This window comes from Chiloscyllium plagiosum, unplaced genomic scaffold, assembly GCF_037043375.1.
Source record: "Chiloscyllium plagiosum isolate Xiang-an unplaced genomic scaffold, Cpla_swu_hap1 HiC_scaffold_2, whole genome shotgun sequence".
Classification (NCBI taxonomy): Eukaryota; Metazoa; Chordata; class Chondrichthyes; order Orectolobiformes; family Hemiscylliidae; genus Chiloscyllium; species Chiloscyllium plagiosum.
Window position 1 is genome coordinate 65,248,412 of NW_028270140.1, and position 72,089 is coordinate 65,320,500.

Consider the following 72,089-nt stretch of genomic DNA (forward strand, 5'->3'; position numbering starts at 1 on the left):
CTCCAGCCTATCACCCTCACCTTAACCTCCTTCCACCTATCGCATTCCCAACGCTCCTCCCCCAAGTCCCTCCTCCCTACCTTTTATCTTAGCCTGCTTGGCACACCATCCTCATTCCTGAAGAAGGGCTTATGCCCGAAACATCGATTCTCCTGCTCCTTGGATGCTGTCTGACCTGCTGCGCTTTTCCAGCAACACATTTACCAGCTCCATAGCCAAGTAAACGCAGCAGCATCTCTACGTTCTGCACAGGCTGAGGAAAGCCCACCTCCCACTCCCCCATCCTCACCACATTCTGCAGGGGCTTCATTGTGGGTATCCTGAGCTCCTGCATCACTGCCTGGTTCAGGAATTGCATCATCTCAGATTGTAAGACCCTACCCACAGGCAATGAGGACTGCTGAGAAGATCATCAGGGTCTCCACTCCATTACAGACATTTACACCATAAGCTGCATGAAAAGCTAAGAGCATTGTGGAAGATCCCACACACCCCTCACTCAAACTCTTCTCCTCCTGCCATCTGGCAGAAGATACCAGAGCATTTGGTCTCTCACAGCTAGACAGTAGTGGGATTGAATTAAGTCCACTGATCTGGAAGTTTTGCAGAGGCGGGTTATAAGGCTCACTTTGGCTCTCTGAGATTTAATTCCTGTCATACTAAAGGCTATTACGCCCTCTCATCCTTACTTCTGAACACTCCCTCATCTGAATGCATTCCCTCTACCCCCTTGGTGACGTCCATGACTCCTCTGTTCCTTCCATATATCCACTCACCCAGCATCTATACTGGACAGTGAGCCATACATTGAAATGCGCAAGAATAAGCCTATCCTGTCTTTGGATGCTGCTCTGCATAGCCTCCAGACACCTTGAGTTACTCTCCATAACATCCTTACTTGAGTTCACTTGTTTGAGTAAACATAAAGTGTGTGTGCTGTGCAGGCAACTGCCATATGCTGCAATTGTTAGATTGATGTTTTGGTGTGCAGTACAGCAAGATGTTCTCTTCCCGTAAAGAGATTTCCACTGACAAGCCTGACATGCATCTGAGAGTCTGCATAAAAAAGCACTTTGATATATCAGCATTGATAAACATTGGCTTACTGATGAGATTGACTCTGGTTGAAGCACCACACGCTAACTGGCATGGTATAGCATAGCACAGATGGCAAGCATGGTGCTGTGAGCATGCAGGTATGCCCTAAGTGAACACAAGCAAAGAAGGTAAGCAAACAGCCCCAAGATTTAGCCTAGTCTAATCTGTGCGCTAGATCTTTCAATGCTGATTGCTGGTGCGCACTGAAACACAAGTCTGTACTTCCTCAGAAGTCTGCAAGTGAATGGGAGAGGTGCTGTGATGATTGGAAGGTATGGCAGGAGTTGGATGCCAATGTCCATTGATAAGGTGTGTGTTTTAGCAAGTACCCATGCATCGTTTCCTGAGGTGCTATTTTGTGCTGAGCAACTGCAGTAACAACCCTTTGCAGCCAGCAGAAGACTGAATTTGCCAGGTACTTGCTCTGACTTCCATATTAAGAACCTTACCCCATTGCTTGGTAAAAGTTTAAAAGATGTCGTGAGATGCTCCTAACATTGAGATTGGTCTTGGCAGACTTCCTGTCCAATTCTGCCACAGATCCTGCCATAGTCCACATTGTTCAGACTTCTATGAGTTCCACCTCTCCTGTCAAAGTCAGTTCCAGTCCAATTCTGCCTGAATGGTGCAAAAAGCATTTAATTATCCACTCTGGCCTCATTTTTCTGTTATTTACAGCATCAGTAAAAACTCAGGTGTGGCTACAGACTACCTTACTAATAAAGAGATTGCTGAATTATTCAGTGTCTCTGGACAGTGCTGACATCCGTTAGCTTGTATGAGACTTTTTTTTTGTCGCATCAGGAAAAAATGCATCTCCTCACTTTCCACCATTTCCAATAGCATCATACTGAATATATTGCTTCTTTGATTAATGTGGGCAAATATCACAAGTTGCTTCCAGAAAAAAATTTCTTTTCAAATGCAGACCTCCAAGCTTCCAATAAAAGCGCTTTGCCTTTCTAGCTAACTGCAGTAATAGAAGTTCCTCCCTTTAATCAGTGCAGGTTAAATTGTAGTCAGTGTGCACAGCTGGCATAAACCTATGATACTTAAATTCACTGACCCCAAGATACAGGTAGGTGCAGATCCTTTGTTTTGGGTGCTCACCTGGAGTGCTCCAAGCAACCTTTGCTCAGGCAGAGATGAGAGGGGAGGGGAAGGGAAAAAGAAAATCAGCCTCAGGATTCTAGAGCTGATAATTAACAAGGTTTTATAATATATTACAGACATCAACAGCGAAGAGCTTGTGGACATTGCAACCATTGCTGCTTAATGAAGCATTTTTATATATTCTTATCGGTGTTAATGAAGGTTGTCAATTTTGTTCATGCACTCAGTTTCAGCATCAAATACTTTATATCAGTTTGAGCATCGATAGGTCCACAGATAACCACCCTGACTCTGAAAATCCTCAAGGCAGTGCATCTCAATTCAAGCTTATCTCTGGCAAGGAAACTAGCAATACATTAAAATGAGGTGGATCTGAAAATTTGGCATGATCAACCACGTTCTTACCTTGCTGTTCATAATTTATGTTTGTCTCAAATGTCTTTACAATGAATAGTTCAAAAATGTACTTTTTATTTATATATGATTGCATTAGACTGCATATTTCTCATTTTTTGTTGGAAGAAAACATGAGTATTCTTGAGATGGAGGATACAATTATAGGTATAAAAATGGAATACTGCAGAGCAATGGGATATCTGAGGTAAAAAAAAAACTACAAGTTCTTTCTTGTAGTTTTTGCCCATGATTATGATGTGAATTATAGAAATAATTATCCATTAATACCAAATCAGCATAAACATCTTAGATTAAAAATTAAGATAATATTTGCACACTTGTTTAGGAATCATTTATCTGAAAAAATTTAGGTATTTTTTGCATTAACTGTTTATTGCCATGTTAAAATTTGTTGATACAAGTGATTAATGCACTAAGATAAAGAGCAATGGCACACATTGTAAACTGACATTGTAATGTGATTTAATTATTATTGCTTATTAAAACATATTGTTATTAGCAAAATTCATAAAAAGGCATAATTCTCAACTTAGTAGATATATTTATGTTATGTTGCAATAATAAACAAAGCACAAATGTACATTCACAACAGAAACCAACTGTCCCCATGGCAACCTGCTTTAAAAAGATTGTGTAATATACAGAAACATACTTATTCTAATTAATTTCTGGAAAACAATAAGTTTGAAATGTTAAGTATGTAAAAATTGAAGGAACAATTTAAGAAGTTTGTTGACTGTAAATATCCCTTACTAAAATATTGCTATTGTTTGATTAAGAGTACAACTATTGTATTGAGAATTTAGAATAACATTAATAGAAGCTTATCTATTATATAAACAAATTTCTTTAAAAGTATGTGTTTTAGAATAAAGTTGTTCATTGAAGAGTCTTTGCTAATGAATGCGGAAAAGATCAGTAAAAGAGTGAGAGTTATACCAGTACAACAATCCCACAGTCAGTTTCAACCTAATTTTCCAACAACAAGCAAAGAGCAAAACAACTTCTTAAGCTGTTGTCCCCAACTCTGAGACAGGATAATCTTGCGGAAACATTTTACGGTGCATCTTTTGATGAAAAGTGCATTAGTCTTTGCTGAAAAAACATTTAGTTGACCTTGAAAATAAAAGCATTCATCAGAAGTATGAGCAGAAGTTTTCATTATTCCTCAAGCCCTCCCTTCAGAGACACAAAAAATTCCATCCTCCATTGCAGCTTCACAATACAAAGTTGCCAAGCAACTGATCTTTTATGGTGCATTGCCATGGATACTGATGTAAACAAAATCATAAATCCCATTACCCAGTTAAATACAGGGAGCTGTGTTTTAAAAGAAGCAAAAGGGTAAAGCTTTGGCTTAAATGGGGAGAATGAGAGAGCAGGCGAGGGAAAGAAACTCAAAGACTCAAAGCTTAAAATATTCAGTCTATAAGGAGTTCATTACTATAATTAAATGCAACTGTTTAAAAAGACTTTGAGAAAATATTGTGCTGAAATTGAATGTCCTGAAAGATTTAAGTAAGATAATAACATACTGAAATGGAAGAATAGCTCAACTATGATGGAGTAGACTTTTGTTCTGTTGACTGAGATAATGACTTGTGGGTGCACTTTGATAATCAACTACATCCTTAACCTTTAGTATGCAGTAATACAAGCCCAACTCTATTTCTTTCCTTGTTTTGTAAAATCCATTATTTTAAGCCAAATGTGACTGCAGTGAAATACTTAACACATTACACTATTGTGATCAAAGTGCAATCTCATTACACATATTTTGGTAACACCTCTTTTTCCTCTCTGGCACACAGCATTGTCACAAGTGGTCTTAATCAGCAACAGATCACCTACAAAGCAGTATGAGTTGATGCCACTAACAGACAAGAACTGTTTTAATAACATTGCTTTAGCATGAATATAAGTCACTTTGCTTTCTATAATGATTTTACAGATAAAGTAATTAAGCCAAGCCAGTCTCTATAGTATTGCTTAGAGTCATAGAGTCATGCAACACGGAAACAGACCCTTCGGTCCAACCAGTCCACATTGACCATGTTCCCAAACTAAACTAGCCCCATCTGCCTGCACTTGGCCCATATCCTTCCAAATCTTTTCTATTCATGAATGTGTGGAATGGATTTTAGACGTGTGACTGTACCTCCATCCACCACTGCCTCTGACAGTTCATTCCACACACAAACCATTGTCTGTGGAAAAAGGTTGCCTCTCATGTCCTTTTTAAATCTTTTTCTCTCAGCTTAAAAATATGCCCCCCAGTTTTGAATTATCCCATCCAAGAGAAAAGACCCTTGTCATTCACCTTATCTATACCCCTTATGATTTTATAAACTTCAATAAGCTCACCCCTCAACCTCCTACGCTCCAGTGAAAAAAGTCTCATTCTTTCCAATCTATTGTTATATCCCAAGACCCCTAGTCCCAGCAACATCCTGGAAAATCTTTTCTGAACTGTCTTCAGTTGAATAATGTTCTTTGTATAATAGGGCATGCAAAACTGCATATAGTACTTTAGAAAGCCTTCATCAACATCCTGCACAACCCCAACATAACATCCCTACTCCTTTACTCAAAGGTCTAAGTAATGAGACAAGCATGCTCAATGCCTTCTTAACTGCCACATTACAGGAAAGACGTGGAGGTTCTAGAGCGGGTGCAGAAGAGGTTTACCAGGATACTGCCTGGATTAGAGGGCATGAGCTATAAGGACAGGCTAGACAAGCTACGGTTGTTATCACTCGAGCGGCAAAGGCTGAAAGGAGACCTAATAGAAGTTTATAGGAAGGTCATAAAATTATGGCAGGCACTGTTAGGGTTGATACTCAGAATCTTTTTCCCAGAGATGAAATGTCTAATACCAGAGGGAATGCATTTAAGGTAAGAGCTGGAACGTTCAAAGGAGATATGGCAGGCAGGTGCTTTTGCACAGAGAGTGATAGATGCCTAGAACGAGTTGCCTGGAATATTAGTGGAGGCAGATATGATAGCGGTGTTTAAGCAGATTTTCGATAGGCACATGAATAAGCAAGGAATGGAGGAATATGGACCATGGGCAGACAGAGAGATTCATTTAATTAGTTTAACTCAGCACAACATTGTGGGCCAAAGTTCTTGTCTGTTCCTATACTCTACTGGTCTGTGTTCTATATTCTATTTTAGCTAACCTGTCTGTCTGTGATGTAAATTTTAAAGAATTATGTACCTGAACCTCTAGGTCTCTCTGTCCCTCAACACTACCCAGGGCCCTAACATTAATTGTATAAATCTTGTCCTTGTTTGTGTTACCAAAATATAATACCTCACATTCATACAAATTAAAGTCCATCTGCCACTCCTCAGCCCATTGACCCAATTGATTAAGATCTCTTTCTAGTCTTGAATAATCTTCACTGTCCACTATACATCAATTTTGGTGTCATCTGCAAACTTACTAACCAGGGCTCCTGTAATCTCATTTAAATGGTTTATATAAATGTATTTATTTAAACAAGCACAAATATTTTGAGATCATTCCACATGTAAGATTTCAACTTGAATTCACAGAGAAGTATGTAGAATATGTCTATCAATAATATGTTGGTTAAAAACAGATCAGCAACTCATAGAGATGTTGAGTACACTTTGCAAGGCTTTACCACGAAGGCATTACATACAGTAAACTATGGTCAATGAATTAGGAATGTCAATTTATATCAATTTTCAATTGAGTGATTCTGGCAATAATACAGGTTATAACATATTTAATGTGTTTAATCTGTTATAACATGTGTTTCGTTAATGTGAATTTCCTGTAGCATGATTGATGAATTGGAGCTGCTGTTTCTAAAGCACACACCTTTAAAATGTGTGTTGGCTGTAATGCGATGACAGCGCCAACACTTTAAGTACTGTTTATAAAGTGTGATTTTTCTGTAACACAGGGTTGCATAAGAATACAACCATCGCATTATTTAAGAATTGACTGTAGTAAAGTGTCACTACTGATATATATATAAAACCTCAATTCAATCAGAAGAAATCTCATCATTGATATATCATTAGCACTGCTGTTCAGGAAGCAAGAGTTGTTGGATGTTCCATGGTACCTAGATTATTTGAAGGGAAAGAAAGACATTGGATGACTCATAGGTGCACAGACTTATTTTTGCATTCATGACTTTTGAAATCAGTGCGAATCCATCTTAGCCTGCTTAGGCAGCTTCCAAGGACGATACTGCCCATACAGCATAGCCAAAATGGAAGAATACATACAAAGGAAAATTGCTGTGTTAGGAGGGTACAGCAATTTTAAACTTCAGTCTGACTATTGCTGATGATGCTGATGGACCTCAGCACAAAATGTGTGAGAAAATAAGGAACACATTCATCTTCATCTTGCTGCAAGGTTCACAGGGGCAGATTGGGGGTCAGTTGGTTTGGTAAGAAAAAAACAAGCCCAAGGTCTGCACAAGGTCAGAAAGAAGAAAGAAATATTACATAGCTCTGCTGCTCTGCTTTGAACCTCCTGTTCCTGTTTGCTCCTGCTCCTGGAAGGTTGGCATTGGTTGTCTAGCCATAGTTGTCCAGCTTTAAGAAACCCGAAATCTGAATTATATCATCACATCTTGCCTTGAATTTCTATGAAACTCTTGCTTCCCTGTTATACAAAAAAGTAATCAAACTGAACTATCCTGTGAGCAAACATGAGGAAGTATTGAAAATGCATATGTATGATTCATCAAAAAGACACAATTATTCTTTTAAAATGGCAGAGAAGAGGAACAAATTCAAAATGATTTTGAAAAATAATTTCTCTCAAGAGCAGGCCATTGTACTCATAAAATGGTCTCCAGAATTCCACAAACATATTCCAAAATTTGTGATAAGATTTTGCCTGTTGCTGCTTTCCAACCCAGATCCCTACCAGAGTTTGTAGAGGCGTTAAGGTGTGAGTTTATTTGTAAAGAACCAGGGAAATACTGACAGTTTCAGCATGCCTCAGGTTTCCAACTGCTCAGGGATCCCCACCCACCATGGTCCTACCTAATCAAATGCCTTTCTCACCACAAAAAGAGTAGAACTGATTTCTTATGTATCCTGTGTTAGGGTTTGAAAACCTAATACAGGATACATAAGAAACCATATATCCTGTATTAGGTTTTAAAATCCAGCACAGGATACATGAAAAATCAATTCTACTCTTTTTGTAGTAGAAGCAGAAGGAAGACAGTCAACAAAGGAGGATGTTGCAAATATTCTCTGTCGTAAAAGTGATTATCATTACCATAATTGCCACACACAAGATACTCTGTTTCACAGATGGCAATATTGAAGACCTTTTACAGCAACATTTGTTGACATGTTTCCCTGTCTCTCCTGACATAAATTGTTTAATTAGTCCTCAACTGGACATGATTACCAGATGTATCACACAGTTCCAAGTGTGTTTAATCCTTTTATTATAATTCTACATACCTTGGTTGGATCACCTTTAACTTAATGAACTCAAAAGAATAAAGCATTGATATCATTCTGGTGATTTTGTGTTGTACCCTTTCCAAGGCCTAAAAGTCACAAAGTTGAATGCAGTACTCTAAATAGAGATTAAGCAAGATGCTGTGCAACTGAAGCATCAGTTTTCACCTTAATGCTATAATATCCTTGAGATAAAGGCCAATATTCCTTAACTTCTGTGCCCATCTAAGCCCAATTATAAGTTCCTGATCCTAATTACTCCACCTCTTGATCTGGTTAATATGCAAATTTAGATATATACCTTTCTATTACCTCTTTCAAATCAGTAATAAATTAGCAAAAAGCTGAGACCATAGATCACCAGGGAGCAATGCTTATCACAGCACACCCACCAGATAACATTCGCTTTATCTGTATTATTTTATCCCCTGACCAATTACCAGTTCAAATCAGAATATTATCTTCATCCACATTATCTCTTTGGGGTTTCATTTTTCTTATATATTTTGTGTAGAACAGTTTCAAATGCCTTTTAGAAGTCACTATAGAGAACATACATAGATAGCACAACATCCACACCTCAAGTGATCATCTCAGAAAATGTAACTAAATTAATCAGAAAGGCATTACCCTTCATGACTCTCTGCTGAATTTAGATAAATGAGAAGGTTGGTTTCTCTGACTAATAATTGATCTAGGCAAAGAGCTACCCACCAGAGAAGGACTAAAACATTTTGGTTAGTGTAATGAAATTCAAAATTCACTTGCAGTTCATGTAATAGGAATGGGAAATGATGCCAGTTTTCATAGGGACACTTCTGCATTTTTACAATCTCCTGATTCAATGATCACCTTGATGCCAGAAAGCAAACTTGCTCAACTATCTTTGAAGATACTAGTTTCTGTGATCCCCAAAGCCGTCTCTTAAGGTCTAAGCTTCTAATCACAAAACAGAAGCCTTAAATATGTTAATATAAAACAAAAAACTGTAGAGGCTGGAGATCTTAACCAAAGATGGAAAGTACTAGAGAAATTCAGCAAATCTGGCAGCATCTGTGGAGTGAAAAAAAGAGTTAATGTTTCGAGTCCAATTCATCAGAACAGTTCTTGTTGCAGCAAAGTTCCACAGCCAATTGTGATATCCTATGAGGTGTCATGAGCCAATTGTTTCCAACTATCCTTTGGCTGAGCCTTTGTCAATAGCTCTTGTCTCCGAACAGTTAACTTATCTCCCAGAGCAGGTGCACGCAGAGAGCAGTGGAGTAATGGACAATATAAAAAGTATAATGATGGCTGCGAGGAAAACAGGCACAGAGCTGCCAAATGTACTGCTGCCCATCACACAACAATTGCATATAAACTGAGTGAAGGATTTTAAAATTCATGAAATATGGCTGTGTTGTGTAAAGAAGATGAAGAATTCATCTTTTTGGATTAAAACATTCCAAGAGAATGATAATATTGAATGGTTGCTGGTCTGAGCTAACTAAGGTTATTAAAGTAATCTTTTAACTTTGTTTCCATGTTACAAGACAAACCAGATTTAATTCTGTTAATAAGTTTTTTTTTGCCTGTTAATCGGCAATAAGTTTCTGATTCATAGCCAACAGCAATTGAGCTGTGTATTTTTCAGTCATTGCCTGACTCACCAGTTTACTTTAAGCAGAGATCATCAAGTGACAGGAAGCACTTGGCATGGGATCATAAACATCTGTGTAAGGTTTTACACTTCTGATGAAGCAATTAAGCCTTTATCAGCATCGCTGTTTGTTAGTGCTGCTGTGAATGGTCTCAACTACCTTTGCCGTTCTATGTCTGTCACTACCTGAGTGGTCTTCATGCTATGGTTAGAGAAACCTTTCAATTTCCTGCAACAACTGCTTGACCTAATTGAGTAAAGGAAGATACTCTTTATCAACCTTTCTTCCTCACAGACATGCTGGCGGAATGCAAACCGTTTCTTTTTCTGCCATAAAGTCTTCACCTTTGTTGCTATACTTTCAAAATTCATCTTCTGGAAGTAATAAAGTTTCAAAAATAATTTCAGAGAATGTGAGCATCACTGGTAAGGTCCAACCTTTGTTCCTGCTGGGACGATCACATGAGAAAAGGATTTAATATAGAGCAATGCACCTCTTCCTTTAACATTCTGCTTACTTAGAAACAGATACGGAAAGAAAAACCATAAGCTCCTTTATGCAGCTAGAGTGTTTCCCAGGAATATATCTATTGACAATGAAATACAAAAGAAGACATGTTAAAGATTGGTTAAGGGTCATTTAGAAACATACTTAGGAAGGCCATGTAGTAGTAATCAATGGCTGCCAATGAGGTTCAAATTCCTACTGCAAGCAGGATGAAAATGAGACAACTTATCCCAGGAACTCCTGCTGATTAAGCTTTCACTTGGTGCCAGGATATAGTTGAGCAGTGTCACACTGACTGAAACTGGCATGACACTTCAGACATCAGTAGTATAGGATTGTAGGAAATAGGAGAAGGCGAAGGTTTTCATCTGCTCAGGCTTGTTCCACCATTCAACTAGATTGTGGCTGATCAGTTACCTCAACACCATTTTCCTGCACAATATCCCTTAATGTCTTTAGTTTTGTTTGGGAACCATCAATGTCAAAGGACTACATCATAGCCTAGGCTAAAGTAAAGAACAATTCACTTTTTTAAAGGTTACATTCCCATGCAAAGGGTGCCATACAGACCTTCGAGGAGAAAGTGAGGTCTGCAGATGCTGGAGATCAAAGTTGAAACTTTATTGCTGGAACAGCACAGCAGGTCAGGCAGCATCCCTGGATGCTGCCTGACCTGCTGTGCTGTTCCAGCAATAAAGTTTCAACTGCCATACAGACCTGACAACCCAGCAGTCTTCAGGTAAACTTTCAGGAAACAGATGACATTGTTACCCATCATTATCAGGTCAGGCAGCATCTAGGGAACAGGAGAATCGACGTTTCGGGCATTAGCCCTTCTTCAGGAATGAGCCTCTGGGACACCCGGACCAACCAACCCAACCACCCTGTAGCTCAACATTTCAATTCCCCCTCCCACTCCACCAAGGATATGCAGGTCTTTGGACTCCTCCATCGTCAGACCACAGGGAAACGACGGTTGGAGGAAGAACGCCTCATCTTCCGGCTAGGAACCCTCCAACCACAAGGGATGAACTCGGATTTCACCAGTTTCCTCATTTCCCCTCCCCCCAGCCTGTCTCAGTCAAATCCATCAAATTCAGCACCGCCTTCCTAACCTGCAATCTTCTTCCCGACCTCTCCGCCCCCACCCCAGTCTGACCTATCACCCTCACCTTGACCTCTTTCCACCTATCACATTTCCGACGCCCCTCCCCCAACTCCCTCCTCCCTATCTTTTATCTTAGCCTGCTGGACCAACTTTCCTCATTCCTGAAGAAGGGTTAATGCCCGAAACGTCGATTCTCCTGTTCCCTAGATGCTGCCTGACCTGCAGCGCTTTTCCAGCAACACATTTCCATCTCTGATCTCCAGCATCTGCAGACCTCACTTTCTACCCATCATTATCAGCCAACTAAGGGAACATCTCCCTACTGCTAGGGTACTTGCTGAAGATTCATCTTCAGAAGAAGTTTTTTTTTGTGTTTATGAAATTCCAAGTTGAATGCTTATGATTATCATTGCATACTTAAGAAATATTGTCACCATCAGAAATGTCAGTGTCTCACTGAATCTTTGTGCTCCTGTGAGCATGTAAGGATAAACCAGCATGTTTTTACAAGCTTGCTATAAACATTAATTAAATGCATTCTATGTGCAGTGCAAGATAATTACTGGAAGAATGTCTTAGTATTATGGATAATGTCTTGTTCGATTCCTCTTCACAGTCGTCTGTATGCTCGTAATATTATTTTTAATAACCTTAGCAAAGTGCAATGCTTGTCCCAATGATTTTCTTTACTTTCTCCTGTAGATGCCACATTATCTTTTGTTACTTACTTAGATATTTATTCATTTTGGAGAATGCTTATTGTATTTCCATTTAACATTCTGAGAATTACATTTTAAATTTTAAAAATGTTAAGGAAAACAATTCTCTTCCTGCCAAAGTTACCAGTTAATTACAGTATTGCTAATTCTTCTCTTCCCTCTTCCTCTCTTTTATATATTCGGACTGGTGCTGTTTGCCAGATAATCTTCATTAAATCATATTGTGCTCATTAGTTCTGGGATTTTCCACTACTTTTATGTTATGGATGATACTCTGAGAAATTATGAGAATTAAGTGAAGAATATCCTTGGCGGAGTTCTTGACTGTCATGTTTCAGGACTTTGTGGTCATTTTCCTCAGAAAGGGTTTGAGTCACTTTTGGAGCTGGACCTTAAAAGAAATGTGTTTTTCCCTTTATTTTTGAATGGCCTTCAGACAAAGGAATGATTAACTGTTTAACCCATGTTATTTTACCAGAAGTTTGAACAGATGATTTGATAGCTTGTCTAATTAGAAAAAATACCTTTCACCATTGGCCTCAAAATCTGAGGCAAGGTGTCCTGATTTGTTGAGGTTGACTGTAGAAATCCTACCAATATTGGTAGCAGCACCTAATTCAAATGCTTTGGCTCTGTTTCCTGACATCACACCAAATGACAGGCTGTCTGCAGCTAAGATGGGCAAACCCCATTGGCAGTAACCAAACATTGGGCAGCCTTGGGAAATATCCACAACAATCATGTGTCAGAGCAACCTGGAAAGGAAAAAAGGAAAAGCCCAAGAGTGGGAAGAGGACAGATATTGATAGTAGGGGGTGAGAGAATCTGTGCTTGTTGGGAGGGCATAACTTACCATCAAGAAGAGGGACAAAGCTCACAATCAAGAGGGCCAGAGAATTCCTGGTCAGGAAGGTCAGAAAACTCATAATTGAGAACAAGCGAAAGACTGTGATCAAGACAGGGAGACAGACAGTAATTAAGAAAGGGAGAGAGAACTTGCGATAGGGTGGAGAGAGAGTTTATGCTGCTGATGGAGACAGAGCCTTCAATTGAGAGGGGATCAAAGACTGCAATAGAGGTGAAATGTTGGCCTAGTAGTATTATCATTCAACTATTAATCCAGAGACTAAGGCTTTCTATAGGTATGTCAGGAATAAAAGAATGACTAGGGTAGGAATAGGTCCAGTCAAGGATAGTAGTGGGAAGTTGCGTGTGGAGACTGAAGAGATTGGGGAGACACTGAATGAATACTTTTCATCAGTATTCACTCAGGAACAGGACATTGTTGTCGATGTGAATACTGAGTCACAATTAAGTAGAATGGATGGCTTTGAGGTATGTAGAGAAGAGGTGTTGGAAATTCTAGAAAGAGTAAAAATAGATAAGTCCACTGGGCCTGATGGCATTTATCCTAGGATTCTCTGGGAAGCAAGGGAGGAGATTGTAGAGCCATTGGCCTTGATTTTTATGTCCTCGTTGTCTACAGGAGTAGTGCCAGAAGATTGGAGGCTAGCAAATGTGGTTCCCTTGTTCAAGAAGGGGAGTAGGGATAACCCTAGTAACTATAGGCCGGTGAGTCTCACTTCTGTTGTGGGCAAAATCTTAGAGAGAATTGTAAGGGATAGGATTTATGAACATCTAGATAGGAATAATGTGATCAAGGATAGTCAGCATGGTTTTGTGAAGGGCAGGTCGTGCCTCACAAACCTTATTGAATTCTTTGAGAAGGTGACTAAGGAGGTGGACGAGGGTAAAGCGGTAGATGTGGTGTATATGGATTTTAGTAAGGCGTTTGATAAGGTTCCCCATGGTAGAATACTGCAAAAAATACGGAGGTATGGCATTGAGGGTGAGTTGGAGGTTTGGATTAGGAGTTGGCTGGCTGGAAGAAGACAGAGGGTAGTAGTTGATGGCAAAGGTTAATCTTGGAGTGCCGTCACTAGCGGTGTTCCGCAAGGATCTGTTTTGGGACCATTGCTGTTTGTCATTTTTATAAATGACCTGGAGGAGGGGTTAGAAGGTTGGGTGAGCAAGTTTGCCGATGATACGAAAGTCGGAGGAGTTGTAGACAGTGAGGAAGGATGTGGCAGGTTACAGCGGGATATAGATAAGCTGCAGAACTGGGCAGAAAGGTGGCAAATGGAGTTCAATGTAGCTAAGTGTGAGGTGATTCACTTTGGTAAGAGTAACAAAAAGATGGAGTACTGGGCTAATGATCAGGTACTTGGTAGTGTGGATGAGCAGAGGGATCTTGGTGTCCATGTACACAGATCTTTGAAAGTTGCCACCCAGGTAAATAGTGCGGTGAAGAAGGCATATGGCGTACTGGCTTTTATTGGTAGAGGAATTGAGTTCCGGAGTACTGAGGTCATGTTGCAGTTGTATAAGACTCTGGTGCAGCCACATCTGGAGTATTGTGTGCAGTTTTGGTCGCCATACTATAGGAAGGATGTGGAGGCACTGGAACGGGTGCAGAGGAGGTTTACCAGGATGTTGCCTGGTATGGTAGGAAGATCGTATGAGGAAAGGCTGAGGCACTTGGGGTTGTTTTCATTGGAGAAAAGAAGGTTTAGTGGTGACTTGATAGAAGTGTACAAGATGATTAGGGGTTTAGATAGGGTCGACAGTGAGAATCTTTTTCCACGTATGGAGTCAGCTATTACAAGGGGGCATAGCTTTAAATTAAGGGGGGGGTAGGTATAGGACAGATGTTAGGAGTAGGTTCTTTACTCAGCGAGTCGTGAGTTCATAGAATGCCCTGCCAGTAGCAGTGGTGGACTCTCCCTCATTATGGGCATTTAAGCGGGCATTGGATAGGCACATGGAGGATAGTGGGCTAGTGTAGGTTAGGTGGGCTTGGATCGGTGCAACATCGAGGGCCGAAGGGCCTGTACTGCGCTGTATTCTTCTATGTTCTATGTTCTATGTTCTATATCTGGGGACCTTGGTTGAATCCCGCCATGGTGGAATTTAAATGTTTTAAAAATCTGGTATTTAAAAAAAGTCTAATGATGACCATGAAACTATTGTTGATTGTCAGGAAAAAAAAACCATCTGGTCCTCGCCAGGGAAGGAAACTGCCATCTTTACCATGTCTAGCCATCTTTACCATGTCTGGACCCATAGCAATGTGGCTGATTCTGAAACACCCCCGAAGAAATGGGAATGAGCAATAAATACTGGCATTGCCAGCAATGCCCGAATTTTGTGAAGAAAAGAAAGTGGGGAACAGGCTATAATCTGAAGACAGAAGAGAGAGCGCAGCCTGAAGTTCAATAACTAAGTAGGCTAGGGAAGAGGGTGTTAGTAAGCAGAATGAGGGTGGGGAAGGGGAAAGGCTAAAGGCAACCTTAAGGGGATTGCAGGGGAGAATTTCTTCTTCTCTTGAATTGCACAAAGTACGAAATAAGCTTTCCCAACTCTCGGGAAACTTATGGAGCCTCAAGCTCCCAATTGCAGTCACGGAACCTGATTTTAATATACTGATTCAGTAGTGGCTCTCGATAGTAGGGTGTTTGGACAATATTCACTGCCATAAGCGATGGGAGTGTGCAGAGCTTGTTCAGAACATGTTCCCTACTTTTAACTGTTTAGCTCCCAGCTTTCTCCAACCCATCATCAAGGGGCTAATATCAAGATTAACTGGATCTGTAAAGGTGGGCATGCAGAAGAGAGAATGATTGGCTTTTGGAAATAGGATAGTCCCATCTGTTCTGCAGGTGTATAATAACATCTCTAAACAAGTTGATATTGAAAATACACAGCAGTTCAGACAGTTAGAAAGAAGTTGTGTGAGGCAAAGGGCAGGGAGAGACAGAGTTTAAGCAAAATAAACAATTGAAGCTGTCAATGTCGTATATTCAGTACTCCTTTATCATTAGAAAAGGATCATTTTTGCTGATTATTGCTCTGTTTACTTATTTTATTGTTACATAAAATCACTTAACAAGTTGAATGAAGATAATTTCATCTCATGTGAAACCAATCCACCTGAGAAAAATATACAGGCAAAGGACAGAGGGAACCACATCAGATCAGGAATGAGCTTTGTTGGGCTATAGGACAAGATTCCCTCCCCCCCAGCTGTTTATCCCAGGGCTGCACCTGGTTGCAGTGGGAGGTAAGATCACAGTAAACCTTCTGAGGGCATATTGCTGGCACATGTGACACTTCGTTGTAAATATAAGATTAAATGTGTGTACTTAAATCATTAACTTTCATTTTAATTATTTGACCAAAAATCAAGATGTTAGCCTTCATTCACGCCATGCAATGTTAGAACTCCATCTGAAGGGCTGCTACTCTTTCTTAAATGCCCATTGGATGATCAAGTTCTCATTCTTGAAAGTGGAAACATCCAATATTTTAAAGCTTCCAGTTTGTAATTTTACTTTATTACACAAGTGAAGAAAAAACAAACAAAAAAATTGGATTTGCTTTTAGGACTAAACAAGGACTGATTGCCTTTGGGTAGCAACACATTTACAGCCAATGAATAATGTGTTCACCCAAATCAGACCACTTAGAAGAAGTGCCAATTAAGTTGGCGCAATGGCTTAGTGGTTAGCACTGCTATCTCACAGCATCACAGACCTGGGATCGATTCTAGCCTCAGGCGACTGTTTGCACATTCTCCCCATTTCTGTGTGAGTTTCCTCCCATAGCGCAACGATGCGCAGATTAATCAGATTAGCCATGCTAAATTGCCCATAGTGTTCAGGGATGTGTAGGTTAAGTGGATTAGCCATGAGAAATGCAGGGTTACAGGGATACGGTAGGGAGATGGGTCTGGGTAGGATGCTCTTTGGAGGATCGATGTGGACCTGATGGGCTGGATGGCCTGCTTCAACACTCTACAAAAAGTTCTGTCTGGCTAGTTGCACATAATGATGAATCGCTCCATCACGCTGATGTTTCTCCTGCTCTATGTCCATATCTTCTTCTTCCATCGAAGACTGCTGTCACAGTCTCAGCTCTTCAGCATCCATCACTTTCCCTCTTTGCCAGCTCAAGTGGTGCAAAGAACAGCATAGTAGGAATCTGCAGCACATATTGACTGAAGAGTAAACTCAGATTTGAGCCAAGCATCTGAATCTCACTTTCAGATCTGTTCTACAATGGACCTTGTGGAAGAATGAGCTGAATTGGATCTACACTTGAACTCAGTCATGTAGCTGTGTAACGGAGGCACCAGTCATTGTTGGTAAGGGTAGCCTTCCTTGTAAGGCATCTGGATCTTGGAATAAAGCAGGTACCTGAGAGTTAGAGAATTATAGAGTCATACAGCATAGAAACCGATCCTTCGACCCACCCTATACATGCTGACTATCAAACATCAATCTATACTAATTCCATTTACCTGCACTTGATCCATAGCCTACTACACCCTGGCATTTTAAGTGCTCATCCAGATGCTTCTTAAATGTTGCAAGAGTACCTGCACCCACCAGCCTCTCAGGCAGCATGTTACATATTTCTACCATCCTCTGGGTGAAAAAAAAATTTCTCAGAAATCTTTCAAACCATTTGCTTTTTCACCTAAAACTTGGTCCCTCTGGTCTTAAAAATGTCTGTCATGGGAAAGAGATTTTCACAATCTAACCTGTCAATGCCTCTCATTATTTTGGATACCTCAATCAGATCCCCCCCTCAGCCTCCTCCACCCCACAAAAAACAAACCCAGCCTATCCATTCACCCCTCACAACTGTGATTTTTCATCCCAGGCAACATCTTGGTGAATCTCAACACCACTGTAATCACATCCTTCTGATAGTATGGCGACCAGAACTGCACAGAGTATTCCATCTGTATTCAAAGCTTCCCTGAAGAGGTCACATATTCCCCCGAATCCATAAAGGTCCCTATCTTGTTACCTACCAATATGAAGACGTTTCATCCAGGAAGGCACCAAACACACTGACAGGTTTTGTTAGCAAAGTTGAAGTGTCAGGGTACGTGCACAAACCTCTAAACAACTCATGTCCAATCATTCCTGTGTGGGGGAGAATCTGCAGATCACAAATTGGACTTATAAACAATCTCAAATCTTATCGAATCAATGTGAAAGCAAGTCATCCTCCACCCCGAATGTCTATTTAAGGAGAACAAGTTGACTATCTCCGAGCTAACTTCAAAACATGACATCTAACTTAATTTCAGGCCTCATAAGTAAAAGTAAGAAACAAGGTTGCAAAACATGAGGGGGAGGGGCAGTGGTGACAACATTGATATGGAATGTTTACTAAAGATAATAGAGACTACAGAATTACTATTGCACGAGAAACAACAAGATTAAGGCCTTTTAGCTGTCATAGCAGAGATCAACATAGAACATATAAAACATAGAACATTACAGTGCCCTCGATGTTGCACTGACCTGTGAAACCAATCTGAAGCCTATCTAACCTACACTATTCAATTATCATCCATATGTTTATCCAATGACCATTTAAATGCTCTTAAATTTGGCTAGTCTACAACTGTTTCAGGCAGGGCATTCCACACCGTTATTACTCTCTGAGTAAAAACCTATCTGACCTATATCTATATTTATCATCTCTTAATTTAAAGCCATCACTATCCGAGGAAAAAGGTTCTCACTCTCCACCCTATCTAATCCTCTGAACATCTTGTATCTCTCTATTAAGTACCTCTCAACCTTCTTCTCTCTAACAACAACAACCTCAAGGCCCTCAGCTTTCTTCATAAGACCTTCCCTCCATACCAGGCAACATCCTGGTAAATCTCTTCTGAACCCTTTCCAAAGCATCCACATCCTTCCTATAGCATGGTGGCCAGATCTATATGCAAAGTCCAAGTGCGGTCACACCAGAGCTTTGTGCAGCTGCAACATGATCTCACGGCTCTGAAACTTGCAATAAAAGCTAACACACCGTAGGCCTTCTTAATAATCCTATCAACCTGGGTAGCAACTTACAGGGATCTATGCACATGAACACTGATATATCTCTGCTCATCCACACTACCAAGAATCTTACCATTAGCCCAGTACTCTGTATTCTTGTTATTCCTTCCAAAGTGAATCACCTCACACTGTTCTGCATTGAACTCCATTTGCTACCTCTCAGACCAGCTCTTCAGCATATCTATGTCCCTCTGTGACCTGCAACATCTTTTGGCACATGCCACAATTCCACTGACCTTACTGTCATCTGCAAATTTACTAACCCACCCTTCTACGCCCTCATACAGGTAATTTATAAAATTGACAAAGAGTAGTGGCCCCAAAACAGATCCTTGGGGTACATCACTAATAACTGAACTTCAGGATGAACATTTCCCAACAACCACCACCCTCTGTTTTCTTACAACTAGCCAATTTCTGATCCAAACTGCTGAATCTCCCTTAATCCCATACCTCTGTATTTTCTGCGATAGCCTACCATGGGAAACCTTATTAAACGTTTTACTGAAATAAATTACTCATATGGAGATAGCAGACTGAATAAATAGAACCTCACGAAGCTTACAGATTGGGGAGGAATTTAGGAAGAATTCTTGGGGAATTAGCAATATCAAAGTAAATGTAGCTCACATTGCATGTATTATTTTACAACTGTGTTATTAGTATCTTATTCTAGGGATCAAGCTGAATTAATGAAAGAATGGTTAGACTTAGTTTCCTTGTAATATAATGCAAATTGTCATTTAATCCAGTGTTAAAGTTTGCAGTACTGACAACTTACATATGTGCATTGAAGACAAGGTATCAGTGTGAGACATGTTGTGAAAATTTTCCATCCAAGAATTATTCAGCCGTCATCAATCGTGTTGGTGATTTGTAGCTGCAGCTATGAGAATTATCAACATACAAATTATCTCTCATAGCATTGCAATATTAAATAATTGTGCAATTTCTTGTCTAACTAACTGAGCACATTTAATATACTGAAGATATTTCTGCCTGTGTCCAACCTACTTCTGTTGTAGATTAATTTTTTTAAAAATGTTTAGTTTATTAAATATCTTTGGTTAAAATAGCTGAACTAAATTAGTTTTGCTTGTTCCCTTTCCCACAATCCGCCGATTTGAATGTTATTTCTCATCTCTCTTAGTGTTCCTATCCTCAATTGGAGGGTGAGCAGGCAACCTGATCCAATGCTTCTGTCAATGCCTTGGTCTGAGAGCTGAGGATTTAAAGAGCAATAGGGGATAATGGGACTGGGGCAGCTCATAACTGGTTGATCAATGAAATGACTGCTAGAGACAAATGTCTACATGTGTTCACCAGAACCCCAATTAAAATAAATGATACATTATTAAAAATGGCAGCTACTCAAAAGACACATTTTATAGCTAGCAATTTGCACAGGGCTCCAATGACATCTGGGTAATGCTGCAATTCTATTCCATTCAGGTTTGGAGAGAGTGATATCTCTTTGCTGAGGGAAACTGCCATGGCAGACTGGTCTGCAGCTACTGACTAAACAAATGATAGTTCAACCTCAGGGGCTCAAGTTTTTCACTTTAATAAAACACCTTTTGAATTTCTTTTCTTTATTTTAATATGACTAGTTGATCTATTATTGAGTTACCAGCAAAATGATTGCATTTGTTTTGTTGTAACTAAATAGAGAATTTTAATTCCAACTGCCTGATGGACATCAGACAGAATGAAGGTAAAATCTAAGAGATATACTTCCCCTTGCATCTAATTATATTTTAACATCACTGTGTTCTTGGATAATTCATGCCAATTAGGATCTTACTGCTCAGATAGGACTCCTGTGCTACTTTCATTGTCGGCTATGGATATACCATTCAGTAAAATCTGGTGAGTGCAAATTGTGAATGTGCGAGTTAAGTGTAAAACTTATTTATAGGTTCTGAGGAGGTTTAGGACTACTCTTTCAAACTCCATTAATAAAACTTGCATCGTTGCTGCCTAAGCTTCCTCCCTCCCCATCCATAAAATCCTCTCAGTTAACCCCCTTCCATCATGTATTACCTGATAGCTGGCCTGTAGATCAACTACCTCAAATTTATTATTCTCAGTCTTGTGTTCAAATCATAAGCTTACCCTTCCTTACTTCTTTAATCTTTTGTAAGATGATGGACAGGCTTTAGAGAGGAGATGAGTTACTTTCAACAGAACACCCATCATCTGACCTGTTCTTGCAGCCACAGAGCCCTTGTAAACTGATAACAGTGGTACAGTTAATGAAAAATAAAAAAAGTTATTAACAAGCATAAATAAGCTTACAGACATTTTAAAAAATAAACAATAACTTATTACAACTTCATGGTAATGTCAATCAATAAGATTTAAAATTGCCTTCAGCTTGTGTTAACAAACACTGGCTGAACTAAGACAAGGCATCTGGATGTGCATCGGAAGGTTTAGAGCGATATGTGCCAAATGCTAGCAAATAGGGCTAGATTAATTTAGGATATCTGGTCAGCATGGTCAAGTTGGTCAAAAGGGTCTGTTTCTGTGTTGTACATCTCTATGGCTCTAAAACAAAACAATAAAACATCTGGTTTGCCATTTGTCTGTATGTTTATTTGGGCAAAGGTATGAAGTAATATAAAGTTTCTGACATTGAGGGTGTCATGAAGTGGCATGGAGTTATAGAAGGAGCATGAGCTAGATTCTTTCAACATATATTTCACATGGTTCATGATTTGCCTGAAGTATAATGAGTCACAAATCCTCAAGAAACAGGGCCAGATTAGACTTCACAGAAGCTCCAGGGACTGCAAAATGCCTATTCCTCCCCCACTTTGGAGCTGGCCGGTATAAGGTTAGTGTAAGGTCCAGGCTTGCTACAAGTTTGATTATGCAAAAATGAGGACTGCAGATGCTGGAAACCAGAGTTTAGATCAGAGTGGTGCTGGAAAAGCACAGCAGGTCAGGCAACATCCGAGGAGCAGGAAAATCGACATTTCGGGCAAAAGCCCTTCATCAGGCTTCCTGATGAAGGGCTTTTGCCTGAAACGTTGATTTTCCTGCTCCTCGGATGCTGCCTGACATGCTGTGCTTTTCTAGCACCACTCTGATCTAAACACAAATTTGATTATGGCAACTCACAAATTCTACTATTTAAAGAAAATAACATCAATTTCTTCTTTAACTCTAAAAGTGAAAATTAAACAACAACTATTCACAACTCTAAGCCCCCCTTTCTCTTAACTACTTATTATTTGCCTCCAACTCAATAATAATATACTTCCAATAAAACACTTATTAAAATTATATCAACTCAATTTCAAAACCATACAGCAACTGTTGTCTTCAGTGTCCTTCTTCTTCCAGCTGAAGATCTCCCTGGTTGTCTTCTTTCTTTTTACTGCACATATGCTCCATATGAAAAGGTACCTTTTATAGAGAGTGTTCCTAATTTCTTGGGTCTCTCTTGATGGCAGTTGCTCTGACTGACTTTCAAAATCCTGCTTTTTCATCCCCCAACGTCGGATTGTGTCATTGGTTCGATGTTGGCAAAACAATAAATTCAAACTTGATTGGGTTTTAGTATCCTAGGGCATAATTTAAACTGATTAGTTAAATTTGAATTGCTGTCAAAACAACAACCAATTCAGGTATCTATTTCACAACAAAAGTATCAATTTTTCAATTTTCCAGTCCACTCTGAGACTGCTCTTGTAAGCACTCAGTGCAAAACAGTATTCACTCTCTCTTAAAGGGACAGTGCATGCCTTCAACTTCATAACAACTCCCCCTTTAAGAAAAAAGTGAACCATCATAATGAAATGATGACTTCATGGTTTTTTTTTCTAATTCTGAAACCCATTGCAAAGAACTATATTAATCTAAGTTCATATTAATTTCTGCACATACATACATTGGTATCTGTTCAATCTTATCTATACTTTATCCTTTAAATCTGTGATAACATATCTGCTATCAGTTTTTCCAACCCACAACATGTACAATTTGTAAATTAAAAGTCTGTTGCATAAGACTCCAATTAAATAGTCTCATATTTCTATTTTAAAGTCGTTCCAAGAAAGTAAGAGGTTGTGGTCCGTGTACACAACTGTCTCCGATACATTGTTCGTCTCACACATTGTTTGTCACATAAACATTAAAAGGTTGTAAGGCCAGTACCAAACTCAATAAATCCTTTTCAGTGGTAGAGTATTTTCTTTGGTGGGTGTTGAGTTTCTTTGAAAAGTAGCCAATTGGCCGTTCAATTCCATCATCACCTTCCTGTAGCAGTACACCTCCAACTCCTATATCACTAGCATCAATTGCAACTTTGAGGGTTTCAAAAAAATTGGTGTAGCTAAAACTAGTGTGGTGGTTAATACTGCGTTAAATTCTCAATTGCCTCCTGGCATTGTTCTGCCCAACGAAATTTTGTGTTCTTCTTTAGTAAATCTGTTAGTGGTACCACTACACTGCTGAATAGTCTCAAAAATCAAAGCGTCTTTCTTCGAGGTTGGTCATGGAAATTCCTCAATGGCCTTTGTCTTGACGTTCCTTGGGGTCAACCTTCCTATGCCCCAAGAACGTCACCTCTGCCTTCACAAATTCTGTTTTCTGTAGGTTTATTACCAGTTTTGCCTCTCATAATCATTCAAAGATCTCTGCCAACTGTACCATATGGTCTTTCCATGACTTGCTAAAGATCATTACATCATCCAGATAAAATGCACAGTTTGTTAATCCAGCCACAACTCTGCTCATGAGTCTTTGGAATGTGGCTGGTGCATTCTTCATTCCAAAAGGCATCACTTCAAATTGATATGGCCCATTTAGGGTTACAAACGTAGAAATTTATTTCACTTTCTTAAAGATCTAGGACACTAATTGGCCAGTGTTTAAATCTGCCGGGATCTTTTGTACTCCAAATCTGGTCAAATCTGTCCAAGTCTCATCTTCGGTGTCCTTCTCCTTCCGCCTGATTTGGCCATTTAAATTGCCCATAGTGTTAGGTGCGTTAGTCAGAGGGAATGGGTCTGTGTGGGTTACTCTTCGGAGGGTCGGTGTGGACTGGTTGGGCCGAAGGGCCTGTTTCCACACTGTAAGGAATCTAATCGAATCTAACATAAATGCCAAAAGGTGGAATGAAACTGATAAATGGGGTATTGCAGCATATCTGAAGTATTAAGATAATACTCTACAACTGTCTTTAACAAAGAACAAGGTGCGGCACATATACCTGTTGAGGACTTGGATTTTTAAAAGGTTGCTCGTGGGATGCAGATGGGCTTTCACTGCCCATCCCTTCCTGCCCAAAGGGCAGTTACGACTCAACCACATTACTGTACATCTGGAGTCATGTGTAGGTCAGACCAGGTAAGGACAGCAGATTTCCTCCTTAAAGAAAGAAAATTTAAAGGACATTAAAGAACATGACGGTTTTTTTATAACAATGGTTACACCGTCAGAGAGGCAGTTTATTCCAGATTTTTATTGAATTTAAATTTTATAGAGTCATTCAGCATGAAAACAGACCCTTCGGTCCAACTAGTTCATGCCAACCACGTTCCCAAACCAAACTAGTCCCATTTGCTTCATTTGGCCCATATCTCTCCAAATTTTTCCTATTCATGTCCTTATCCAAATGTCTTTCAAATGCTGTATCTGTACCTGCGTCCACCACTTCCTCTGGAAGTTAATTCCACACTCTCTGTGTTAAAAGTGGCCCCACATGTCCTTTTTAAATCTTTCTCTTCACCTTTAAATATTCCCCCTAGATTTGAACTCACCTACTGCAGGGAAAAGACTTTTGCTTTTCATTTTACCCAAGCCCCTCATGATTCTACAAACCTTTATAGGGTCACCCCTCAACCTCCTAAGCTCCAGTTAAAAAAAGCCCAGCCTACTCAGCCTACCTTTATATCTCAAACCCTCCTTCCTGATAGTATTCTGGTAAATCTTTTCTGAACTTTCTCAAATTCTATAACATCCTTCCTAGAGAAGGCAACCAGTACTCCAGAAGAGGCCTCACCAAAATCCTGCACAACATCAATACGAAGTACTAGCTACTATGCTCAGAGATCTGAGCAATGAAGAAAGCATGCTAAACATCTCCTTAACCATCCTTACTACATGTGAAACCAATTTTAAAGTATTATGGACCTTAAATCTCTCTGTTCTACAACACTACCCAAGGCCTCACCATTAATTGTGTAAGTCCTGCCCTTGCGAGCTTTGCAAAATGAAATATCTCGCATTTATCCAAATTACACTCCACTTGTCACTCCTTAGTCCATTGACTGAATTGATCAAGATCTCTTTGATAACTTTCTTCACTGTACACTATATCATCAGTTTTTGTGTCATTCACAAACAGACTAATCATGCTTTCTAAATTCCCATCCAAAATGTTTATATAAATGACAACCAAAAGCAGACCCAATATCGATCCCTGTGGAATCTCCCATGCTAGGATTGGAACCTTTGGGCCAGAACATTATGCTGGGCCTCTGGATTATTCAGTCAATGACATTACCACTCCGCTGCACCATCCCTCTCTTTTTTTCATACCTGCCCTTTACTTCTCTCGTATGCTTTAATTTAGTACAACCCATTCCACAATAATTGGTTAATTTGATCTTTATTCCCTTATTCATAAGCAGATATAAATTGTATCTAACTGTACTCAAAGCGCAGATTCACATTTTCTGTATGTTAGTAATTTGTTGATGAAGCTATTTCCAGAAAATTATTCCTCCTATTGCTTTAGAGTTATAACATTTGGTTAATTAACTGACATGAAGAGTCCCTTTTCTTCACAAATCTACTTCAGTTCACCATTTCCTGTCATTTGTTATTTAGCAGCTTTTGAGGAACTAATCTATACTGAATTCATTCATGCAATGGAATTTTCATTTTCTTAAATGTCAATGGCTCTTCCAGGTGCATTAACATTCTTTTGTGCAAACTGACAAATGCTAAACTACATACTTTTTAAGCTTAAATAAAATCACTGTAGACCGCAAGAAAAGACTTTTTAAGCAATACTGATATTGTTGTGAGCCCTAAATAGTAATTACTGCAGTTCCTAAAGCCAATTATCTGCCTTTACATTTTTTTAAGAAGTTCATTTGACACTCTTCGACTGCCATAAGAGTTCAGAAATCAGGAACAGAAAAAAACTTTGAAGGAAAGGCAATAGTCTGCAGATTTAAATTCAAAGCAATAATCTTTAAATTGGAGTCAAATGTATATTTAAGAAACCCCATATTCATGTAATTTGGGGTTATTAATCTAATATTATTTTAGGAAACATTTTTCCAACAGCTACAGAATATTTCTTACATTCCAGTGTGCTTCTCAAATTCTATATTCCCATGCAAGATAAATCTTTCTGTATACTGTCGACCCAGACAGAGAAGACTCAAGCCTCACACACCTGTGAGAGTTATGCAGCAATCCACAATGAGGAAGAAACATGTGCACTAAAGATTTCATTTCTTAATGTATCATGCTTTTCTCAACAAATGTCAATTTAAATTTGAGAAGACAGTAAAGGTTGCACAGTAATGGTGAAATCTGCTGATTGCAAAGTGATGGGACATTGTTTATCAGAACATGTTCACCATTTTAGAAATAGAAAAAAGATATTAACTCTAATTGTCTGTTCCTTTTTAATAAATCTCAATTCCAGTTACCTACTTTCTGATTATTTCCCTCAATTCTTTCTGTGTTAAACCATGTTTATGATGCTTATTTCAAATGCCTAATTTGTAATTTCCACAATTCTTGTCCTGAAGTGAAATAGTTTTACCTAATTTTGGACTAATTCTATTCCCAATATTTCAGCTTTAGTCCCACTGAGCAAATTCCTTGGATCAGTTTCATCAAGTTTCATCATCAGCGAGGAAACTAGAACATATTATCATCTTCCCTTTTCCTAGCCCAATTTCGTTACCTTGACATCTGGAATCATTTTTGCTTCTTGCCTCTGTACTTTCACAAGATCTTTCATATCTTTCTTAAGATTACGTAATCATGTTCAAACTGCACAATGATGGAGGCTAAAAACTAAATCGTACAGGAATAGAACATAGAACGTAGAAAAATACAGCGCAGAATAGGCCCTTTGGCTCACGATGTTGTGCCAAGGTTTAATCCTAATGTGAAATATAGTAACTTAACCTACGCACCTCTCAACTCACTGCTATCCATGTGCATGTCCAGCAGTCGCTTAAATATCCCCAATGACTCTGCTTCCACCACCACAGCTTGCAACACATTCTATGCATTCACAACTCTCTGCGTAAAGAATCTACATCTGACATCTTCTTTATTCCTTCCTCCTAATATCTTCAAACTATGACTCCTCGTACCAGTCAATCCTGCCCTGGAGAAAAGTCTCTGGCTATTGACTCTATCTATTCCACTCATTATCTTGTATACCTCAATCAGGTCTCCTCTCTTCCTCCTTCTCTCCAGAAAGAAAAGTCTGAGCTTATTCAACCTTTCTTCATAAGGCAAGCCCTCCAGTCCAGGCAGCATCCTGATAAACCTTCTTTGCACCCTCTCCAAAGCCTCTGTATCTTTCCTAAAGTAGGGTGACCAGAACTGGACACAATATTCCAAGTGTGATCTCACCAGGGGCTTGTAGAGCTATAGTAAAACCTCGTGGCTCTTAAATTCAATCCTCCTGTTAATGAAAGCCAAAACACTATATGCTTTCTTAATAACCCTAACCACTTGGGTGACAACTTTGTGGGATCTATGTACTTGCACATCCAAATCCCTCTGTTCCTCCACATTGCCAAGAATCCTGTCTTTAATTCTATATTCAACATTCGCGTTTGACCTTCCAAAATGCATCACTTTGCATCTATCCAGGTTGAACTCCATCTGCCATTTCTCAGCCCTGCCTATGTTGCGCTGCAGCCTGCAGTAGCCCTCTATACTATCGACGACACCTCCAACCTTTGTGTCATCTGCAAATTTACTGACCCACCTCTCAACCTCCTCATCCAAGTCATTTATAAAAACTACAAAGAGCAGAGGCCCAAGAACAGAGCCCGGCGGGACACCACTCAACACTGACCTCCAGGAATGTTTGAGCATTTTCAGATTTGTACTTTCTTCCCTCCATTACAGACATTTACTCCATACTCTGCATCCAAAAGGCAAAGAACATTGTGGAAGACCCCACACACCCCTCACTCAAACTTGCCTCCCTCCTGCCATCTGGCAGAAGATGCCAGAGCATTTGGTCTCTCACGGCCAGAACGTGCAACAGTTTCTTCCCCCAAGCCATCAGGCTCCTTAACACAATATAATCAGACTTTTTCCCATTTGAAATTCTTACTTATTGCTGCTAGAAAAATGTCTATTATTCATCATTCCTCTGTTACAGTGTAACTTGAGTGTTTTGCACTTCTTATGCACTATAGGTACCTGGGACTTCAATGTTCTGGCCATTTCGGAGACATGGATAGAGCAGGGTGAGGAATGGATGTTGCAGGTTCCAGGGTTTAGATCTTTCATTAAAAACAGGCAAGGCGGTAAAAGAGGGGGAGGCGTGGCCTTGTTAGTCAAAGATAATATAACGGTGGCTAAGAGAATCTTTGATGAGGACTTGTCTACTGAAGTAGTGTGGGCTGAGATTAGAAACAGGAGAGGAGAGGTCACACTGCTTGGAGTTTTTTATAGGCCTCTGCAGAGTTCCAGGGAGGTGGAAGAGAAGATTAGCAAAATTATTCTGGGTAGGAGTGAAAGGAACAGGATAGTCATTATGGGGGACTTTAACTTCCCCAACATTGACTGGAAATGTTATAGCTCTAGTACTTCGGATGGATCAGTTTTTGTCCAATATGTACTGGACGGCTTCCTGACACAGTATACCAAAGGGCCGACAAGGGGGGAGGCCACACTGGATCGGGTGCTTGGTAATGAATCAGGCCAGGTGTTTGATTTAGTTGTAGGTGAGCACTTTGGAGAGAGTGACCATAATTCAGTTACGTTTAGTTTAGCGATGGAAAGGGATAGGTACATGCCCATAGGTCAAGAGTTAGCGATGGGGCAGGGGCGATTATAATGCGATTAGGCAAGAATTAGGATGCATAGAATGGGGTAGCAAAATGCAGGGATGCAGACAATCGAAATGTGGAGCTGGTTTAAGGAGCAGATATTGCGTGTCCTTGATAGGTATGTCCCTGTCAGGCAGGAGGAAGTGATAAAGTAAGGGAACCATGGTTTACTACAGAAATTGCATCTCTTGTTAAGAAGAAGAAGAAGGCTTACGTGTTGGTGAGGGAAGATGGTACAGATGAGGTGATGGAGTGTTACAGATCAGCTAGGAAGGATTTAAAGAGAGAGTTAAGAACAAAGAGAGGACACGAGCAGTCTTTAGCAAATAGAATAAAGGAGAGCCCTAAAGCTTTCTATAGGTATGTGAGGAATAAAAGGATGATTAGGGTAGAAATGGGGCCAGTCAAAGACAGAAGTAGGAAGTTGAGTGTGGACCCTGTAGAGATCGGAACATTACTCATGCTAAATGAACATTTCTCATCGGTGTTCACTCAGGAAAAGGAGAATATTGTAGAGGAGAAGAATGAGGTACGAGATATTAGACTAGAAAGGATCGAGGTTAGTTACAAACAGATGTTATCAATTCTAGAAGGAGTGAAAGTAGACAAGTCCCCTGGGCCGGATGGGATTTATCCGAGGATTCTCTGGGAAGCTAGGGAGGAGATAGCAGAGCATTTGGCTTTGATATTTGAGTCATCATTGTCTACTGGTTTAGTGCCTGAGGGCTGGAGGATTGCAAATGTTGTGCCCTTGTTCAAGAAGGGCAGCAGAGATGACCCAGGTCATTATAGACCACTGAGCCTTACTTCTGTTGTAGAAAAAGTTTTGGAAAGGATTATAAGAGATAAGATTTATAATCATCTAGCAAGCAACAATTTGATTTCAGATAGTCAACATGGTTTCGTCAAGGGCAGGTTGTGTCTCACAAACCTCATTGAGGTTTTTTGAGAAGGTGACCAAACATGTAGATGAAGGTAGGGTGTTTAACGTGGTATACATGGACATCAGCAAAGCCTTTGATAAGGTTCCACATGGTAGGCTGTTGGAGAAAATGCAGAGGCATGGAATTGAGGGTGATTTAGCAGTTTGGATTAGAAACTGGCTTTCTGAAAGAAGGCAGCGAGTGGTAGTTGATGGAAAATATTCAGTCTGGAGCCCAGTTACTAGTGGTGTGCCACAAGGATCTGTTTTGGGACCACTGCTGTTTGTCATTTTTATAAATGACTTAGACGCAGGCATAGGTGGATGGATTAGTAAATTTGCAGACGACACTAAAGTCGGTAGAGTAGTGAACAGTTTGGAAGAATGTTACAGGTTGCAGGGGGACTTGGATAAACTGCAGAATTGGGCTGAGAGGTGGCAAATGGAGTTCAATGCAGCTAAATGTGAGGTGATGCACTTTGGGAAGAATAACTGGATGGCAGAGTACTGGGTCAATGGAAAGATTCTTGGTAGTGTGGATGTGCAGAGGGATCTTGGAGTCCATGTGCATAGATCCCTGAAAGTTGCCACCAGGTGGATAGTGCTGTGAAGAAGGCATACAGTGTATTAGGTTTCATTCGTAGAGGGATTGAATTCCGGAACCACAATATCATGCTGCAACTATACAAAACTCTGGTGCAGCCATACTTGGAATACTGTGTACAGTTTTGGTCGCCACATTACAGGAAGGATGTGGAAGCATTGGAAAAGGTGCAGAGGACATTTACCAGGATGTTGCCTAGTCTGGAGGGAAGGTCTTATGAGGAAAGGCTGAGAGACTTGCGTCTGTTCTCATTGGAAAGAAAAAGGCTAAGGGGGGATTTGATAGAGACATACAAGATGATCAGAGGATTAGATAGGGTATACAGTGAAATAGTTTTTCCTAGGATGATGACGTCAGCTTATATGAGAGGGCATAATGACAAATTGAGGAGTGATAGATTTAAGACAGATGTCAGAGGAAAGTTCTTTACGCAGAGAGTGGTAAGGGCGTGGAATGCACTACCTGCTAATGTAGTCAACTCAGCCACATTAGGGAGATTTAAACAATCCTTAGATAAGCACATGGATGATTTTGGAATAGCGTAGAGGTACGAGCTGAGAATAGTTCACAGGTCGGCGCAACATTGAGGGCTGAAGGGCCTGTTCTGCATTGTATTGTTCTATGTTCTATGTTTATGCTGTGTATGATTATGTAGTTTGTGCTATCAATGTAACACATCAATACTGGAGGAACGCTCCCTCGTTTTTACTGTATCAGTTGTATATGGTAGAAATGACAAATAAAAGCTACTCTACTACTCTGCATTTGCTAATGCTTTGTAATATTTTCACTGAAATCATTGATTCATGGAGGTACCACTACAATCCTGAATCTTCCATCTATCATTCCATTTAACACAATGTATGCCCTTGATGGATGAGATGGAAATGTGTTGCTGGAAAAGCGCAGCAGGTCAGGCAGCATCTAGGGAACAGGAGAATCGACGTTTCGGGCATTAGCCCTTCTTCAGGATTCCTGAAGAAGGGCTAATGCCCGAAACGTCGATTCTCCTGTTCCCTAGAGGCTGCCTGACCTGCTGCGCTTTTCCAGCAACACATTTCCATCTCTGATCTCCAGCATCTGCAGACCTCACTTTCTCCTCATGCCCTTGATGGAGCCCTGTTAGCATTACCACGAGACTGTGGACAACTAGTACAGTGACAATTCCACCACACCACCACCTCCCTTAAGCATGTGATTCAAAATAAGGCAAATGATATGCAATTGATCCCCATTCCAACTGAGGGAAACTGGGAACTTGATCCCTCACCCTCGAAGAAAGGAAGGCTACTGCAAACAATCACTGACAAAAGCAATCAGCTCAGAATGTAGCATTAGCAGACAACAAGCTAAGGATCTGGCTTAAGACAAAGCACACATACCATACCCACTACCACAGCTAGCTTCCATATAAAGGTTAATAATATAATGACATTATTCTCTCAGACATAGAATGAAACATTTGCTGAGACCAAAATAATGAGGATGTTTTTATTTTAAAACATATGTTGATATTAAAATGCTAAAATGACCCACCTCTGATATTAATACTTAATTCTTCAAAAGATTTGAATGCAAAAACATGATGGGTGAGTGCCGAACCAGAGGACACAGCTTAAAAATATGGGGTAGACCATTTAGGACAGAGATGAGGAGAAACTTCTTCACCCAGAGAGTGGTGGCTGTGTGGAATGCTCTGTCCCAGAGGGCAGTGGAGGCCCAGTCTCTGGATTCATTTAAGAAAGAGTTGGATAGAGCTCTCAAGGATTGTGGAATCAAGGGTTATGGGGATAAGGCAGGAACAGGATACTGATTAAGGATGATCAGCCATGATCATATTGAATGGTGGTGCAGGCTCAAAGGGCAGAATGGCCTACTCCTGCACCTATTATCTATTGTCTATTGTCTAAAAGATATTTTCATCCAGTTCCATTTTTAATGGAATTAGCCACAACTGAAAGTGAAAGAAATTTGATTTGATTTGATTGTTTTATTTATTGTCATGTGCACCTAAGTACAGTGAAAAGCTTTGTTTGGAGCAGTACAGGCAGGTCATAGTAAACAAGGAGATACAAATCATTGGGTGAAAAAAAACTTGGACAGAGTAAGGCATACAGGTACACCGCTCAGGACCGTGCTAGGTAAGATCAACATTAATGCGATCAACATTATTTTAAATTAAAGAGTCCATTCGTCAGTCTAATAGTGGCATGGAAGAAGCTGTTCTTGAACTGCTGATACATGTGTTCAAGCTTTTGTATCTTCTTCCCGATGGAACTGATTATAGGCAAGCATTACCAGGGTGGGATGGGTCTTTCTTGATGTTGCTAGTCTTTCCACAGCAACAAGACACGTGGAGTCCATAGATAGGAGAATGGCTTCCATGATGATTTGGACTGTGTATGGAAACTTCTATAGTTCTTATGGTCCTGGGCAGAGCAGTTGTCATACCAGGCCGTTATGTACCCAAACAGTATGCTTTCTATGGTGCATCTATAAAGATTGGTGAGGGTGTTTATGGACATGCCAAATTTCCTGAGCCATCTGAGGGAGACGAAGTGTTGCTGTGCCTTCTTGACTGTCACACCTACATGGGAGGACAGGTTGTTGGTTATAGTGACTCCTAGCAACTTGACACTCTCGGCCCTCTCAACCTCCGCTCTGTTGATGCCAATGGGGTGTGTTCTCTTATTTTCTTTCTGAAGTCAATGATTGGTTCTTTTGTTTTGCTGACATTGAGAGAGAGGTTGTTATCACTGCATCACGTCACCAAGCCCTCTATCTCCTTTCTGTATTCTGACTCATTGTTGCTTGTTACACGTCCTACCACAGTGGTACGGTCAGCAAACTTGTAGAGGGCTTTTGTTTGGAATTTGGATGTACAGGGAGTATAGTAGGGGGCTGAGAACACATCCTTGGGGGCTCCAGTGTTGAGGGTTATCGTGGAGGAGGCGAAGCTGTCTATTTCACTGATTGCTGTTTGTGGGTCATAAAGCTGAGGATCTAGCTGCAGAGGGCTGAGCCAAAGCCTAGGTCTTGGAGTTTTGACATCAATCTGGAGGGGATTACAGTGTTGAAGGCAGAGTTGTAGTCGATGAGTCGGAGTTTGACGTAGGTGTCGTTTTTTTTCCAGATGTTCCAGGAACGAGTGCAGGGCTAGGGCAATGGCTTCTCTGTGAACGTGTTACATCGGTCGGCAATTTGCAAGAGATCGAGGCAGGCTGGGAGACTAGAGTTGATGTGGGCCATGACCAGTCTCTTGAAACACTTCATGATTATGGAGGTCAGAGACGCTGTGAGGTTAGTCATTAAGGCAAGTTGCATGTGCTTTCTTAAGTATTGGGAATTATGGTGGTCTTCTTGAAGCAGGTGGGCACTTCGGCTTGTAGGAGGGCGAGGTTGAAAATGTCAGTGAATCCCTCCACCAGCTGTTCTGCACCGAATCCAAATGCACGGCCGGAGACTCTGTCCGGGCCCATCATTTTCCTTGGGTTGACTCCCAGGAAGACCGATCTGCCATCTGTAGTAGTGATGGAAGGAACAGGTGGACCCTGGGCTGTTGGGGCAGCTGACACCATGACGCTGGCATTCTACTCGAACTGATCACAGAAAGGATTCAGCGCATCAGGGAGAGATATGTCTTTGTTCACTATTTGGCTCTGCTTCATTTTGTATCCAAACTTTGTATTCAAATTGTATCTGCTCACCAGCAGAAGTAGGTTCTTTGTCATTATTGTGGGTTTATATAACACTGGTTCAGCAAATTTCGAAAGTTTGGTTCAACAGAATTTTTGAAGGTGATACAGGTTGTGAGAAAAATCCAGACAGGGACATGGATCTGAAGTTTGCCTATTAATGTTCGGCTTGAACAATTGATTTAATTTGAATACATAGATTTTCCTGAAATTACTCAAACGCTGTGGGACTTTCCAACACTATCTCATTCTGTCAGCACTTCATTGTATTTTTCCTGGGATTGAAGTCTCATTTCATCAGCAGGACATCATTTCAGCAAGAATCCTACTCCTCACTAAGTTTCTGTCACTGAAAGGAAGGGAAGGGAAACAAGGTAAAGTTTAAACATTTAAATGGAAGAATATCACAGCTGAAATTGCAAGAAGCACGGCAACTAATGTAGAGTGGTGAAAGACGCTGTTGTGGAGATAGCAGATGCATTGGATGCTTATCTTTCAAAATTCTACAGATTCTGAAATGGTCCCTGCAGATTGAAATGTGGTAATTGTAACTCTACCATTTCTGAAGGGAGTGAAAAAGAAAACAATGAGCTTCAGACTTGTTAGTCTAACACGAGTCATTGAGAAAATGCGAGAATCGTAAGAAAGGATGTAATAACTGGACACTTTAAAAATAGGATTGGATACACATGGATTTATGAAAGGTGAATCATGTTTGACAAACCTGTTGTAGTTTTTTGAGGATGTAACCAAACCCGCCAGCACACTGTTTCAAACGCTGCAAGCCAACAACTGCCCTTAGTGTGTTGCTGTGCAATTCGGAATGTCATGGTTGAGAGGGGCAAATTATCACCCTGGTTCACTGACAGGGACCTGGATGTCCTGGTGGATAAGTGGTGGAGAGAAAGGTCATCCTCTTTCCACATGACTGCCAAAGGAAATCACAACCCCAACCCTGTCAATCTTATCTGAAATTGCCATCCTGTCAGTATTATATTCACAGTCCAGAAGAATGGGCAGCAATGCTCTCAGAAGCCAAATGGCCTTCTGTGCTCCACAAGAATAGGTGCTGTCACCTTCTCTCTGCATACACATCCTCATTTTAAATCTGTCACTGCACCCAACTTTGACCAGACATACAGTCTACCACTCTCATTATTAGGTGCAGCATCTTTCTCAAATTGATTCTCACCCATCCCATCCCACCCAAACTACCAACCTTTCATTCCCTCTGTGTTTCCGACTCATTCACTTAGGAAATCTCACCAACTTACTTGGCTGACCATGGAGCATGCCTTGTGACATTGGACAATGCTGGCCAAAATGCCACTCAGATTAAATACCAGGTAACCACTTCGACTTTCAAAGTAAGAATTGGCGCCATCCAGATTTTCACGAGTACTTGGAATAATAGAAGCCAACAGATAAATGAGGCAAGTTTAGGTAATAATGAGATGTGGATGCATGCAAAGAGGTCTCTTCATAGAATCATAGAATCCCTACAGTGTGGTAGCAGACCATTTGGCCCATGGAGTCCAGACTGACCTTCCAAAGAGCATTCCATCTATTCCCACAATCCTATATTTCCCATGGCTAATCAGCCTAACCTACACACTCCTTGACAGTATGGGCAATTTAGGGAAGAATGTTCAGACTCCACACAGACAGTTGCCCAAGGGTGGAATCAGTCTCAGGTCCCTAGGGCTGTGAAGCAGCAGTGCTAACCATCATTCCCCGTGTCACCACCCCACCCCACACCACCAACCCCAACCCCACTTGTATTGTCATCTCTTGTCACTGACAAGTGAGGTTATCATTCAGCCATTTAAACATTTAAGAGGAAAATCAGGAATCTGATTTTCTCACTCTCAAGTATTTTCCAAGTATACTTGCCATTGCCCACATCATTCAGATGCTGAGAAATTTTACTCAAATATAACGAGTATATCTTATATCATGAGAAGTTGGGAAATGTTGAACTTAAAAGGGACTTGGCTTTTCTTGCCGATGGGTCACTGAAAGTTAATATGTAGCTACTGCAAGAAATTAAACAGGGAAGTGGTATGTTGTCCCTTATTATAGGAGTGTTTGACTATAGGAGTAAAAATATCTCACTGCAATTTTATACAGCCTTGTTGAGACCACACTTGGATTCTGGTCTGCAGTTTTGGCTCCCATATTGAAAGAAAGATATACTTGCCATAGGGAGAGTGTAACAAAAATTACTAAACCAAGTCCTGAAATGGAGGGATTGTCCTATGAAAAAATTTAATAGCTTGAGACAATATTCAAAGTATGGGAGAAGATTTGTAGCTCAGGTGCTCGTTGTTGTGGTTCTGTTCGCCGAGCTGGGAATTTGTGTTGTTTCCTATAATCACTATAAATGCCGGAGGAAACATCACAGAAGCGCTTCACAGGAGGCTCCCAAACACTGAGGATGTCACCTAGACAGGGGACGAAACGTCTGCAACACAAATTCCCAGCTCGGTGAACAGAACCACAACATTGAGACAATATCCTCTGAATTTTAGAATAATGAGCATATAAAATTCTTATAGGAATTGACAGGGTACATACAGGAAGGGGGCCTCTCGAATCAGTGTCAGAATAAGGGACAGGCCATTTAAGACTGAGCTGAGGAGGAATTTCTTCACTTAGAAAGTGATGAACCTTTGGAATTCTCTGTTCCAGTGGGCTGTGAAGATTGTGTCATTGAATATGTTCCAGACTGAGTTTGCTATGGTTTTACATATTAGTAAATCAAGGAATCTGGTGTTATTGCAGGAAAATGGTGTTGAAGCAGAGGTCAATCATGATCTCATTGATTGATGGCTTAAAAAATTAATGGCTTCCTGCTCCTTTTTCTTAACAATTTTTTTATGTACAAGTAGGCTAAAAAGGAGAGATAACAAAGAAAAACTGAGGAGAACTGCACTGTTTAAATGGATAATAAGACAGAATGCTTACATAACTGAAGTTTTTGGTGACTGTAGACATTCTGTTGAATGCCCCCACAGGCCCCATCCAATCAATGAAGCTTATCTCTCTCTCTGCAACCTTTATGCATTAGTTGCTTGTGCACCCTGCAATGCAAGTCTGTGCTTCCTACACCTCCTGTAAGTAGCTTGGAGAGGTACCATGATTGTTGTGAGAGGATATCAAGAATCAGATACCAATGTCCGTAGATGAGGAATGCCTGCAGATAGTACCCATGCATCATGTCCTGAGTGGTTGTTTGGTCCTAACCAGTATGGAGGTCTACAGGGTAAGTGGTGAGCTGAAGGCATCAGTTACCCCATTTCTGATGTCCTGGTTTCCATATCAAAGTCAGGCTTGTTCAGTGTGTTTGATAAGATAAGAAGCTAAATATTAATGTTAAAAATCACACAATACCAGGTTATAGTCCAACAGGTTTAATTGGAAGCACTAGCATTCGAAGCGCTGTTCTTTCACCTAATGAAGGAGCAGCGCTGTGAAAGCTAGTGCTTCCAATTAAAGCTGTTGGACTATAACCTGGTATTGTGTGATTTTTAACCTTGTACACCCCAGTCTAACAGCGGTATCTCTAAATCACGAATATTAATAAGATGACACAATTAAGGAACAAATTACTGCAGATGCTGGAATTTATACTGAAACCAAAACATGTTGGAGATCACAGCGGGCCAGGCGGTGTCCATTGACAGAAAGCAAGCTAGCATTTTGAGTCTGATGAGGAGTCATCTAGACTCAAAACATTAACTTGCTTTCTGTCCATGGATGCTGCCTGACCCGTTATGATCTCCAGCATTTTTGTCTTCAGTATTAATGAGATGCAGTAGGTCATTAATTAGGCATCTAACCATCAATAATCCCCTTAATTGGCATCTGGATTAGTGGTGCTGGAAGAGCACAGCAGTTCAGGCAGCATCCAAGGAGCTTCGAAATCGACGTTTCGAGCAAAAGCCCTTCATCAGGAATAAAGGCAGTGAGCCTGGAGAATGGAGAGATAAGCTAAAGGAGGGTGGGGGTGGGGAGAAAGTAGCATAGAGTACAATGGGTGAGTGGGGGAGGGGATGAAAGTGATAGGTCAGAGAGGAGAGGGTGGAGTGGATAGGTGGAAAAGGAGATAGGCAGGTAGGACAAGTCCGGACAAGTCATGGGGACAGTGCTGAGATGGAAGTTTAGAACTAGGGTGAGGTGGGGGAAGGGGAAATGAGAAAACTGTTGAAGTCCACATTGATGCCCTGGGGTTGAAGTGTTCTGAGGCGGAAGAAGAGGCGTTCTTCCTCCAGGCGTCTGGTGGTGAGGGAGCAGCGGTGAAGGGGGCCCAGGACCTCCATGACCTCGGCAGAGTGGGAGGGGGAGTTGAAATGTTGGGCCACGGGGCGGTGTGGTTGATTGGTGCGGGTGTCCCGGAGATGTTCCCTAAAGCGCTCTGCTAGGAGGCGCCCAGTCTCCCCAATGTAGAGGAGACTGCATCGGGAGCAATGGATACAATAAATGATATTAGTGGATGTGCAGGTAAAACTTTGATGGATGTGGAAGGCTCCTTTAGGGCCTTGGATAGAGGTGAGGGAGGAGGTGTGGGCACAGGTTTTACAGTTCCTGCAGTGGCAGGGGAAAGTGCCAGGATGGGAGGGTGGGTTGTAGGGGGGCGTGGACCTGACCAGGTAGTCACGGAGGGAACGGTCTTTGCGGAAGGTGGAAAGGAGTGGGAAGGGAAATATATCCCTGGTGGTGGGGTCTGTTTGGAGGTGGTGGAAATGTCGGTGGATGATTTGGTTTATGTGAAGGTTGGTAGGGTGGAAGGTGAGCACCTGGGGCGTTCTGTCCTTGTTACGGTTGGAGGGGTGGGGTCTGAGGGCGGAGGTGCGGGATGTGGACGAGATGCATTGGAGGGCATCTTTAACCATGTGGGAAGGGAAATTGCAGTCTCTAAAGAAGGAGGCCATCTGGTGTGTTCTGTGGTGGAACTGGTCCTCCTGGGAGCAGATCCAGCAGAGGCGGAGGAATTGGGAATACGGGATGGCATTTTTGCAAGAGGTAGAGTGGGAAGATACCTCTTGCAAAAATGCCATCCCGTAATCAATAATGTTACATCCATTGCAAAAGATAGACAGTCCCAAACACATGAACACAAATAGTCTGCTGGATTTTGGAAAATGCAATGAATATCAAATAATATTTACAATGTTCAACAAATTGACATACTTCACTTCTTTCCAGTTTGCACTCAGTCCACAAACTGAGGCCCCTTCTACCTTCCCCACCACACAAGACCAGGTCCTCTCTTCAATTTAACTCATAAGTAGATGGTCTGACATAATAGTTACAGCATTATCCCAAAGCTGAGTGAGCACAAGGCAATTTATATCATTGCCAATGCCTTAATTGCAGCACACAAGTATTCTGTTTAACCATATGCAATACATTACTAGGTATATCATATAATCCCTACAGTGCAGAAACAGGCCATTTGGCCCAACAAGTCCACACCGACCCTCCAAACAGTAACCCACTCAGACCCATTCTCCTGGCAAATGCACCTAACCTACACACATCTGAACACTATGGGCAATTTAGCATGGGCAATTGACGTAACCTGCACATCTTTGGACTGTAGGAGGAAACCGGAGCACCCACAGAAACCCACACAGGGGAAAATGTGCAAACTCCACACAAACATTCATCTGAGGCTGGAATCAAACCCAGGTCCCCAGCGCTGAGGCAGCAGTGCTAACCACTGAGCCGCCATGCTGCCCTAAGACCACAATTTGCTTCTCGAGTGTGTTAAGACGGACCCGCGGGGTCCCGTCTTTGCGTGTTCTTTCGGAAGGAGAGACTCACACGGGCAACTATGGTTAGACGCAGACAGCCGTTTATTCACAGAATCTTAACTGGTACAACGAATCTACAAGCATGCATTCGTTGGAGAAGGCGTTCTCCCTTCTCGTTCAAACTTGACACAATTATACTTCGCGCTGCCTGAAGTCCCCGGTCAGTTCGCCTTCCCCATTGGTCCATTCATCTGCGCGCGCTGGGGATCCGTCCTCCTATTGGCCGCATCGAAGTGCCTGTCCAGCTCCTGCTGTGCTTGACAATGGCTCAGCCATCCGCGGGAGCGGTTCCGATCCCGTATTCAATAGTTCATTGTTTCAAGGAATTACTATGCGTCTGACAGGCTAGCCATTTTCAATAGTTTCAGTTTAACTAAATTGACAATTACACTTATCCACTTTAGACTTAGATAAAGCCATTCACACTTAACAGTTACAGGTTCCGATAGAGCAATTCACACTTGTCTAACAGTTACAGATTCCGATCGGTTTCTTTATTAATCCCGAGTTTCGATGGGGCAATTGATACTGGCTGGTATTTACAGGCTCCAAGATTTAATTAACATTATGCATATCCCTTACAAGCTCCAGCCAGGTAGTCATGCAGTCGCCAGCAGCAGCTCGCTTGGCTGTTGTTAACCATTTCAGGGCTGGAACTAGAAGTGTCTGTTGCAGAACTAGTGTCACCCTCCCTAGCCCTACATTAAACACCCCAGTGAAATCTCCCCAACAAGTGCAATGCCTTAGTTCTTGTTATAGTCCTTGGCACTAAATGCAAGAAATATATGTTGAGCACCCAAAACAATAAAGTAGTGGCAATGAACATCCACAGATATCCACAGATCAAACACCTTGGCCCTGATTCTAGGGGGATTCTCTAAACATAACTCTGGGCACCTCAAATAGTTTTCAGCAATTTATACCATTTCTTAATGAGTCAGGGCAGGGGATGGTAGGAGATGGGGATCAACCAATCTCCCACCAGAATTAGAGCAGAAGAACAGAAAAACCACTGTGGAATTTCAGGGTCACACTGCTCAACTTTTAAAATTTGCCATAGCCAATAGTGGAGTTTAAAATGAGAGGTGCAAAATATGAGCTTGGATGTGGTGGGAAACAGCAAATAATTGGCTTAGCAAATAGAATTTCTTAAATTGGAAAGAGTGGCATGCATTCAAGAAGATCTAGAGCACACAAATGGAGTGATAACACAGAGAAGGAAAATAGGAGCTGTACTAACTGCATTTGACGTGGTGAAGAAAGGTATACAACAAGATCTCAAAATGGGATTCAATTAACATTTCACTGCCTGTTATTCATATTCACACATTACTGGGTTCCTCGCCACATATTTTAGAGACTACATACCAACTAATCTGCCATGAAAGACACAATGCCTAAAGACATCATAAGACTAGTTAGCAAATTTCCACCTTTCTTTTCACTGTCCCACTCTTGCCTGGGAGCATCTGGTTTGGAGAATTAGTTTTTATGTGTTTATTTGAACTACATGAGCTCAGTCAAAGAGTGATTAGTAATTTATCCCATAGCCTCTTCTTTCTCCAATCACATGTAACATGAAGCAGTACTTACCAAGACAGTGATTTGAAAAGTTCAATATAAGGAGACTGAAAATGCAGTACTGTAGAGCTCCCCCCTCCCACCACCCCCTGCACAACCCCACCACCTCTTGGTGACTCTTTGAGAACTATTCCTCGCTGGAAGAGCCAAATCAAGGAATCAGTCTTGTGTATTTATTTCGGAAATGTCCAAAAATGTGAAATATGAAAACAAATATGTGCAAAAGCTGTTTACTATTGGAGCAACCTTCAAATTAACAAGCTTGTTTACAAAGCATATGTCCTGGAGTGTTAACATTTGTGTGTTACTTTACTTTAAATACAATATCAATTGAAGAAGAATACAATATTAATAACATATGGGTGATATCTTTTAAATAATTATTGCAGCATGCTCGTTGGAAGGTAGTGTTACAACTGGACTTGTTTTGCACCAAAGCATATTGCCTTAGGGTCTTTCATTGTTTGTTTAACTGTTTTAATTCACTATCCTGAGCTGTCAGACAATCTGAACAATGTGCACTTAAAATTCAAATATCATGGATTAAACAGTTACAGTCAAAACAAAGCCAAAAGATATTGATAGTTGTCACACATAACTTCATGATCAAAGTAATTTTCTTTCTGTTTTCTGCAAACATAGATTAAATTATTGATTGATTGTACAAAGTCAATGCATTTTAGGAAAGCAACGTAACTTTACAATGTTAATACTTCATGACATCAACCATAAACAAGTACAGTACAGTATATGCCTATGGGGACATAGCGACATAGAAAGAGAAAATAGGTGCTGAAGTTGGCCATTTGGTCCATCGAGTCTGCTCTGTCATTCATTATGGTTGATCATGGTTGATCATCCACCTCGATAGCCTGTTCCCATTTTACCCTTGTATGCTTTGATCCCTTAAGCCCAAAGTGCTGTACTCAACTCCTTGTACCTTCTGTGATTGTAGCAAAGAAAGTCAGAGATGGTAAAATGAAGTTTCATCAAACATAGATGCAACACTACTATTAACATAGATAGATAATATTTAATTCAAATTCCAGTTTGACTGCCATCATTGTCTGAATATTATTAATTGTAAATCCAAATTTTTAAGTGATAATGCAGAACAGTACATTATTGTAATTAGGCCAAAAAAAGTGAATAGTTCACAGATATTTCTTCATTGTGAATGACAAGAAGAGGGTGGATGCACAATAGAGATTTTTTTGCTACTGTATCATAAATTTAAGAAGACATGGTACACTACAATACAACACACTACAGCATAAAGCAGAGAAATGTCAGTTTGAGATCCACTGAGTCCTCAATCTCATCCATTTTGTTCAGAGGGCTACACATGGAGCCAGGAACCACTTTGAAAAGGAAGGAAAAATCAAAGGTCTAATTTCCTTTGTTAGCTAGAGTTGCATGTTGCAAATCAGAGGGAAAAAGAAGTGAAGAGAAGAATTACACTTCCTATCTTTTATTGTAGATTAGCAACCACCAAAATCAGTCATGCGATATGCAGTTTGGTGGTCTGTCTCTGTAAAAAATAATTACTTTAAACCCCAATGTTTTGCAAGAAGCATGGAAATCAACCTATCTTTTGAAAGCAGAAATTGGCAATTTTTGAACATACTTGCCATTCTGCACTTTATAGTGGAATAAAACCGTTTATTGTTTGAGTTAAAAGATGGCTTTTTTAATCAATTGTTAATTTGATCTGAAGAAATTAAGTTAAATGCATGCTTTCAACACAGAGAGCTGGACCACCTGACAGGAGCTTCATTGTTGCACTGTTTTATTCTGTCACAATACAAGTACATTTGGCATAATACATCAGCTCCCATAACACGAACATGTTGAGACAACATTAGAGTTACAACTAACTTCACTAACCCATAAAGATAGCAATGGAAGACCTGATTCCTAATTGTTATCAACATTACAGCTCTGGATTTGATACATTTCATTCATATTAATTTTTATTGTTGTCCTCTGGGTAAAAGGAGTGATGTTGAGTTGGAAAGAGGAATATATTACTGATTGCTAGGAAGACCATGCAACGCTCTTGGCTAATAGTCCTGGTCAATACTACCTCTAAAACAATCAGATGCTGCAAAGCCACAGCACAGGTATACAGAACCAAACAGAGACAGCTGGAAAACCTCAGCAGGTCTGGCAGCATCTGTGGAGAGAGGAACAGCGTTAATGTTTAGAGTCTGGTATGACTTCTTCTGAACTGAAAGAAAATTTTGTTTTATAGTTTCAACAGAGGCAAGGAGGAGCAATGGGGCAGATGGCGTTGAGTTTTAGCAAACATTTTATTCAATACTAGGTAAATAGGTAAAGTCACTATAATCTTGACAAAACATGGGGCAGCTCCCTCAATACAATGAAACAACTGGTGGTGGTTTAACATGAAGATCACCATGCCTCAGGTGAGGTGAAAGGAGAAAACTTCATGGTAAACAGAGCTAGTGTGGGAATTGAACCTATGCTATTGACACAGCTCTGCATTACAAGCTGGCTGCCTAGCTAACTAAGCACTTACAGGAAGCAAGTTAAAAGACTAAAGCTAAATGACACACATTCAGTTCCTTATGAATGCATATTTTTTGTTCTCCCCTTTGCAGTAGTTCTGACCACATGGTTTTTGGTCTTAGCTTTCTTCCTGTTGATACTGCTTCCAGGTCAAGGGTCTTAGACCGGTGCATTTTATTGTCCAAGAAAATTGCAATTGATCCCTTTACATTGACGCAAATGTTTAGAACTCATTTTCAAAGACTCCTCAAAACAATTAGAAATTCCAAGGAAATAGAGTCATAGAGTCATAGAGATGTACAGCATGGAAACAGACCCTTCGGTCCAACCTGTCTATGCCGACCAGATATCCCAACCCAATCCAGTCCCACCTGCCAGCACCCGGCCCATATCCCTCCAAATCCTTCCTATTCATATACCCATCCAAATGCCTCTTAAATGTTGCAATTGTACCAGCCTCCACCACATCCTTTGGCAGCTCATTCCATACACGTACCACCCTCTGCGTGAAAAAGTTGCCCCTTAGGTCTCTTTTATATCTTTCCCCTCTCACCCTAAACCTATGCCCTCTAGTTCTGGACTCCCCAACCACAGGGAAAAGACTTTGTCTATTTATTCTATCCATGCCCCTCATAATTTTGTAAACATCTATAAGATCACCCCTCAGCCTCCAACGCTCCAGGGAAAACAGCCCCAGCCTGTTCAGCCTCTCCCTGTAGCTCAAATCCTCCAACCCTGGCAACATCCATGTAAATCTTTTCTGAACGCTTTCAAGTTTCACAACATCTTTCCGATAGGAAGGAGACCAGAATTGCACACAATATTCCAACAGTGGCCCAACCAATGTCCTGCACAGCCGCAACATGACCTCCCAACTCCTGTACCCAATACTCTGACCAATAAAGGAAAGCATACCAAACGCCTTCCTCACTATCCTATCTACCTGCGACTCCACTTTCAAGGAGCTATGAACCTGCACTCCAAGGTGTTAAAGAAATTACAAATTTCCTTATTCTCCAGCTTCTGGACCAAAGATTGTCACAGAATGTCTCCAATATCGTTCAGCAAAGACTGTCACAGAATATCTAAAAACATCATTCAGAAAAGATTGTCACAGCATATCTAACAATATTGTTCAGAAAGGATTGTCACAGAATGTCTAACAATATCGTTCAGCAAAGATTTTTAAAATTAATACATGCATGCTCCACCATTTTGCATTCCATAGTAGCATAAGAATTAAATAGTTTAAGTAGGAAGATATTAACAAAGTGGATGTGTAAGATAGTCCTACCATACCACATTTTTAAACATCAAGAACTTACAACAAACACCACTCACTGACAAGACATTCCCCAATAGCCTAGTGGTCTTCTTCACATTTGCGCAACATAAAGATCATGCGCTTTCAAATGCATTGCCCCCAATACTAATCCAATTATCATGAAGCCAAGTTTTTGGACCTGCTAAAATTTAAATCTAAACCCATTGACAGCAAGTTGTCTGTGCACTGATAAGTAAAATATGACCTGGTTAATCCCAAAAATGGTAAATGCATGTGTGTCTACTATTTTTTGTATTGGTCCTTCATCTTTGTTGATTTATTCCAATTTTCAATCTAGAAATGGAAGCAATCAACTCCTTAGACCAAATATCAGTTCAGCCCTGCACAACATAAAGTGAAGTCTGCTCAAGTGAGATCAGGTTGATTTGAGTCCAAGAAGTAAGCAAACTTTTCTCACACCTCTTCATTAACAGTCCAAATTGCACTTGTCGCAGCTTATTTCCATCGAGTTGGGTAGCCTGTTCTTGCCCCTGTCTTCTCTGTTTCTATGAGATATTTCAGTTCAAAGTTTGTGCGAAGATTTGTAGCTCAGGTGCTCGTTGTTGTGGTTCTGTTCGCCGAGCTGGAAGTTTTTGTTGCAAACGTTTCGTCCCCTGGCTAGGCGACATCATCAGTGCTTGGGAGCTTCCTGCGAAGCGCTTCTTTGATGTTTCCTCCGGTGTTTATAGTGGTCTGTCCCTGCCGCTTCTGGTTGTCAGTTTCAGCTGTCCGCTGTAGTGGTTGGTATATTGGGTCCAGGTCGATGTGTTTGTTGATGGAGTTTGTGGATGAATGCCATGCCTCTAGGAATTCCCTGACTGTTCTCTGTCTGGCTTGCCCTATGATAGTAGTGTTGTCCCAGTCGAATTCATGTTGCTTGTTGTCTGCGTGTGTGGTTACTAAGGATAGCTGGTCGTGTCGTTTCGTGGCTAGTTGATGTTCATGTATGCGGATTGTTAGCTGTCTTCCTGTTTGTCCTATATAGTGTTTTGTGCAATCCTTGCATGATATTTTGTACACTACATTGGTTTTGCTCATGTTGGGTAACTGCAAAAAGAAGAAGAGGAACACCTATACAAGGTATTCGCCAAAAACAGATAACCGCGCAACTTCATCAACAGATGCCTAAGAGAAAGACCACGGAACGAGGACATACCACAACCAAAAGAACTAGCCACACGACCATACATCAGGAGCATCTCAGAACTGACAGCCAGACTACTGCGACCACTAGGACTCATAACGGCACACAAACCAACAGCCCCACCCTCAGACAACAACTCACCAGAACGAAGGACCCGATACCCAGCATGAGCAAAACTAATGTAGTGTACAAAATACCATGCAAGGACTGCACAAAACACTATATAGGACAAACAGGAAGACAGCTAACAATCCGCATACATGAACATCAACTAGCCACAAAATGACACGACCAGCTATCCTTAGTAACCACACACGCAGACAACAAGCAACATGAATTCGACTGGGACAACACTACTATCATAGGGCAAGCCAGACAGAGAACAGCCAGGGAATTCCTAGAGGCATGGCATTCATCCACAAACTCCATCAACAAACACGTCGACCTGGACCCAATATACCAACCACTACAGCGGACAGCTGAAACTGACAACCGGAAGCGGCAGGGACAGACCACTATAAACACCGGAGGAAACATCAAAGAAGCGCTTCACAGGAGGCTCCCAAGCACTGATGATGTCGCCTAGCCAGGGGACGAAACGTTTGCAACAAAAACTTCCAGCTCGGCGAACAGAACCACAACATATTTCAGTTTCCTAAGAGGATGATGTTTGGGGTACTTCCTGGTTTTCAGAACTGGTATCCAGCTGGACTTTAATTATGATGCTAGCAACTTGTACATCGGAGGGCCTGGCACCAGCAGAAATTCTGTCTGTCCTGCCTCATGCACCAAAGCGAAAGGTAATTAATAAGATCAAGTGTGGAAGAAAGTGTGAGAAACATTGCTGTGAGCCATGACAACAATTATAGACCAGTCAGTTTAACTTCAGCTATGGGAATCTTTGGAAACAATTATTTTGGATTTAATTGACAGCAACATAAGAAATGTGTGGGTTAATTCAGAAGAGTCAGTATTGATTGTCAGGGGAAAAGGCATTTAAAGTATTGTCAACACAATAGATCTGTGAGGAAAGTTAAATGCCATGAAGTGAAAGATACAGTGGCAACATGGATACATATTTGGCTAAAACAAAAGGAAGCAGAGCATAATGGATAATAGGCACTCTTTTTGGGATGGATCGGTATTGGGACCCTTGCTTTTACTGATACATGTAAATGATCTAGATCTCTGTGTGCAGGGGACAATTTCAAATTTGTGGATGACCCAAATGTTTGGATGAGCTGTAAACTGTGAGGAGGACTGTGTAGAACTTCAAAACATACATTTACAAGTAAGTGGTTTGGACAGATTAAGTTCAAATCAAATTCAATGTGTGAAATATACAAAGAACATGGGGAGATAGCATAAAATAACAGCTTGGAAGAGAGAGGTGCTAATAGACCAGACAGTGTTCTAGGCTCCATTAGTAGGGCATGGAGTATAGGAGTGAGGATGTTATGCTGCATCTATTTAGAATGGTGGTTAGATCTCAACCAGTGTACTGTGTATATTTATGGGCACCACACCTTTGCAATTGCATTAAGGAGAGAATAATGAATATGGCTCCAAGATTGAGAAATTTCAGTTATGAGGAAAGACTGGAGAGATCAAGTGTTTTCCTCGGAGAGAAGAAGTCTGAGGGAAGATTTGATCAAGGTTTGCAAAATCATGAAGGGTCTGGACAGAGTGGAAATGGAGAAACTGTTTTAAATCATAAAAGGATCAAGAAACAGAGGGCACAGTTTTAAAGGGCTTTGCAAAAGGAGCAATTGCAAGGGATGAAAAGCTTTTACACATAGTGAACAGTTGGGATCTGGAATGCACTGCCTGAAAATATGATGGATACAGGTTCAGTTGATGCATTCAAGAGGGCATGGGATGATTATTGAAATGCAAACAATTTGCAGGGTTATGGTGAAGAGCAATAAATCGGCAGTAAGACAAAATGCTGAGAGAGCTAGTGCAGACACGAAGAGCTAAATGACTATCTTCTGCACTGTAACAATCCTGTGATTCTGAGACAGGACACCCACCATGAAATTTCCTAAAATAACACATAGCTTAAAAATAGGGAAGCTATAAGAATTTGAGTGCACAGCTCTGGAAAGATTTTGACATAGCCTTCCCAAATTCTTGTATTAATTTTTGCAGTTATAGTGCATTCAAATCTTTTAATTCATTTAAGGGTATGATTTGTAATGAATTTTCCCTCATTTAGATCAGAGGTCAAACCTTGATATGGCAATATTATTAGTAATAGTCATAGAGTTATTCAGCATGGAAACAGTCCAACTCATCCATGCTGACAAGATATCCTAAATTCATCTAGTCCCATTTGCCAGCATTTGGCCCATTTCCCTTTAAACCCTTCCTATTCATGGAATGTAAACAATTTTAAGTCAATGAAAGCACAATTGGCTGAGTTTTCCTCGTTCCCATATAATCCATAAAAGCAAATTTGCTAGGAAAATATGACACAATCAGAAAAATAAGATGCTCGATGTTGAGAGAAAATAAGTCTGATTTTCTGCCTAAGGCTTGAACAGTGAGACAAAAATATTCATCATGAGTGGTGAGAGGTCTATTTTCATACTTTTGCATCTCATTATTACCGATTCTCTCCTCACATATATGCAGTTTGCTATTCTTCCATGGAGTGGAGAGGAACTAGACAGCAACAATTCCCAATATCAAATGTAGACTGAGTATTTGGCAAGGCATCTTGCTTCCTGGATTTCTGACTTGGCCAGCAGTCCACAAAATCATGGAGCAGGGCACGCTCCATGGGTAGTGACCATCTGCACCTCCAGCCATGGAGGCTGGCATCAGATATGCACCAACCTCACCAAATTGTCATGTCACAGCTCCAACCCATTTAGCAAACAGTTCACCACTTCAAAGCAGCATTTTGGAGCGCACTTATATCTTTCATTGTCATGATGCTGCCAGACAGCTCCGTGCACGGGAACAGTAAATTAGCTCATGCTTCAGAGTAGGGTGCACCACAAGGCTGTTCACATGCTTTCATAGTGCTTACTTTGCATCTACATGAATGCACCCAGCATCTTTGCCTTGCCTTGCCTTGCCTTCTTTTGTACTTTGTTGCCTCATTCAAGGCTTACAGATTAACAGTGCTTTGTGTTGCCTTGCTTTCTAGTGAAGCCACAAAACAAGGCAGCTTGTCATGTTGTCAGCAGTGATCAGTCAAGTGGTGAACATGTTACTATATAGCACTATGTCATATCAATGTCACACCTGCAGCATCTGACAGCAGCTGACACAGTGAATGAACTCCAAGCATATAGGCAACCTCCCAAAGTCCAGGGGGTTTAATCCTTGCTTAACTCAAGAGGGACACTCAAGGGGTTTTAGCACAATAAGTCAAAAGCAGTGTCCAATTTCAGTCAAGTGGCTTTTCAATGGTCAATTGGTCACTTGGTTCATTCAGGATCAGGAGTCGATATCATTCCAGCCTGGGGAGTGAGCAATGGACAGTCCTGCAGGTCCAGTGCAGCCAATTCAATGGTTAGTCATTCAGGGCCTTGCACAGAGATCAATGTTTAGCCACTCATCAGTAGGGATTAACATTCCAAGTTGGTCAAAAATGTGGGTCAGTACAATCAAAGTCAAGGGGATCATCAGAGAGCACTGTTGTAGGCGGGAAGTTGGGAAAGTCATTTGTGAGGATTGGACACAGCACACTGAGGATGCTGAGGGCAATAATTGTGATTGGGAAGCTCAACATATAAAGTTGGGAGATGATAAAGTATTAGAGGAGATAGCTTACTACAGGAGAAAGAGTTATCAACAGTCACCACCATATGGAGGACAGTGTGTCCCAGTAGTTGGCATGGTTAAGTTATTGGACTGGGTTCGGGGTTAATATTGGGAGATGAAGATTGAACGAAAAACTTGGGTGTGTACTCGTAGAACCCCAAAATTGAGGGGTGAACAGGGATGTAAGGAAGAAGGGAACATGAGAATTTGTGGACTTCTGTGTGTTACCAGGCTTAGCTTGTGGCTCACTCTGCAAAGCATGACCCTTCTTGCCTTCCATCTTCATCCAAATCACAAATGCACAATGAAAATAAAAAATGGCTACCACCATAACTGAAGTGGTCAGAGTAAGTATTTCTCCCTGTTTCAGCATGTGGACTCTACTTGTAAGCAGTTTAAGGGGCAATTGCATTAATCATGCATTTACATAGTACAGATTGAAGACATCAATCACATAATCCTGCACTGAAGCAGATTCAGTGACCAACTGTGTGGGATACAAATCCTAGTCACAATTCACAAAGGCAATCTTTGACGGTCTCACAGGTTGCACATTGATGTGATCTCACATTGAACCATACATATCTGACAATATGCTTTTATATGCAATGTTACTTTTCTTGAGTGATGCTAGGGCCTGGGGGAGACAGGTTTCAGATATCCGACATCACTGTATTGGGCGGCATGGCATGTGCTGCATACATTGGAATAAGTTCTACAATGTCAGGTCCACATAGAGGCATTTCATGGCTCTCCTTGTCAGAATCCAACTGTCACTTGGTGTGATGTGATGACTGCTGGTCACATTACTAAGTGACTGTATTCTTTCTGACTTTCCATATACAGGCTAATTGGAAACATAACCAACGGATTCAGCCACAGCAAGGATTATTGTCCCTATGGCCACAGTGCAATGAGTGCAGAGAGAAATAAGAGAAACAAAAGCATCATCACCAAGCCCAGGATAAGTAGCAACCTCCAGTGGTGGCTGAATTCTGCTGCTGCACGCATCTCCTACCATAGTCTATCATTATCACTATGACATTCAGCATTTTCTTACAATCACTCTTAGACATCCTAACATCCATACTTGTGACCAAGGTGCCTCTTCCTCACATGAAGACAAGGTGAAGCCAGTACACACCCAAACAGAGGAGGAACCACGTAGGAGACAAAGGAGTCTCCTTTCAGGATGTTCAGCCCATTCACCTCCACTCTGCCTGTGTCTCTCAACCCCCTGGATGGTCAAGCTAAGGAGAGTGAGCCTGAGTCTGGCCTGGACATCCTCGGCATCCTCTAGCCCTGTGAGTCATCTGACAAAACTCCAAGGCCAACTGGATCCTTTAAAGGGTAAACTCCCTTCACCTCAGCTGCAAATCTTGGGGTTGCACCAAGACATCATGGAAGGGCAAAGAAAAAGAAATCCTTCTGAGGGGACATAGGTGGCAAACTTCATTGTAAATAAAACATTATGGTTGTTGTAAATAAATGGTCACTTTAAACCATCACTTGTGTGAATAACTGTCATATTAGCTGCAGCTACATGCATGAAAGTAGAAGGGCTAGCCATCCTTAATGCCACATAATTCTACAATCCTGCCTTAAGGTGAGCTATTCTCATCACAACACTGATAGGAGCATAAAATATTATAATTATTGAATGATAAAATAATTGAATGGTGTGAAGGCTTCTGTCAGTTTCTAACATTAACTTCAGCAAGAGAAAAAGCGAAGAAACAACAAACTAACAAGCTTTATTGGAGGATGCTACTGCAGCATCAATATATTTACAGACAGTAAATGATTTCTTCATGTGATTCAACTCCATTGAAAGCAGTTGCTAAACAAGTTCTGTTTGGGAACTACTGAATTGTGAAGATGATAACCTCCTGATCAACATCCTCATTTTCCTACTCGGAACAATGCTGTAGATTTCACAGATTCTCATCTTCCATCACACACCCTGATTTCATTCTCCAATTGTCCAGAGAACAGCATACAAGGATAATGCAGTGCTCTATACATGGACTGTAATACAGGAAAGCCTGTGCAAGCATGTGAAATACATTTGAGGAGTTGTCATATGGCTCTCAGTGGCTGAAGTGGAAGAAGGTGTCGCATTGTATATCTGTTGGGCTCATGATATGGCATTCTGACCATTACCTGCATCCAGACTATAGTGTCGTCCATCTGTAATGCTGCATCAAATGACACAATTTATCACCATGTCTTGAAACAACCTCAATCAACCGCAACACTCCTCCTCTCTCATCTGGAGGACATTTTGTTGAAGGCAAAAGACTGTGAGCTTCCCTGCATCACCTTTTGCTGGAAACTCCACATTAGGAGGCTGCTCCACAACTACTGGAGATGATTCTGGTCCTGGGCTTCCAGATTCAAGTGTTCATCATTAGCTTCTGTGGCTGCTCATGATCAAGCTCATGATAATTGTCATTATACATAGACAACACTTAACCATCATCCTTCATAAATTAGGACATAGAGATAGAGTCATAGGGTCATAGAGATGTACAGCACGGAAACAGACCCTGTGGACTAACTCATCCATGCAGACCAGATATCCTAACCTAATCTAGTCCCATTTGCCAGCACTTGGCCCAAATCCCTCGAAACCCTTCCGATTCATATACCCATCCAGATGCCTTTTAAGTGCTGTAATTGTACCAGCCTCCACCACTTCCTCTGGCAGTTCATTCCTCTGTGTGAAACATTTGCCCCTTAGGCCCCTTTTATATCTTTACCCTCTCACCTGAACCTATGCCTGCTAGTTCTGGACTCCCCCACCCCAGGGAAAAGACTTCGTCTATTTACCCTATCCATGCCCCTCATAATTTTGTAAACCTCTATAAGGTCACCCCTCAGCCTCCGATGCTCCAGGGAAAACAGCCCCAGCCTGTTCAGCCTCTCCCTATAGCTCAAATCCTCCAACCCTGGCAACATCCTTGTAAATCTTTTTGAACCCTTTCATGTTTCACAACATCTTTCTGATAGGAAGGAGATCAAAATTACACACAATATTCCAACAATGGCCTAACCAATGTCCTGTACAGCTGCAACATGACCAATAAAGGAAAGCATATCAAATGCCTTCTTCACTATCCTATCTACCTGCAATGCTACTTTTAAGGAACTATGAACCTGCGCTTCAAAGTGTCTTTGTTCAGCAACACTCCCCAGGACCTTACCATTAAGTGTATAAGTCCTGCTCTGATTTGCTTTTTTAAAATGCAGCACCTTACATTTATCTGAATTAAATTCCAGCTGCCACTCCTCAGCCTATTGGTCCATCTGATCAAGATCCTGTTGTACTCTGAGGTAACCTTCTTCACTGTTCACAACATGTCCAATTTTGGTGTCATCTGCAAACTTACTAACTGTACCTCTTATGCTCGCATCCAAATCATTTATGTAAATGACAAAAAGTAGAGGACCCAGCACCGATCCTTGTGGCACTCCAACTGGTCACAGGTCTCCAGTCCGAAAAACAACCCTCCACCACCATTCTCTGTCTTCTACCTTTGAGCCAGTTCTGTATCCAAATGGCTAGTTCTCTGTGTATTCCATGAGATCTAACCTTGCTAACAAGTCTCCCATGAGGAACTTTGTCGAACGCCTTACTGAAGTCCATATAGATCACATCCACGGCTCTGTCTCATCAATCCTCTTTGTTACTTCTTCAAAAAACTTAATCAAGTTTGTGAGACATGGTTTTCCATGCACAAAGCCATGCTGATGCTCCCAGAACAATCCTTGCCTTTCCAAATGCATGTAAATCCTGAAACTTAGGAATCCCTCCAACAACTTGCCCATCACTGACGTCAGGCTCACCGGTCAATAGTTCCCTGGCTTTTCCTTACCACCTTTCTGAAATAGTGGCACCACGTTAGCCAACCTCCAGTCTTCCTGCACCTCACCTGTGTCTATCGGTGATACAAATATCTCAGCAAGGGGCCCAGCAATCACTTCCCTCGCTTTCCCACAGAGTTCTAAGGTACACCTGATCAGGTCCTGAGGATTTATCTTCTTTTATGTATTTCAAGACATCCAGTACCTCCTCATCTGTTATATGGACATTTTCAAGATGTCACCATCTATTTCCCCACATTCTGTATCTTTCATGTCCTTCTCCACAGTAAACACTGATGCAAAGTATTCATTTACTATCTTCCCCATTTCCTGCAGCTCCACACACAGGCTGCCTTGCTGATCTTTGTGGTTCCTATTCTCTCCTGAGTTACTATTTTGTCCTTAATGTATTTATAAAATCCTTTGGATTCTCCTTAACCCTGTTTGCCAAAGCTATCTCATGTTCCCTTTTTGCCCTCTGATTTTCCTCTTAAGTATATTCCTACTGCCTTTATACTCTTCTTAAGAATTCATTCGATCTCTCCTGTCTATACCTGACATATGTTTTCTTCTTTTTCTTAACCAAAGCTTCAATTTCTCCAGTCATCCAACATTCTCTACACCTACCAGCCTTCCCTTTCACCCTGACAGGAATATATTGTCTCTGGACTCTGGTTATCTCATTTCTGAAGGCTTCCCAAATTCCAGCCGTCCCTTTACCTGCGAACATCTGCCCCCAATCAGCTTTTGAAAGTTCTTGCTAATACTATCAAAATTGGCCTTTCTCCAATTTAGAACTTCAACTTTTAGATCCAGCCTATCCTTTTCCATCACTATTTTAAAACTAATAGAATTATGGTCGCTGGCCCCAGAGTATTCCCCCACTGACACCTCAGTTACCTACCCTGCCTTATTTCCAAGAGTAGGTCAGGTTTTGTACCTTCTCTGGTAGGTACATCCACATCTTGAATCAGAACATTTTCTTGTTCACACTTAACAAATTCCTCTCCATCTAAACCCTTAACACTATGGCAGTTCCAGTCTATGTTTGGAAAGTTAAAATCCCCTACCATAACTGCTGAATTATTCTTACTGATAACTGAAATTTCCTCACAAATTTGTTTCCCAATTTTCCGTTGACATTTAGGGGGTCTATAATACAATCCCAATAAGGTGATCATCCCTTTCTTATTTCTTATTTCCAACCAAATAACTTCCCTGGATGTATTCCCAGGAATATCCTCCCAAAATATAGCAGTAATGCTATCCCATATCAAAAACACCACTCTCCCTCCTGTCTTGCCCCCCTTTTCTGTCCTTCCTATATCATTTGTAACCTGGAACATTAAGCTGCCAGTCCTGTCTGTCTCTGAGCCATGTGTTTGTAATTGCTATGATATCCCAGTCTCACGTTTCTAACCATGCCCTGAGTTCATCTGCCTTCCCTGTTGGGCCTCTTGCAATGAAGTAAATGCAGTTTAATTGATCAGTTCTACCTAGTTGACTGCTTTATTCGTGCCTGGACTGACTGTTTGACTGACTCTTTTTCCCAACTGTACCAGTCACAGATTAATCTCTTTCCTCACTATTTCCCTGGGTCTCACGCTCCCACCTTACTATTTTAGATCCTCCCGAGCAGCTCTGGCAAATCACCCTGCCAATATAATAGTCCGCTTCCAATTCAGGTGCAATCCGTCCTTCTTGTATGGGTCACTCCTACCCCAGAAGAGTTCCAATGATCCAAAAATGTGACCCCTTCTTCCCTGCACCAACTTCTCCGTCATGCATTCATCTGCTATATCCTCCAATTCCTACCCTCACTAGCTCGTAGCTCCAGGAATAATCTAGATATTACCCTCAAGGACCTCCTTTTTAAGTTCCTGCCTAACTTTCTATATTCTCCGTTCAGAATCTCATTCTTTTCCCTTTCTATGTCATTAGTTCCAATGTGTACAATGAACTCCTGCTGGTCCCTCTCCCATTTGAGAACATGCCACACTCTCTCTGAGATATCCTTGATCCTGGCACCTTTGAGGCAGAACACTTTCTGACTTTTCGCTGCCAACTGCAGAAACATCTGTCTGTGCCTCTGACTAGAGAGTCCCCTATCACAATAGATCACTTGGAACCAGATATACCCCTCATTACATGAAAGCCAGTCCCGATACCAGAAACTTGACTGTTTGTGTTACATTCCCCTGAGAGTCCAACACCCTCTATATTTTCAAAAACTGCATATTTGTTTGAAATGAGGATAACCACAGAAAACTTCTGCACTATCTACCTATCCCTCCTACCTTTCCTGAAATTAACCCATCTACCTGACTGTATCTGTGCCATTTCTCACTTCCTATAACTGCCATCCATCACACCCCCTCGCTCTTATAAATTCCTCATTGCCTCTAACTGTTGCTCCAACCAATCCATGCAATATGATTGGATTCCCAACCAAAGACACTCCCTGCAGACATAATCATCAGTAACATGAACTCCCACATCTGACAGGAAGCGCACATCTCTCTATTAAAGGCCATCTTTGCTCCTTCACAATCTACAGACCCAGAAAAAAACACTATCTTTTTGCTCTAAAAAACAGTGCTCCAGGCTAACTTAGTACTTAGATTTATATTTTTTAAAGTTTAATCAAGAGACCTATCTCAATAAAACATGTAATCAAAAAAGACCCCACTCTACTCAGTACTGTAGACTTGCAGTAAGGTTACACTTAAAAATTATGCACTTATCTGTTCCTGCGCTGTGAGCTCTTTCACACAAGTTCCTCCAAGGTCCACTGTGAATTTTGCTGTTTGTTAGTTTTTCCCAGATGCACTCCAATGTCCAGAGATATGTGGACTCAAGCAGCAAAGGCAGAAACTGTGCAAACTGTGTCAGTTAGCAGGGTAGGTTTCTTTCTCTCTCTCCATCACTGGCCATGTGGTCACTGCCTTTTGTCTGTCTTCCTCCTTTTAAAAGTGCTGTTGTTTTGATCTTTTTTTACCCCAAAGTTCCAAAACAATGCAACAGCACATAAAACAGTAATTGCTGCTCCTGGAATTTGAGGAAATCCCCTCCAATTCCTTAAATACTTCAAAAAAGGAGCAGCTCTTCCAGCCACAATTTTTCCAATCCTCCACCTTGCTTCAATTAGATCTGATTCAGATGTATCCTGCACATTCAGTAGACAAATGTGAGTGTCGTAGGAAGATTGAGACCCTTCGTCCGCCCCCATTCTCCCCATTACATAAGATGCAGCATTGTATGTAAGATAATGGTGTGAAAGCGTTAGAGTTCAAGATAAGTAAATCTAGGATCCATTGCAACCTTTTCCATGTTGGAATGTGTTTGTGAATTGTAGAACTCAAGCAACTTTACAGCTGGCCGGATTTTTCTTCTGCTTCACTTTGATTACTGGGATTAATATGTTTTGATCAATAACATGGTCCAGATTACTTGTGGCAGGATTTGTAGTTGACATAGTTGGTCACTGCGAAGAATAGTATTGAAGTGATGAATTTCAATACGTGAGTCAAGAGTGTGCCATGATGATGTGGTAAAGCTGGACCTTATCCGTTGCTAACTCTGCGGGATTTGCTTCCAATAGAGTGAACCCTGTGATGTTGGGGAATGCTGGCTAAGATAGATGCCTGGAGAAGGAATCAGAGTTGGAGCCACTGGGTACCTGCTCTGATTATAATGGCACTATCTAGTTTCTCTCCATTGCTTGGGTAAACAGCAATCTACATATAAATGAGATGAGAATAGATAATAATGAGACATTAATGCATGCAAATAGGCCTCTCATCATTGACTAGCAAGGTTCTTATTCAGCTTTATATTATTATGTGATGTATTCCTTTTTGCAGTGGTCTTACCATAACGTCTGACAAGTGGATCTTGTGCTCATTAAAAGCCAGAAGCTAAGGGCCTACACAGGCTACATGTACAATAGGATTCGAAATATCCTAGATTGCAGTTGCTCATTGAAATGTATTATTTCCAGATCATAGCAAGGTATCTAGTTCTGAATTAACCAACTATTTATTTACGCAAGTTAAATAAGTGGGAAATATACAGAAGAATTTTAAAAATTATACAATTACGTTAGCAAACAGCATAATTGGTTGAAGACTGGCAGAGGTGCTGCTGAAGCTGCCGGTGGAAGCCAAGTTAGATCATCTACTCGGCAATTCTGGTTGAAGATTGCTGCAAATACTTCAGTCTTATCTTTTGCACTGATGTGCTGGGCTCTCCATCATTAAAGATTTGGAATCCCACACCGCCTGATAAAACCTCGTAGTCCGGGAAACCCACACAGCCCAGTAAAACCTCATAGTCCGGGAAACCTCCCACTACCCGGTAAAACCTCATAGTCCAGGAACCCCCCACCACCCAGCAAAACCTCGCAGTCCAGGATCCCTGCACTGCCCGGTAAAACCTCATAGTCTGGGAAGCCCCCACCGCCAGGTAAAACCTCGTAGTCCGGGAACACCACACCGCCTGGTAAAACCTCATAGTCCAGGATCCACCCACCGCCCGGTAAAACCTCGTAGTCTGGGAACACTGCACCCCCCGGTAAAACCTCGTTGTTTGGGAACCCCGCACCGCTCGGTAAAAGCTCGTAGACGGGGAAACCCGCACTACCCGGTAAAACCTCGTAGTCCGGGAACCCCACACCACCCGGTAACACCTCGTAGTCCGGGATCCCCGCACGGCCCGGTAAAACCTTGTAGTCTGGGAACCCCGCATGGCCCGGTAAAACCTCTTAGTTCAGGAACACCACACCGCCTGGTAAAACCTCATAGTCATGGAACCCCACACCACCTGGTAAAACCTCTTAGTCCGGGAACACCACACCGCCCGGTAAAACATCGTAGTCTGGGAACCCCGCACCACTCAGTTAAACCTCGTAGTCTGGGAACCCCGCACCGACTGGTAAAAGCTCGTAGTCCAGGTTCCCCGCACCGCCCAGTAAAACCTCATAGTCTGGGAACCCCACACCGCCCGGTAAACCTTACAGTCCGGGAACCCCACATCGCCCAGTAAAACGTCGAAATCCGGGAACCCCGCACCGCTCGATAAAACCTTGTAGTCTGGGAACCCCATACTGCCTGGGAAAACCTCGTAGTCCAGGAAATCCCACCGCCCGTTAAACCTCGTAGTCTGGGAACCCCACACCGCCCGGTAAAACCTCGTAGTCCAGGATCCACGCACCACCCAGTAAAACCTCGCAGTCCGGGATCACCGCACCACAAGGTAAAATCTCATAGTCCAGGACCCCCACACTGCCCGGTAAGACTTCGTAGTCCATGATCCCACCACCGCCCGGTAAAACTTCGTAGTCTGGGAACCACGCACCGCCCAGTAAATCCTCGTAGTCTGGCAACCCCCCACAGCCCGGTAAAACCTCAAAGTCTAGGAACCCCACACCGCCCGGTAAAACCTCTTAGTCCAGGATCCACGCACCACCCAGTAAAACCTCGCAGTCCGGGATCACCGCACCACACGGTAAAATCTCATAGTCCAGGATCCCCGCACTGCCCGGTAAGACTTCGTAGTCCACGATCCCAACACCGCCCGGTAAAACCTCGTAGTCTGGGAACCCCCCACCGCCCGGTACAACCTCATAGTCTGGGAACCCCCCACCGCCCGGTACAACCTCATAGTCTGGGGACCCCACACTGCCCGGTAAAACCTCGCAGTCCAGGATCCCTGCACTGCCCGGTAAAACCTCATAGTCTGGGAACCAAACACCGCCCAGTAAATCCTCGTAGTCCGGGAACCCCACACCGCCTGGTAAAACCTCGCAGTCCGGGATCACCTCACCCTCCGGTAAAACCTCGTTGTTTGGGAACCTCACTGCCTGGTAAAACCTCATAGTCCAGGAAATCCCACAGCCCATTAAACCTCGTAGTCTGGGAACCCCACACCGCCCGGTAAAACCTCGTAGTCCAGGATCCCCGCACCACCCAGTAAAACCTGGCAGTCCGGGATCACCACACCACACGGTAAAATCTCATAGTCCAGGACCCCCACACTGCCCGGTAAGACTTCGTAGTCCACGATCCCACCACCGCCCGATAAAACTTCGTAGTCTAGGAACCCCGCACCGCCCAGTAAAACCTCGTAGTCTGGCAACCCCCCACCGCCCAGTAAAAGCTCATAGTCTAGGAACCCCACACCGCCCGGTAGAACCTCGTGGTCCAGGATCCCCGCACCACCCGGTAAAACCTCGTATTCTGGGAACCCCCCACCGCCCAGTAAAACCTCCTAGTCTGGGAACCACACACCGCCCAGTAAAACATCGTAGTCTGGGAACCCCACACCGCCTGGTAAAACCTCGTAGTCCAGGATCCACCCACCGCCCGGTAAAACCTCGTAGTCTGGAAACCCGCACAACCCGGTAAAACCTCGTAGTCCGGGAACGCCACACCGCCCGGTAACACCTCGTAGTCTGGGAACCCCGCATGGCCCGGTAAAACCTCTTAGTTCAGGAACACCACACCGCCTGGTAAAACCTCATAGTCATGGAACCCCACACCACCTGGTAAAACCTCTTAGTCCGGGAACACCACACCGCCCGGTAAAACATCGTAGTCTGGGAACCCCACACCACTTAGTTAAACCTCGTAGTCTGGGAACCCCGCACCGCCCGGTAAAAGCTCGTAGTCCAGGTTCCCCACACCGCCCGGTAAAACCTCATAGTCTGGGAACCCCGCACCGCCCGGTAAAAGCTCGTAGTCCAGGTTCCCCACACTGCCCGGTAAAACCTCATAGTCTGGGAACCCCGCACCGTGCGGTAAGACCTCGTAGTCCAGGGTCCCCGCACTGCCTGGTAAAACCTCGTAATCCAGGATCCCCGCACCGCCCAGTAAAACCTCATATTCTGGGAACCCCTCACCGCCCGGTAAACCTTACAGTCCGGGAACCCCACATCGCCCAGTAAAACGTCGAAACCGGGAACCCCGCACCGCTCGATAAAACCTTGTAGTCTGGGAAACCCACACCGCCCGGTAAAACCTTGTAGTCCAGGAAATCCCACCGCCCGTTAAACCTCGTAGTCTGGCAACCCCTCACCGCCCGGTAAAACCTCGTAGTCCAGGATCCACGCACCACCCAGTAAAACCTCGCAGTCCGGGATCACCGCACCACACGGTAAAATCTCATAGTCCAGGACCCCCACACTGCCCGGTAAGACTTCGTAGTCCACGATCCCAACACCGCCCGGTAAAACTTCGTAGTTTGGGAACCCCGCACCGCCCAGTAAAACCTCGTAGTCTGGCAACCCCCCACCGCCCGGTAAAACCTCATAGTCTAGGAACCCCACACCGCCCGGTAAAACCTCGTAGTCTAGGATCCACGCACCACCCAGTAAAACCTCGCAGTCCGGGATCACCGCACCACAAGGTAAAATCTCATAGTCCAGGACCCCCACACTGCCCGGTAAGACTTCGTAGTCCACGATCCCACCACCGCCCGGTAAAACTTCGTAGTCTGGGAACCACGCACCGCCCAGTAAATCCTCGTAGTCTGGCAACCCCCCCCCCCCGCCCGGTAAAACCTCAAAGTCTAGGAACCCCACACCGCCCGGTAAAACCTCTTAGTCCAGGATCCACGCACCACCCAGTAAAACCTCGCAGTCCGGGATCACCGCACCACACGGTAAAATCTCATAGTCCAGGATCCCCGCACTGCCCGGTAAGACTTCGTAGTCCACGATCCCAACACCGCCCGGTAAAACCTCGTAGTCTGGGAACCCCCCACCGCCCGGTACAACCTCATAGTCTGGGAACCCCCCACCGCCCGGTACAACCTCATAGTCTGGGGACCCCACACTGCCCGGTAAAACCTCGCAGTCCAGGATCCCTGCACTGCCCGGTAAAACCTCATAGTCTGGGAACCAAACACCGCCCAGTAAATCCTCGTAGTCCGGGAACCCCACACCGCCTGGTAAAGCCTCGCAGTCCGGGATCACCTCACCCTCCGGTAAAACCTCGTTGTTTGGGAACCTCACTGCCTGGTAAAACCTCATAGTCCAGGAAATCCCACAGCCCATTAAACCTCGTAGTCTGGGAACCCCACACCGCCCGGTAAAACCTCGTAGTCCAGGATCCCCGCACCACCCAGTAAAACCTGGCAGTCCGGGATCACCACACCACACGGTAAAATCTCATAGTCCAGGACCCCCACACTGCCCGGTAAGACTTCGTAGTCCACGATCCCACCACCGCCCGATAAAACTTCGTAGTCTAGGAACCCCGCACCGCCCAGTAAAACCTCGTAGTCTGGCAACCCCCCACCGCCCAGTAAAAGCTCATAGTCTAGGAACCCCACACCGCCCGGTAAAACCTCGTGGTCCAGGATCCCCGCACCACCCGGTAAAACCTCGTATTCTGGGAACCCCCCACCGCCCAGTAAAACCTCCTAGTCTGGGAACCACACACCGCCCAGTAAAACATCGTAGTCTGGGAACCTCACACCGCCTGGTAAAACCTCGTAGTCCAGGATCCACCCACCGCCCGGTAAAACCTCGTAGTCTGGAAACCCGCACAACCCGGTAAAACCTCGTAGTCCGGGAACGCCACACCACCCGGTAACACCTCGTAGTCCGGGATCCCCGCACGGCCCGGTAAAACCTTGTAGTCTGGGAACCCCGCATGGCCCGGTAAAACCTCTTAGTTCAGGAACACCACACCGCCTGGTAAAACCTCTTAGTCATGGAACCCCACACCACCTGGTAAAACCTCTTAGTCCGGGAACACCACACCGCCCGGTAAAACATCGTAGTCTGGGAACCCCACACCACTCAGTTAAACCTCGTAGTCTGGGAACCCCGCACCGTGCGGTAAGACCTCGTAGTCCAGGGTCACCGCACTGCCTGGTAAAACCTCGTAATCCAGGATCCCCGCACCGCCCAGTAAAACCTCATATTCTGGGAACCCCTCACCGCCCGGTAAACCTTACAGTCCGGGAACCCCACATCGCCCAGTAAAACGTCGAAACCGGGAACCCCGCACCGCTCGATAAAACCTTGTAGTCTGGGAAACCCACACCGCCCGGTAAAACCTTGTAGTCCAGGAAATCCCACCGCCCGTTAAACCTCGTAGTCTGGGAACCCCACACCGCCCGGTAAAACCTAGTAGTCCAGGATCCCCGCACCACCCAGTAAAACCTCGCAGTCCGGGATCACCGCACCACACGGTAAAATCTCATAGTCCAGGACCCCCACACTGCCCGGTAAGACTTCGTAGTCCACGATCCCAACACCGCCCGGTAAAACTTCGTAGTTTGGGAACCCCGCACCGCCCAGTAAAACCTCGTAGTCTGGCAACCCCCCACCGCCCGGTAAAACCTCATAGTCTAGGAACCCCACACCGCCCGGTAAAACCTCGTAGTCCAGGATCCCCGCACCACCCAGTAAAACCTCGCAGTCCGGGATCACCGCACCACACGGTAAAATCTCATAGTCCAGGATCCCCGCACTGCCCGGTAAGACTTCGTAGTCCACGATCCCAACACCGCCCGGTAAAACTTCGTAGTCTGGGAATCCCGCACCGCCCAGTAAAACCTCGTAGTCTGGGAACCCCCCACCGCCCGGTACAACCTCATAGTCTGGCGACCCCACACTACCCGGTAAAACCTCGCAGTCCAGGATCGCTGCACTGCCCGGTAAAACCTCATAGTCTGGGAACTAAACACCGCCCAGTAAATCCTCGTAGTCCAGGAACCCCACACCGCCTGGTAAAACCTCGCAGTCCGGGATCACCGCACCCTCCGGTAAAACCTCGTTGTTTGGGAACCTCACTGCTTGGTAAAACCTCATAGTCCAGGAAATCCCACCGCCCGTTAAACCTCGTAGTCTGGGAACCCCACACCGCCCGGTGAATCCTCATAGTCCAGGAAATCCAATCGCCCGTTAAACCTCGTAGTCTGGGACCCCCACACCGCCCGGTAAAACCTCATGGTCCAGGATCCCCGCACCACCCGGTAAAACCTCGTAGTCCGGGATCACCGCACCACCCGGTAAAACCTCGTAGTCTGGGAACCCCTCACCGCCCGGGAAAACCTCGTAGTCTGGGGACCCCACATCGCCCGGTAAAACCTCGTGGTCCAGGATCCCCGCACCACCCGGTAAAACCTCATAGTCCAGAATCCCCGCACCACCCAGTAAAACCTCGCAGTCCGGGATCACCGCACCACACGGTAAAATCTCATAGTCCAGGACCCCTGCACTGCCCGGTAAGACTTCATAGTCCACGATCCCAACACCGCCCGGTAAAACTTCGTAGTCTAGGAACCGCGCACCGCCCAGTAAAACCTCGTAGTCTGGGAACCCACCACCGCCCGGTACAACCTCATAGTCTGGGGACCCCACACTGCCCGGTAAAATCTCATAGTCCAGGACCCCCGCACTGCCCGGTAAGACTTCATAGTCCACGATCCCAACACCGCCCGGTAAAACTTCGTAGTCTAGGAACCGCGCACCGCCCAGTAAAACCTCGTAGTCTGGGAACCCCCCACCGCCCGGTACAACCTCATAGTCTGGGGACCCCACACTGCCCGGTAAAACCTCGCAGTCCAGGATCCCTGCACTGCCTGGTAAAACCTCATAGTCTGGGAATGAAACACCGCCCAGTAAATCCTCGTAGTCTGGGAACCCCACACCGCCTGGTAAAACCTCGTAGTCCAGGATCCCCGCACCACCCAGTAAAACCTCGCAGTCCGGGATCACCGCACCCTCCGGTAAAACCTCGTTGTGTGGGAACCTCACTGCCTGGTAAAACCTCATAGTCCAGGAAATCCCACCGCCCGTTAAACCTCGTAGTCTGGGAACCCCACACCGCCCGGTAAAACCTCGTAGTCCAGGATCCCCGCACCACACGGTAAAATCTCATAGTCCAGGATCCCCACACTGCCCGGTAAGACTTCGTAGTCCACGATCCCACCACCGCCCGGTAAAACTTCGTAGTCTAGGAAACCCGCACCGCCCAGTAAAACCTCATAGTCTGGCAACCCCCCACCGCCCGGTAAAACCTCATAGTCTAGGAACCCCACACCGCCCGGTAAAACCTCGTGGTCCAGGATCCCCGCACCACCCGGTAAAACCTTGTAGTCCGGGATCACCGCACCACCCGGTAAAACCTCGTATTCTGGGAACCCCCCACCGCCCAGTAAAACCTCCTAGTCTGGGAACCACACACCGCCCAGTAAAACATCGTAGTCCGGGAACCCCACACCTCCTGGTAAAACCTCGTAGTCCAGGATCCACCCACCGCCCGGTAAAGCCTCGTAGTCTGGAAACCCGCACTACCCGGTAAAACCTCGTAGTCCGGGAACGCCACACCGCCCGGTAAAACCTTGTAGTCTTGGAACCCCGCATCGCCCGGTAAAACCTCTTAGTTCAGAAACACCACACCGCCTGGTAAAACCTCATAGTCATGGAACCCCACACCACCTGGTAAAACCTCTTAGTCCGGGAACACCACACCACCCGGTAAAACATCGTAGTCTGGGTACCCCGCACCACTCAGTTAAACCTCGTAGTCTGGGAACCCCGCACCGCCCGGTAAAAGCTCGTAGTCCAGGTTCCCCACACCGCCCGGTAAAACCTCATAGTCTGGGAACCCCGCACCGCCCGGTAAAACCTCGTAGTCCAGGGTCCCCGCATTGCCTGGTAAAACCTCGCAGTCCAGGATCCCTGCACTGCCCGGTAAAACCTCATAGTCTGGGAACCAAACACCGCCCAGTAAATCCTCGTAGTCCGGGAACCCCACACCGCCTGGTAAAACCTCGTAGTCCAGGATCCCCGCACCACCCAGTAAAACCTCGCAGTCCAGGATCACCGCAACCTCCGGTACAACCTCGTTGTTTGGGAACCTCACTGCCTGGTAAAACCTCATAGTCCAGGAAATCCCACCGCCCGTTAAACCTCGTAGTCTGGGAACCCCACACCGCCCGGTAAAACCTCATAGTCCAGGAAATCCCACCGCCCGTTAAACCTCGTAGTCTGGGAACCCCACACCGCCCGGTAAAACCTCGTAGTCCAGGATCCCCGCACCACCCAGTAAAACCTCGCAGTCCGGGATCACCGCACCACACGGTAAAATCTCATTGTCCAGGACCCCCACACTGCCCGGTAAGACTTCGTAGTCCACGATCCCACCACCGTCCAGTAAAACTTCGTAGTTTGGGAACCCCGCACCGCCCAGTAAAACCTCGTAGTCTGGCAACCCCCCACCGCCCAGTAAAACCTCATAGTCTAGGAACCCCACACCGCCCGGTAAAACCTCGTAGTCCAGGATCCCCGCACCACCCGGTGAAACCTCGTAGTCCGGGATCACCGCACCACCCGGTAAAACCTCGTAGTCTGGGAACCCCTCACCGCCCGGGAAAACTTCGTAGTCTACGATCCCAACACCGCCCGGTAAAACTTCGTAGTCTGGGAAACCCGGACCGCCCAGAAAAACCTCGTAGTCTGGGAACCAAACACCGCCCAGTAAATCCTCGTAGTCCGGGAACCCCACACCGCCTGGTAAAACCTCGCAGTCCGGGATCACCGCACCCTCCGGTAAAACCTCGTTCTTTGGGAACCTCACTGCCTGGTAAAACCTCATAGTCCAGGAAATCCCACCGCCCGTTAAACCTCTTAGTCTGGGAACACCACACCGCCCGGTAAAACCTCGTGGTCCAGGATCCCCGCACCGCCCGGGAAAACCTCGTAGTCTGGGGACCCCACATCGCCCGGTAAAACGTCGAAATCCGGGAACCCCGCACCGCTCGATAAAACCTTGTAGTCTGGGAACCCCACACTGCCTGGTAAAACCTCGTAGTCCAGGAAATCCCACCGCCCGTTAAACCTCGTAGTCTGGGAACCCCACACCTCCCGGTAAAACCTCGTAGTCCAGGATCCCCGCACCACCCAGTAAAACCTCGCAGTCCGGGATCACCGCACCACACGGTAAAATCTCATAGTCCAGGACCCCCACACTGCCCGGTAAGACTTCGTAGTCCACGATCCCACCACCGTCCAGTAAAACTTCGTAGTCTGGGAACCCCGCACCGCCCAGTAAAACCTCGTAGTCTGGCAACCCCCCACCGCCCGGTAAAACCTCATAGTCTAGGAACCCCACACCGCCCGGTAAAACCTCGTAGTCCAGGATCCACGCACCACCCAGTAAAACCTCGCAGTCCGGGATCACCGCACCACACGGTAAAATCTCATAGTCCAGGACCCCCACACTGCCCGGTAAGACTTCGTAGTCCACGATCCCACCACCGTCCAGTAAAACTTCGTAGTCTGGGTACCCCGCACCGCCCAGTAAAACCTCGTAGTCTGGCAACCCCCCACCGCCCGGTAAAACCTCATAGTCTAGGAACCCCACACCGCCCGGTAAAACCTCGTAGTCCAGGATCCCCGCACCACCCAGTAAAACCTCGCAGTCCGGGATCACCGCACCACACGGTAAAATCTCATAGTCCAGGATCCCCGCACTGCCCGGTAAGACTTCGTAGTCCACGATCCCAACACCGCCCGGTAAAACTTCGTAGTCTGGGAATCCCGCACCGCCCAGTAAAACCTCGTAGTCTGGGATCACCACACCGCCCGGTACAACCTCATAGTCTGGGGACCCCACACTGCCCGGTAAAACCTCGCAGTCCAGGATCCCTGCACTGCCCTGTAAAACCTCATAGTCTGGGAACCAAATACCGCCCAGTAAATCCTCGTAGTCCGGGAACCCCACACCGCCTGGTAAAACCTCGCAGTCCGGGATCACCGCACCTTCCGGTAAAACCTCGTTGTTTGGGAACCTCACTGCCTGGTAAAACCTCATAGTCCAGGAAATCCCACCGCCCGTTAAACCTCGTAGTCTGGGAAACCCACACTGCCTGGTAAAACCTCGTAGTCCAGGAAATCCCACCGCCCGTTAAACCTCATAGTCTGGGAACCCCACACCGCCCGGTAAAACCTCGTAGTCCAGGATCCCCGCACCACCCAGTAAAACCTCGCAGTCTGGGATCACCGCACCCTCCGGTAAAACCTCGTTGTTTGGGAACCTCACTGCCTGGTAAAACCTCATAGTCCAGGAAATCCCACCGCCCGTTAAACATCGTAGTCTAGGAACCCCACACCGCCCGGTAAAACCTCGTAGTCCAGGATCCCCGCACCACCCAGTAAAACCTCGCAGTCCGGGATCACCACACCACACGGTAAATCCTCTTAGTCTGGGAACCCCACACCGCCTGGTAAAACGTCGAAATCCGGGAACCCCGCACCGCTCGATAAAACCTTGTAGTCTGGGAACCCCACACCGCCCGGTAAAACCTCGTAGTCCAGGATCCCCGCACCACCCAGTAAAACCTCGCAGTCCGGGATCACCGCACCACACGGTAAAATCTCATAGTCCAGGACCCCCACACTGCCCGGTAAGACTTCGTAGTCCACGATCCCAACACCGCCCGGTAAAACTTTGTAGTCTGGGAACCCCGCACCGCCCAGTAAAACCTCGTAGTCTGGCAACCCCCCACCGCCCGGTAAAACCTCATAGTCTAGGAACCCCACACCGCCCGGTAAAACCTCGTAGTCCAGGATCCCCGCACCACCCAGTAAAACCTCGCAGTCCGGGATCACCGCACCACACGGTAAAATCTCATAGTCCAGGATCCCCGCACTGCCCGGTAAGACTTCGTAGTCCACGATCCCAACACCGCCCAGTAAAACTTCGTAGTCTGGGAATCCCGCACCGCCCAGTAAAACCTCGTAGTCTGGGAACCCCCCACCGCCCGGTACAACCTCATAGTCTGGGGACCCCACACTGCCCGGTAAAACCTCGCAGTCCAGGATCCCTGCACTGCCCGGTAAAACCTCATAGTCTGGGAACCAAACACCGCCCAGTAAATCCTCGTAGTCCGGGAACCCCACACCGCCTGGTAAAACCTCGTAGTCCAGGATCCCCGCACCACCCAGTAAAACCTCGCAGTCCGGGATCACTGCACCCTCCGGTAAAACCTCGTTGTTTGGGAACCTCACTGCCTGGTAAAACCTCATAGTCCAGGATATCCCGCCGCCCGTTAAACCTCGTAGTCTGGGAACCCCACACCGCCCGGTAAAACCTCGTGGTCCAGGATCCCCGCACCACCCGGTGAAACCTCGTAGTCTGGGAACCCCTCACCGCCCGGGAAAACTTCGTAGTCTACGATCCCAACACCGCCCGGTAAAACTTCGTAGTCTGGGAAACCCGGACCGCCCAGAAAAACCTCGTAGTCTGGGAACCCCCCACCGCCCGGTACAACCTCATAGTCTGGGGACCCCACACTGCCCGGTAAAACCTCGCAGTCCAGGATCCCTGCACTGCCCGGTAAAACCTCATAGTCTGGGAACCAAACACCGCCCAGTAAATCCTCGTAGTCCGGGAACCCCACACCGCCTGGTAAAACCTCGCAGTCCGGGATCACCGCACCCTCCGGTAAAACCTCGTTCTTTGGGAACCTCACTGCCTGGTAAAACCTCATAGTCCAGGAAATCCCACCGCCCGTTAAACCTCGTAGTCTGGGAACCCCACACCGCCCGGTAAAACCTCGTAGTCCAGGAAATCCCACTGCCCGTTAAAACTCTTAGTCTGGGAACACCACACCGCCCGGTAAAACCTCGTGGTCCAGGATCCCCGCACCACCCGGTAAAACCTCGTAGTCTGGGAACCTCTCACCGCCCGGGAAAACCTCGTAGTCTGGGGACCCCACATCGCCCGGTAAAACGTCGAAATCCGGGAACCCCGCACCGCTCGATAAAACCTTGTAGTCTGGGAACCCCACACTGCCTGGTAAAACCTCGTAGTCCAGGAAATCCCACCGCCCGTTAAACCTCGTAGTCTGGGAACCCCACACCGCCCGGTAAAACCTCGTAGTCCAGGATCCCCGCACCACCCAGTAAAACCTCGCAGTCCGGGATCACCGCACCACACGGTAAAATCTCATAGTCCAGGACCCCCACACTGCCCGGTAAGACTTCGTAGTCCACAATCCCACCACCGTCCAGTAAAACTTCGTAGTCTGGGAACCCCGCACCGCCCAGTAAAACCTCGTAGTCTGGCAACCCCCCACCGCCCGGTAAAACCTCATAGTCTAGGAACCCCACACCGCCCGGTAAAACCTCGTAGTCCAGGATCCCCGAACCACCCAGTAAAACCTCGCAGTCCGGGATCACCGCACCACACGGTAAAATCTCATAGTCCAGGACCCCCACACTGCCCGGTAAAACTTCGTAGTCCACGATCCCACCACCGTCCAGTAAAACTTCGTAGTCTAGGAAACCCGCACCGCCCAGTACAACCTCGTAGTCTGGCAACCCACCACCGCCCGGTAAAACCTCATAGTCTAGGAACCCCACACCGCCCGGTAAAACCTCATGGTCCAGGATCCCCGCACCACCCGGTGAAACCTCGTAGTCTGGGATCACCGCACCACCCGGTAAAACCTCGTGGTCTGGGAACCCCTCACCGCCCAGGAAAACCTCGTAGTCTACGATCCCAACACCGCCCGGTAAAACTTCGTAGTCTGGGAAACCCGGACCGCCCAGAAAAACCTCGTAGTCTGGGAACCCCCCCCCCCCCGCCCGGTACAACCTCATAGTCTGGGGACCCCACACTGCCCGGTAAAACCTCGCAGTCCAGGATCCCTGCACTGCCCGGTAAAACCTCATAGTCTGGAAACCAAACACCGCCCAGTAAATCCTCGTAGTCCGGGAACCCCACACCGCCTGGTAAAACCTCGCAGTCCGGGATCACCGCACCCTCCGGTAAAACTTCGTTCTTTGGGAACCTCACTGCCTGGTAAAACCTCATAGTCCAGGAAATCCCACCGCCCGTTAAACCTCGTAGTCTGGGAACCCCACACCTCCCGGTAAAACCTCATGGTCCAGGAAATCCCACCGCCCGTTAAACCTCGTAGTCTGGGAACACCACACCGCCCGGTAAAACCTCGTAGTCTGGGAACCTCTCACCGCCCGGGAAAACCTCGTAGTCTGGGGACCCCACATCGGCCGGTAAAACGTCGAAATCCGGGAACCCCGCACCGCTCGATAAAACCTTGTAGTCTGGGAACCCCACACCGCCCGGTAAAACCTCGTAGTCCAGGATCCACGCACCACCCAGTAAAACCTCGCAGTCCGGGATCACCACACCACACGGTAAAATCTCATAGTCCAGGACCCCCACACTGCCCGGTAAGACTTCGTAGTCCACGATCCCACCACCGTCCAGTAAAACTTCGTAGTCTGGGAACCCCGCACCGCCCAGTAAAACCTCGTAGTCTGGCAACCCCCCACCGCCCGGTAAAACCTCATAGTCTAGGAACCCCACACCGCCCGGTAAAACCTTGTAGTCCAGGATCCCCGCACCACCCAGTAAAACCTCGCAGTCCGGGATCACCGCACCACACGGTAAAATCTCATAGTCCAGGACCCCCACACTGCCCGGTAAGACTTCGTAGTCCACGATCCCACCACCGTCCAGTAAAACTTCGTAGTCTGGGAACCCCGCACCGCCCAGTAAAACCTCGTAGTCTGGCAACCCCCCACCGCCCGGTAAAACCTCATAGTCTAGGAACCCCACACCACCCGGTAAAACCTCGTACTCCAGGATCCCCGCATCACCCAGTAAAACCTCGCAGTCCGGGATCACCGCACCACACGGTAAAATCTCATAGTCCAGGATCCCCGCACTGCCCGGTAAGACTTCGTAGTCCACGATCCCAACACCGCCCGGTAAAACTTCG